Genomic DNA, 72,089 nt, shown 5'->3' on the forward strand with positions numbered 1-72,089 from the left:
ATATCTGGTCTAGCACGCAACATAGCCTACATTAGACGTCCAACTGCAGATGCGTAAGGAACTTTTTTCATTGCATCTTCCTCTTCAGGAGTCTGGGGAGACTGCTTCTTTGAAAGATGAATTCAATGGCGGGACGGTAAAAGTCCTATCTTGAAATTTTTCATTGAGAAACGTTCAAGCACTTTATCTATGTAAGTTGCTTGAGATAGAGCTAAGAGTCTATTTTTTCTATCCCTGATGATCTAGATACCTACAATATAACTCGCTTCACCCAAATCCTTCATCTGGAATTGATTGCTCAGCCAATTCTTCACATCTTATAATTTCTTAAAATTGTTTCCAATGAGTAAGATATCATCTACATAAAGAACCAGGAATACCAGTATTTGATTTGCCGTCTGTTGGTAAACATAGGGCTCATCAATATTTTTTTCAAAGCCATAGGTTTTGATTATTTCATCAAACCTAAGATTTTAGGAACAAGAAGCTTGCTTAAGTCCATAAATGGACCTATTCAGCTTACAAACTCTTCTTTCTTGTCTAGCTACTTTAAATCCTTCTGGTTGATCCATATAAATGACTTCGTCAAGCTTTCCATTATGAAAAGCTATCTTGACATCCATTTGACAGATCTCATAGTTGAGAGTGGCTGTTATGGATAGGAGGATGCGAATGGACTTGAGCATGGCTACTGGACTAAAAGTTTCCTCATTCCACGCCTTCTCTTTGGGTATAAACCTTTGCCACTAATCGAGCTTTATAAGTCTCGATATTTCCATCAACACCTCATTTCTTCTTGTAGATCCACTTGCACCCAATGACACTTAAGTCACTAGGTGCTTCCACAAGATCCCAGACGGAATTTGAGTAAATGGACTCCATTTCCTGTTTCATGGCTTCGAGCCATAGTTTCTTTATACGGCTAGCCATTGCCTGTTTAAAAGACAATGGATCATCATCACTAGTGTCACCAATAACCATATTGGTTTCACCATCCAAACCATAGCGAACTGGGTTCCTATAAACCCTCCCACTACGACGAGGCTTTGTGACTGTTTGCTCAGGAACAGTGGTACTTTCTTCATTTAAATTGACTTGCGTTGGTTGAACATGAAGAATGGGAATTTCATCATCAACACACGTTGATGATGATGGAACATTGGTTGGAGTCAATTCATCAACCATCTCCTCTAAAACTACTTTGTTGCGTGGTTTGAAGTTTTGGACATAGTCATTTTCCAAAAAAGTAGCATTCGTAGAAGTAAACACTTTCTTTTCTGAATGACTATAGAAAATTCCACCCCGAGTACCTTTAGGATAGCCAACAAACATGCAAAATTCAATTCGTGGTTCTAGCTTTCCTTCCTTTTTCCTCAGGACGTGAGCGGGACACCCCGAGATTCTATAATGGCGTAAACTAGGTTCATGACCATTCCAGCGTTCTAAATGTGTTTTGGGGATTGATTTAGACGGCACGACATTGAGAATGTCGTTCGCGGTTTCAATTGCATGTCCCCAGAACGAAGTTGGTAGAGTTGAGTAACTAAGCATGCATCTAACCATTTCCAATAAAGTTCTGTTCCGGCGTTCCGCTACACCATTTTGTTGCGGAGTACCTAGAGCAGTAAGTTGTGATAAAATCCCAAGTTCAGTTAAATGATCTTGGAACTGCATATTCAAATATTCTCCACCCCTATCAGTTCGCAAAATCATTAACGTTTTGCCTAATTGATTCTGAGCCATTGCTAGGAATTCCTGAAACTTTGAAAATGTTTCTGATTTCCTATGCATTAGGTAAAGACATGAGTATCAAGAGTAATCGTCACTGAAAGTGACGAAATACTCAAAACCACCCCTGTCCTATACATTCAAAGGTCCACGAACATCTGAATGAATAAGTCCAAGTGGTTCTTTGGCCCTATCACTCTTTGCAGAGAATGGACGCTTGGTCAGTTTGCCTTCTAGACAAGATTCATAGACAGGTAATTCACCTAAGATGAGTTCCCTCAAAGGCCCATCATTTGTAAGTCTTTGAATCCTGTCATAGCCAATGTGACCTAGTCTCAAGTGCCATAAATATGTCTTATTATCGTTATCGGTTTTTTGACGTTTATTGGTCCTAGGTTTAGTTACTATGAATAAATCATTGTTAAGAGCGAGGGGTCCATTAGGTCACAGAATATAAAGCCCGTTTTCCAAACATGCAATACACAATTGTGATCCATTGAATGAAATAGATATATTAAAACTTGTGAAAGTCATAACAAATCGTTCTAATTACAACATGGAAATTGAAATTAAATTTTGACTAAATACTAGAATAAAAAGACATCTTTTAAAATTAAGTATTTATTTCCAAACTTTAGACGAGCTCTTCCTCAAGCTTGGACCACAACGAACGCTCCGTTCCCAACTCTAAGCTTTAAGCCGCCTTCGTCCACTTCCTCCAACAATTCAAGAAGTTGTAAAAAGTTGCAAACTTTGTTGGTAGATCCAGAATCAATAGTCCAAATGGATTTATTATTCTCTAAAACACATGTTTCCAAGATAAATGCACTGTAATCATTACCTTTGTTTTTAGTTGCTAGAAACTTGGGGAAATCCTGTTTCCAATGCCCCTTTTCTTTGTAGCGAAAACCTTACCTTTACCTTTCTTGTTTTTCTTGTTCTTCCCCTTAGGCGTTTGTGCATTTGGTTGTGCACTCATCTTTGCAGCCTATACATGCTTGGGGTTGTTGTTTTGTCCACCTTTCCTCTTGTTTCCAGATTTCGAAGACGAAGCTTGGTTAGCTTCAGTCTTAGCTGGAAAAGCAGCAACAACAGTAGTCTTATTTTCTCCTCCTTTACTAGGTCCACCCATGATAGGCTCAAAAGTCTAATGCTCATTCATAAGCTACGTTAGACAATAGTTGAATTGATCATGAACGTGCAGACACGGTGCCATTCGAGCATTCACGGTGTCATCACGTATGTGCGGAGATGGTGATATCCAAGCATTTACGGTGCCATCACGAGCATTGATGGTGCCATCACGAACGTGCGGACACAGTGCTCGTTCAGGGGATTCCTCAATCATGACGAACTCAGAGTTGTCACCAATCACCTCTATGTTGATATTTTGCTTCCAATTAAGGAAGTTTTCTCCAGTGAGTTTCTCCATTGAAAGTTGAGAAAATATGGGAGTAGACACAGACACTACTTAACTTAAAACTACAAATTATCAATAAAATAGAAATCCATCACATTTTCTCAATAAAACTTCTATTCACACAAATTTCAAGAAATAGCACAACATATACCAAAAATATGTAAGATATAAGAAAAATACTAAAAACAATCATATCTCTATTTCTTTAGGTTTTTAACTAATCTATGATATCCTTGTCCCGGTTGGCGAGAGTCAAAAATACCACTAATCAAATAGAGTTGTAAACTCATTCAATAATGGACACCATTATTAACAACCTACTATTCGATCAAAATAAGAAAACAAAATCTCTTATTTCATGAGCTGAACCCACGGTTTCGATAATCATAGATTTAGTTCTAGTAGTCCCTGTTGGGATGAGTCTAGTAGGATTTGACCTATAATTATCTATCCTTCGAAATCTAACCTTGTCAAAATAGCTAATGAACACCTTCTGTAGGAGGACGAATCAAAGCGCCTTGAGGCCCCATTAAGCTATTGACATTGTTAAACCAACGGTGGAGATCGAATATAAATCTTAAAATAAGCTCATTATAAAATTAAAAATAGTATTTTTATCATTTATTTATAGAAAATTAATGACTATGGTTCTCCAAAAAATTGAAAGATTAGAATTTTTAAAACCAAAGTCCTATAATTTCCTATTAATTCTAAAGTGTCACATTGAAACAAATTCAATTAATTTAGAATTTATTTGTTGCTAATCAATATTTAGGTTTAACTAATATAATGAACATATACAATTAAGTCCAACTCAGGTAAATGAGTCTTAACAATTGGGCTTGTATGGAGGAGGGCTGGGTCAGTATGTTGTTCCCACTACAAAGGCTCTCAATATTCCATACAAGGTCCAAAAGACAGGAATTTAAACATTCGTTTTATTAAGTGATTAGGCCCACTATATTCATACAAAGCAAATGGGCCTTCACAAGTGGAATCACCCACAAGAGAGGAATTTAAATTTTACATTTTCTAATGGGCTCAAATAAAACCTATCATTTTATGAATATTTTATTTGGCAAAATCCATATATCTAACAAACATATGGGCCACTATATGCATCTAAGCCCAATTGCAAAAATACCACATATAGTGCAAACAGACAAGTTATAATTGGATGGGCCTAATCATGTTACTATATGAGCAATTCTATGAATTTATGCAAAAATACCACAATTTATTTCATTTGCAAAAATACCACAATTGATTATCTAGAATTTATCAAAAAATTCAAATTAATTAAATTTTTACAAAAAAATAAGTCAATTTAAATGAAATTTATCAACAATTAACAATAGTTAATTTACATTTCATTTATCAACAATCTACTTGGTTTTAGGTTAATTTGAAAAAAAATATATTAATTTAATTTAAATAGGATTTATCAACAATTAAACAAAGTTAATTTAAATCCCATTTATTAAAAAAAATATTTTATTAATTGGTTGAAAAAATGACATTTTTCAAAACTAACCAATTTTAAATTTTAAAATCCATATCTTAATTGTTTTTTAAAAAAATATCTTATGTTGTTACAACTATTAGCTAATATTTTAACCATTTTAAAAAATAAAATATAAACAATTATAACAACTCTACAATATCTTAAAACAGTTAAACAAATTCAAATATCCATGAAAATATCTAATTAACAAAGTTCAAATTTCAAATAATTTAAATATTAAAAACTATAGAATAAACAAATATTTATATTTTCAAATAAAGATTCAACAAAAATACCAAGAATTTAAAAGAAAATATCTTAAATATCTCTTAATTCTAATATTTTAATATATTAAAAGATTTAAAATTAAGTTGTTAGTCTATTTTTAAATTTGAATTTGAATCTTTGTAGAAAATATCTAATTATTTAAATCTTAACTAACAAAAATATCTTATTTTAAAAACCAATTTTAAAGATAAAACAAATCTGATATTTTTGGTTTTGATTATAAATCATTTATTTTCACAATTTTTATTTTTCTTTATTTTTTTTTAAAATTGGATGAACAGTACTGTTGACGCGGTTCTTCGCCAACAGGTAATTAGAAGAAGAAGAGAATGAGATTAGTGCTGATAATGAACCGTACCAGATATATGATCTTAGAGAATGAAAGAGGTGACTCAAGACACGTTTTTTTAAGTGGTTCAAAAGTTAAAATCCTTCTACTCCACTAGTCAGTATTATTGATATATATTGGGCATTTGATTACAGAGTCTTTTTTTTACAATTGAGAGTCCAACCCCTTTATCTCCCAAGGTCTCCATATTTATAGGAGAAGGCACCTGGGAGTTGGTAAGAAGGTCATCCCGTGACCCTCTTACCTATCGTATCAACTCTGTGACATTCATGATTAATTCCTAAACCTGACACATAAGTGTGGTCAAATCAATAGGTAAGGAGATAATGGGCCGCACGGCCCAACCCAGTCGTGGGTGTCTGAATACGCACGTTCCTGCTGCGTGTCCGAGAAGTCAGGGGGATATTAGACACGTGATGTCTGATATATGCACGTTTACCTTGCGTGTGCAGACTTTACAAAGGGTCATAGCCTCCATATCCAGATCGTACCACGAGCTGGATACTTAACTCGACCTTCGGCCTTCATAGTCCGGACGCAGGTCCTAGGCAATCTTGGCAAACCCTTGGGTTATCCCGAGCTCAAGAGGTACGACCTCTTGACGGGAGCTCCGGTCTCGGGGATGTCCATGGGATAATCATGATTAGGTCGCAGCTCCGATGGCTAATCAGCCCGTGGTAAAATCAGGGCGTACATCTGCCCCCCAAGTCCCTGCTCGTGGTATGCCACGTCGTATTGGACCACAGTAGGGGCTTTCAGGCTTCCCCATGGACTCTTCACATTCCACCTCTTAAGCAGGCGCCTGATACGTGGAACATCGTGGTTGGGGACGGTACGTCTTACGAGAACCGCATTTAATGGCCTAGCCTAGGCCCAGCCGTCGTTTTGTATTTCGAGTGGAGGGCCTTGGATCCCTCACCAGGGTCATCCAACGGCCAACTACACATGGTCCTTCACGTATATAAAGGGGGTGGCCGCCCTACGCATGGGCCACCCTTTCATTCGAAGTTTTTCCAAACTCCTCTCCTTCTTCTCTCTTCATTTCAGAAGAACAAACCCTCTTCTTTGTGGCTGCTACTTTCAGCGTTCAAGAAGCTCAGACGCACGGATTTCTTCAAAGCTTCGGAAGCCAACGCACCGACGCAGCTTTCATCAAGGTGATACCTTCATCCACCTCCCAGCCAAACACTGTAAGCTTCCTGACCATGTGCGTTTTGAAAATATATGTCACTGTAGCTTAGGTAAAAAATTTACTGTAGCCGCATGCAAGGGTTTACTAGGTTTTGTGGACACGGAGGGTGAAAGCCCTTTTTAGGTTAGGGTATCTTTGCTGTAGGAAATCACTTAAGAGTATGGTTTTTAGGATGCTTTTTCTGGGGAAAATTTCTGGGTAGGAGTTTTGGAACTTTGGGGTGCAAAACCAGGTAGCTTAGGGAACACGCCTCACAGGCGGTTTTGCAATTTTTGCCTACTGAAACTTTCCCCCCAAGGAAAATTCTATCCTGACCCTCCTGACACACGAATTATGAGTAATCGGGGATCTGTTGGGAGCACAGGCGCGTGTTCATAGAACCGCGTGGTCTCACTCTCCACGGGCTGGGCTTACCTCAGTTCGTGCAAATAACATTTGATTTTTCCCTCACGCTTGGGTCGCCTTTTCTGAAATGTTTTCTTTTGTTCATTAGGCGACCAGATGGCACCAAAAAGGAATGCCCCACAGAAGACCGTTGGAAGCTCGGCCTCCCAGCAGGACAAAGGCAAAGCGGTGATGCCGGACTCTCCGATCCCCCGCTTTGGGCCGGCAGTGGAGAAGGAGCTCGAGGTGGCTCCTGATGCATTTTTTGAGGCGGAGAGGATCGTCTCAAAAATGACCGACCAGGTGAAGATCAACAAGATCTTCCTTTCCCACAACATCGCGCTAGGGAAGGTGTCTGTGGTGGCCCGACCTGCTGCAGATGGCGAGCGGAGCTGCGCGCCGCTCGACGAATCGTTCGCGGCCTGGAGCGGCGAACATTTTAAAGCGGGGGCCTTCCTCCCACTGGATCAGTATTTTGCTGATTTCCTCAATTATGTGAGGTTGGCACCGTTTTAGCTCCCGCCCAACTCCTACCGCTTGCTGGCAGGGTTGAAGTATTTGTTTTAGAAGCACGAGTGGGAGGTCCCCACTCCTGCGGATATTTTAGATTTTTTCCTCCTCAAAGCCAGCCCGGACCAGCGGGGGCGAGGCGACGGGTTTTACTACTTAACCCGATTCCCCAATACGGCTGCGGTCATCGAGCTGCCCAGCCACCCCAACGACTTCAAGGATCAATTCTTCATGTCGACGGGGTTCAGGAATTGCGAGCTCAACTACTTCAATCGTCCTCGTAAGTATCTTTTCTCGTTAGCTCGTAAGTTAAGTGTCGTTTTAGCTCCTCCCGTACCCCTTTCTGACTTAGGCTATTCCTGCAGCCATCTTTGCGAGGACAGAGAAATTCGTGACCCTCGGGGCCCAATACGAGACGCTGGCAGGTTTGCCCCCCAGCGAGAAGGATTATCGCGTGCTTGTAACAGACGAGACGATGATAGCCTGCAAGCTGATTTTCCCGAATCAGACTTTAAACCTTAGGAGGCCCCGGGGGCTTCCCCCAGCTCGCGACACCAGACCCATCGTCGTGGAGGAGGTCGCGGAAGACAAAGATGAGGAGGATGAGGGCGACGAGGTTCCGCTCGTGCGGAACAAGAAGCGAACCTTGGAGATCGCCCTGGTGACGGGCGAGGAGAGGACCCAATCCGGAGCAACCGCAGGTCCTTCTGGCCAAGGTAACCCTTATTTGTTTAGGAGTCTAGATAGGGCCACAGCAAACCCCCGTCTGGCTAGGTTCAATCCTAGGCAGATCGTCCATCGTCACCGAAGGGATCCGGACCTGAACATGACCCTGCTCCATTGCGTCGACCGGCTTGTGCTGGATTACCAAGATAGCCGACCTAGGGGTACCGTAGTAGTAGATAACTCCCTAGCCTTTAGGTCGATCCTATTCGAGGAGTATGGGACCAACCTTCGCTCATGGCCATCACTCCAGAGGGGTGCCGTAGCTCCGGGGCTTAGGCAATATGTAGACGAATCTAGCCCCGAGTCAGACTCGGGCCCAGAACTTGCGTCAGCTCGGGAAGTGATCGACTTAGATTCTTCCCCGAGCTCGGGGGGTAGGATTCCCTTAGTATTAATATACTTTTTACCCCTTGGTTTTTGTATCTGTATGGTTGCTAACTCTTACTAACTATGCTCTTGTTTTGACAGACGAGATGTCTCAGCCCGAGAAGAGCCTACGAGGTGCGGTCTTCGGGGGGAACCCCTCAGCTGGGCCAAGAATGAAGAGGCTTCGAATGTCCAAGAACGCCGCCGGGACCCCCACCAAGTCTCCTGCAAAGGAGAAGGACCAAGCCCCAGCTGCACAGGTCGCAGGAGCGGTCCATCCTGCTGTAGGGGGAAGCAATATGCCTCCACCGGCTCTGCGAGCTCCACTCGCCGCCCGGGACGCAGTAACGGAGGTCGGGACTTCGGCCATCGTACCCTCCGATGTGCGCATACCAGTCAATCCCCAGGACCTGGAGAAGATCCCTGAGGCCTTTCGGGGAACGGTGTATGAGTTGGTGAACTACGCCGTCAGCCATATATACAAGTTCACCGAGAAGGAGCTCCGGGCCATCGAGACAATGAGCCCGGTGGGCGTGCTGGAGTCTTCACTAGGCATGGCCATGACGGTAAGCCAACCTTAACTTTTTTGGTTTTTTACTTTGTTATTCTTTGCCCTGCTTTTTCCTAAGGCAATTGTCTTTCCGTCTTTGCAGAGCGTTGTCGCCCTTCCCCGGAGCATCGTCAGGACCAAAACTCAGCTCGGGGACATGAGGGACGAGCACCAGACTACCCTGCAAGCGGCCAAGGATGCCTTGGCGGCCTCTCAGAGAGAGTTGGATAAATCTCGCTCGAAGATCCAAGAGCTCGAGTCCTCCCTTGCCACCTCGAAGACGGACCTAGATGCTGCGAAGACTAAGGTCCAGGCTGCACAGGATGCCCTGGAGGCCGAGCGAACAACTTCAGAAAAGTCCATGGAATATCTGTTCTACCATTCCTGGGTCTAAAATCCAGACGCAGACTTTTCTTTCATGTCGGCGAGTCTCTGGGCGCGCTTGCTGGTGAAGTTCCAAGCTCGCCTTGATAAAGAGGCGCCCTTGGAGACCGAGGATGGCTCTGGCGCAGCTGAGCAAGGCGAGACGACGACCTCCAAAGGACCACCTGGCAGAGCTTAGGGCGTTTCTCTTCTTGTGCCCCCCCCCCCCCCCCCCAATTTAACACTCTTTTTTTTTTTATGTAACCTTTGCATGAGGTGCTTTCACCTCGAGACAATTTGCTTTAACGCTTTTAATTGATCTTCTCTTTTTTGCCTTTACGTATTTCGGTTACAATCTTTTCAAAAACTTAGTTTATGATGATCTTTATCCATATCTCGACCTCTTTAAGAAGAAGAATGATCAATAGATTTAAATCAACTTCTAAGTTTTACGACCTGGTTAGGACCAGGAACTTAATTTGAAAACTTAGTTCGCGTTAACTTTTATCCATGTCTCGAGCTCTTTAAGAAGAACAATGATCAATAGATTTAAATCAACTTCTAAGTTTTATGATCCGGTTAAAACCAGGAACTTAATTTGAAAACTTAGTTCGCGTTAACTTTTATCCATGTCTCGAGCTCTTTAAGAAGAACAACGATCAATAGATTTAAATCAACTTCTAAGTTTTATGACCCGGTTAAAACCAAGAACTTAATTTGAAAACTTAGTTCGCGTTAACTTTTATCCATGTCTCAAGCTCTTTAAGAAGAACAACGATCAATAGATTTAAATCAACTTCTAAGTTTTATGACCCGATTAAAACCAGGAACTTAATTTGAAAACTTAGTTCGCGTTAACTTTCATCCATGTCTCAAGCTCTTTAAGAAGAACAACGATCAATAGATTTAAATCAACTTCTAAGTTTTATGACCCGGTTAAAACCAGGATAGGACTTAGTTATCGCTAACCCTTATCAATATCTTGCGTTTTTAAGAAAACAACGGTCAATCGATATGAATCAACTTCTAAGTCGTTAAGGAGACCTGGTTATATCCAGGTACCATATGCCCCCCCAAGTAACTGGGAAAGGGTCTTTCGTGGTTACTTTATATTACACTTGTAAATATGCATAAAAAGTTGATTTTCATTAATACACAAAAAGTGGCCTTCCAAGCCTTACAAGTGAATCATTGATAATATTTCTTTAAGTGGATGGCGTTCCAAGTTCGCGGGACCGCCCCTCCATCAAGTCGAGCTAGCTTATAAGTTCCCTCCTTGATGACTTCGATGACCTGGTATGGTCCTTCCCAGTTTGGTCCCAAAACTCCGTCTTTAGGATCTTTTTCGGCGAGGAAAACTCTCCTTAGGACCAAGTCGCCCACGCTAAAGGCGCGTTTTTTGACTTTGGTGTTGAAGTAGCGAGTGATTTTCTACTGATAATGGGCGAGCTGGAGTTGCGAATCCTCTCGCCTTTCATCAACTAGATCGACGGAATGGCGTAGGAGCTCGTGGTTTCGATATTGGTCGTAAGATTGGACTCTATGCAAAAGAACCTTTATTTCCACGGGGAGGACTGCCTCACTCCCAAAGGTTAGGGAAAAGGGAGTATGACCCGTAGGAGTCCGATGCGAGGTCCGGTAAGCCCATAGGACCTGGGGGAGCTGTTCTGGCCAGACCCCCTTTGCTTCATCTAATCTCTTCTTGAGGCTCGCCTTTAGGGTCTTGTTCACAGCTTCAACCTGGCCATTAGCCTGAGGATAGGCCACGGAGGAGAAACTTTTTATAATTCCATGTCTTTCACAAAACTCGGTGAACAGGTCGCTGTCGAACTGAGTGCCGTTATCGGAGACGATTTTCTTAGGCATGCCGAATCGACAGATGATGCTTTTAACTACGAAGTCAAGCACCTTTTTGGACGTTATCGTTGCCAACGGCTCTGCCTCAGCCCACTTAGTAAAGTAGTCGATGGCTACCGCGGCATAACGGACCCCGCCTTTTCCAGTGGGGAGGGCGCCAACCAAGTCTATCCCCCAAACGGCAAACGGCCATGGGGACGAGATCATCTTCAGCTCGACTGGAGGAGCTCGGACAACTGCAACGAATCGCTGGCACTTGTCGCACTTCTTCACGTATGAGATCGAGTCTTTGGACAGAGTTGGCCAGTAATACCCTTGCCTGAGAACCTTTAAGGCCAAGCTCTGCCCCCCAGTGTGGTCTCCGCAAAATCCTTCGTGCACTTCCTGCAGGATGGCCTTTGCTTCACTTGGAAGAACACACCGGAGGAGAGGTAGGGAGTGCCCGCGCCGGTACAACACACCATCGACTATCGTATATCTCGGAGCTTGATATAGGACTTGCCGTGCATCATTACGTCCTTCAGTTAGCTTGCCCTCGACGAGATATTCAAGGATGGGGGTTATCCAGGTCGGCCTGGTGTCGATCATCCCAACCTCTGTCCTGTCTCCTTCTATACTTGGTTTTTCCAAGAATTCTATTAGTACCAACCCCAAGGTCTCCGTCTCTCCGGAGGTGGCGAGCTTGGCAAGAGCATCTGCATTAGCGTTCTTTTCCCGAGGTATCTATTCGATCGATCCTCCCTCAAATGCGGGCAGCTCAGCTTTTACCTTTGCCAGATAAGCGGCCATCTTGGGTCCCCGCGCTTGATATTCACCCAGAACCTAGTTTACCACGAGCTCGGAGTCACTGAAGCACTGGACGGAGCTCGCCCTCAACTCCTGGGCTATCCTCAGCCCGGCTAACAAAGCTTCGTATTCGGCCTCGTTGTTGGAGGCCTTGAACCCGAACCTCAGCGCCAAGTGGAATCTATGTCCCTCGGGGGATATCAAAATGATTCCAGCCCCGGAGCCGCTTTCGTTGGATGAACCGTCCACAAAGATCCTCCACAACGATTGGGGCGAGGTGACCCGGGATGAGTCCTCTGCTGGGTCCTCTTGGAATCCCATGCATTCAGCCACAAAATTGGCCAGGGCCTGACTTTTTATAGCAGTTCGCGGAGTGTAGAAAATCTCGAACTGACTGAGTTCGACTGCCCATTTTAACAAACATCCCGATGCTTCAGGTTTTTGCAAAACCTGCCTTAGAGGCTGATCGATCATGACGTGTATTGAGTGGGACTGGAAGTACGGCCTGAGCTTTCTCGAGGCCGTGATAAGGAAGAACGCCAATTTTTCCATCAGTGGGTATCAGGACTCCGCCCCGAGAAGTCTCTTACTGATGTAGTAGACTGGCTTCTGAACTTGATCCTCTTCTCGCACCAGTACGACACTAGCTGCATCCTCAGTGACAGCCAGATAGAGAAAAAGAGGCTCTCCTGCCTTGGGTTTGGATAGCACGGGCAGCTCAGCCAGATGCGCCTTCAGGTCGAGGAATGCACTTTCGCATTCTACTGTCCATTCGAATTTCTTGTTTCCTCAGAGAAGGTTGTAGAAGGGCAAACACTTATCGGTGGACTTGGAAATAAATCGGTTCAGGGCTGCCACCCTTCCTGTCAAGCCTTGGACATCTTTCCGCGACCTGGGCGAAGGAAGCTCGAGCAATGATCTGATCTTGTCGGGGTTTGCCTCGATTCCTTGTGTATTGACTATGAACCCCAGGAATTTCCCTGACGCGACTCCAAAAGTGCATTTCTGTGGATTGAGCCTCATGCCATATTCCCGTAGTATCTTAAAACATTCTCCCAGGTCGGAAACATGGTTATCGACAGTCTTTGACTTGACTAGCATGTCATCAACGTACACTTCCATGTTTTATCCGATCTGGTCCGCGAACATTCTATTTACTATCCTTTGGTAGGTAGCTCCGGCGTTCTTCAGACCGAACGGCATGACCTTGTAACAATAGACGTTAGTCGGGGTCATGAAGCTGGTGTGTTCCTGGTCCGCCGGATTCATCGCGATCTGATTGTAGCCTGAGTACGCGTCCATAAAGGACATGAGCTCGTGCCCCGCCGTGGCATCCACCAACTGGTCAATCCTTGGCAATGGAAAACAATCCTTGGGGCAGGCTTTATTCAGGTCGGAGAAATCGATGCAGGTCCGCCATTTCCCATTAGGCTTTGGAACTAGCACGGGGTTTGCGACCCAGACTGGAAACTTGGCTTCACAGATAAAGCCACATTTTTTTAGCCGGGCTACTTCTTCTTCTAGGGCTTCAGCCCGGGTTGTTCCTAAATGTCTTTGCTTCTAAGACTTGGCAGGAATGCTTTTATCCAGATGAAGCGTGTGCATGATAACACTCGGGCTAATCCCCACCATGTCCTCGTGGGACCAGGAAAATACGTCTAAGTTATCCCGCAGAAACGTAGTCAGCTCCGCCTTCCTATTGCCGCAAAGGTTTTTCCCGAGCATGACCGTCCGTGATGGATTCTGCGGGTCAATGTTCACTTCCTCGAGCTCCTCAATCGCCTGGAGTTCGGATCTGTCCTCGCCTATTCGGGGGTCAATATCCTCACTTAAGACGACATTTTCCCCCTTGGCGCTTTGAGGTTTTTCAATCACAGGATCTACTAAGGGTTCCTGAGATTCCTCTTCACTCTGAATGGCCATTGTCAGCTGCCCGAGTTTAGATTTTCCCTTCATGGAAATGTTGTAGCATTCCCTGGCAGCGAGCTGATCGCCCTGGATAGTGCAGATTCCTGTTGAAGTAGGGAACTTCATGGCGAGGTGTCAAATGGACGTGACGGCTTCGAAGGCTATGAGCGTAGGTCGGCCCAAAATGGCATTGTAGGCAGCGGAGCAGTCTATGACCACGAACTCGAGTAGTTTGGAGACTGTCCGAGATTCTTCTCCTAGGGTGATCACCAGCTCGATCGTCCCTATCGCCGCTGATCCTTCTCCCGAAAAACCATACAGCATCATGGAGGTTGCCTTTAGCTCGGCGACAGTCAAACCCATCTTCTCTAAGGTGGATCGGAATAGGAGGTTCACTGAACTCCCGTTGTCTATTAATACCCTCCTCACTCTCCGGTTGGCGAGCTGGATTGCTACAACCAAGGGGTCATTGTGAGGGAACTGGACATGGCTTGCATCTTCCTCCGTAATAATGATTGGTTGCCTCTCCAATCGCTGCTGCTTTGACTGACGCTGCTCCGGGACGAACTCCACTCCGTTATGAGCCTTTAGTTCATTCATGTATCTCTTCTGGGCACCTCTACTTGTGCCAGCCATGTGCGGACCTCCAGCGATGGTGGATATCTCTCTCCGACCACGGGAGGAGGGACATCCTGATCTACCCGAGACCCGGGCTGACTGGCTGGGACTTCTGGAGCAGGTCGACTCGCTGGAGCCCTATTCCGTGAGTATTGAGCCAAGGGGCCGGCTCGGATGAGAGTCTCGATCTCATCTTTTAAATGCCTACAATCGTCGATGTCGTGGCCCACATCGTTATGAAAACGGCAAAACTTGGAAGGGTCTCTCTTTCCCTTGTGGTGCTTCAATGGCTCTGGCCTCTTCGAGGGGACTCGAGTAGAGTTGGCCAGGAAGATACTCTCCCTAGACTAGGTGAGCTCGGTATACGTCGTGAAAACGGTCTTAAACTTGTCTACGGACTTATTCTTCTTTTGGTCGTGCTGACTGTTTTCGCCATTTCCCTTTCTTTTGCCTCCACCGGGCTGGTTGTTCTGTGTGACGTTTGGGGTTGCTACCACGACCTCCACCCCTACTCCAGCGGGCTGATTGGGAACCTGGCTGGTTCCCGCAGCTGAGGCTTCGGCTTCTTCCAAGTTTATCCATTCTTGGGCCCTGTTAAGGAATTCGTTGATCGAGCTGACTCCCTTTCTTTGTATATCCTTCCAGAGGTCTCCTCCGACAAGGATTCCGGTTCTCATGGCCATGAGCTTGGAGCTATCATCCGCGTCTCTAGCCCGAGCAGCGACGTTCGCGAATCTGCTCAGGTAGGCCTTCAGAGTCTCACCGGGCTGCTGTCTCACGTTAGCCAGGGAGTCGGCCTGAACACGGGCGGCCTGGGAGATCCGGAATGCCCTTTTGAAGTCGGCTGAGAAGGTCTTCCAGGAACTGATTGACTGTGTTTTACTTTGCTTGAACCACTGTCTGGCAGGTCCAGTCAGTGTGGAAGGGAAGATTAAGCATCTCAGCTCGGGGCCGTTATGGGCCATCATTAGGGTGTTGAACATCCCTAAATGGTCTGATGGGTCTCCGTCCCCATTGAACTTTGACAAGTGAGGCATACGGAAACCAGATGGGTATGCCATCGCTGCTATATTAGGGGCGAAGAGTCCCATCTCGTCCCCTGAATCATATTCGTCTTTTTCTTTTTCTGATAGGAGCTTCCTCATCAGCTCCTCCATCTGAGTCAGGCGCTCGAGGGTTTGGTCCTGATGTCCTTGGTTATTCTGGGGCTGTTCAACAGCTCCGGGTCCATTGTACATATTTGGTGGGTTATTGCCCCTCCTATCTTGAGATAGGTTATTTGGGACATTCCCTCCGTTACGTACTTCGGACAGGGGCCCCCCTGAGCGAGTCTGGGCATCTCCTCCTGCTCTGTCCCCTCTATGAGAGTTGAGGCGATCTCGCAGGTCACCTCCCTGGGTGGTCTGGTGACTTTGTGCCGAACTTAAACGCTGACGCAGATCTCCCCCAGAGAGATCACTCCGGCGACTGCCGGTCCAGTGGCTCCTGCTTGATAGGCTTGGAGTCCGCCTTTGGTGGTGATGACCTGAGCCTTCCCCTGGCGCCCTGCTACGCCGGGAAGGTCCAGCTGATTGCGGGTTTCTCCTACTACTCCCATAGGCAGGGATGTCTCGGACGTGCCGAGGAGGAGATGGATATCTGATTGGAGAAGGAGGATGCCTGACTGGGGAGGCGATCCTAGTTCCTTCTGGACGGATCAAGTTTGGTGGGGGCCTTTCGGCCCTGCCAACCTACTGGTCCCGCGCCGGGCGATCTGGACGAGGCGCAGGACGGTCGTCGGGGACAGGCCGAGGTCGCGAGCCCTCCCCGGATCTCCTTCTAGAATTTCCTCGAGCTCCCCTGGGCGTTCTCGAGGATGGTTGGGAGCTAGGAGTCGACGTCCTGACCAAACGGATGTATTGCTGTTGTCCGGCCCTAGGCAGTTCCTCGAAGTTTGGCTCTTGTCGGTGTGATGAAGGGGTGGAGTTGGTTGCTGGAAGTCTATCCGAACGGCTATGCTTGGACCGGTTACTCCGGCGAGACTTAGGAGCCTCGCCTTGCCTCTCTTCGACGTTAACGCCGGTTGTGAGAGGGGGTAGTCGGGCCAGCATATCCTGGATTTGCTGACTAGCTGTTGCTAACTGGCTCCTCAGCTGAGCGCTCTCCATCTCCACCGCAGTATAATAACATGGGTTCGGATTATGCGGCCGAGGCGCCGAACTACCAGTATCATCTTGGCCCGCCGGCTGCTTTCCTGGCCGCTGCTGGGCTTCAGGAACTTGTTCACCAGGGATGGTAGTATGATGAGCCTTCTGCCCATCATGTTGTTCTGTCTCGTTACCATGCCTGGACCGAGTAGTCACCATAGTTGGATATTTGCAACAGCACTAATCGAACTCACTCTCAATGAAAGCACCAAACTGTTGACGCGGTTCTTCGCCAACAGGTAATTAGAAGAAGAAGAGAAAGAGATTAGTGCTGATAATGAACCGTACCAGATATATGATCTTAGAGAATGAAAGAGGTGACTCAAGACACGTTTTTTTAAGTGGTTCAAAGGTTAAAATCCTTCTACTCCACTAGTCAGTATTATTGATATATATTGGGCATTTGATTACTGAGTCTTTTTTTTACAATTGAGAGTCCAACCCCTTTATCTCCCAGGGTCTCCATATTTATAGGAGAAGGCACCTGGGAGTTGGTAAGAAGGTCATCCCGTGACCCTCTTACTTATCGTATCAACTCTGTGACATTCATGATTAATTCCTAAACCTAACACATAAGTGTGGTCAAATCAATAGGTAAGGAGATAATGGGCCGCATGGCCCAACCTAGTCGTGGGTGTCTGAATACGCACGTTCCTACTGCGTGTCCGAGAAGTCAGGGGGATATTAGACACGTGATGTCTGATATATGCACGTTTACCTTGCGTGTGCAGACTTTACAAAGGGTCATAGCCTCCATATCCAGATCGTACCATGAGCTGGATACTTAACTCGACCTTCGGCCTTCATAGTCCGGACGCAGGTCCTAGGCAATCTTGGCAAACCCTTGGGTTATCCCGAGCTCAAGAGGTATGACCTCTTGACGGGAGCTCCGGTCTCGGGGATGTCCATGGGATAATCATGATTAGGTCGCAGCTCCGACGGCTAATCAGCCCGTGGTAAAATCAGGGCGTACAAGTACCATGGTACTGTTCATCACGTGCGACTGGCTGGTGCACGCGGGGCGCGAGGACGCACGCGGGTATGCGTGGTTGTGAGCAGGTGAAAAAATTTTCCGAAAATTTTTTTTGTGCAATTTTTCAAACCAAAACTATTTTCTAATTAAATTTTAACCTGTTTTACACAAAATAAAGCATATATAAAAATTAATAGCATACAAAATACAACAAAATAACCTAAAAATTGCTAATAATCACATAAAATCAATATGCTTCATACAAACATGAAAAATCATCCAATTATTCAAACACATCAAATAATCCAATTTTAAACATGTTCATCCATGAAAATAAAGATTACCAAAGGCTCTGAGGCCAGTTGTTAGGAAAACTTATACAAGATCTTTATTTAGTTTCATGTAGATCTAATATTAAATAAATTATTATGAGATAACCTAGAACATGTTTTTAAAATTGAATTCAAAGAGAAACAATGATAAGAATACTTATAGTATACGCATCGGAAGGAATGAGTCATTCCTTCAGTTTATATAACTCTTATATCCTTTCTGTTGCAGAGTATTATCAAGAAACTGAATTGATCTTCTATAATCTTCACAGTCTTCCAAAGTATCCTTAGAATCACCTAAACTAGAGTGGGAAACTCTCAACACATGAGATAGATACAGAGAGAATAAGAGAAAATAACAAAGAGGCTTAGAAAATGACTTGTATTTAGAGAGAATCTAAAAACTATTAGAAAATCTGACTTGTGACATCTGAACTTATCAGAACTTATGAAACTTGTGTTTTGACTTTTCTCTAAGCACTCCTTTTATAGACTCAATTAAAAAATCAATAAAATAATAGCCAATTTGAAGCCCTAGGTCGAAATTATCATGGGCTTTAGGTCCGTGAAATTTCCCATTTGATTATAAGCCCATTGGACTTAAAATCAAGGTCTGTATTATTTTCTATTGATTTAATTAATTAAATAATTATTTAAATCCTTTATCAAATTAATTATTTATAATTTGAACCTTGATTTAAACTTATTTATTAATTTAGATACAAATTTTTCTTAATTAATAAATCTGCCCTAATTTATCTTTTATTCTCAAAATTACATAACTATGTGAAACTATCCAAAATTGACCTGGTCAACTTTGATAATTCTAATTGATAATTAAATCAATTAATTGAGACTATCTAGATGATTTTATCCAAGGTACAATGGGGACCATGGGCCTATGAAATCAAGCTCCAATAAGTTATCATAAATCTAACAAATAAATTTAGTAACTTATTAATTCCTCGTGACTCCACTAAAGACTCGGAATTGCACTCTTGAATTCATAGAACACTCTATAACAAAAATAGATACGCTATTAATTATCCATTGTTACAACCATAATTGTCACTCAATCCTCTATAGACAGTCTACAATGAGATGGGACTAAAATATTGTTTTACCCCTCATTGTATTTTATCCTTAAAACACTTAGTTCCTTGTAAATGATGTTTTAGTAAACTAATTTAGTTACTGAAATGAGATCTCTATCATTTAACACCTTGAACCAAACTAAAAGGAAACCATCATTTCATTTCTTCATCAGAAGCTATAGATGTTCATATCTATGATTAACACTCCCACTCAATTATACTACCGAGTTCCCAAGATGTAAGTATGGGCTAGTACGTAGGGTAAGCTGGTAACGAACAAGTCAAAGAACTCAAATAATACAATCAGTTAGAATACTAACCACTGAGAATTGAGATTGAATTGACCTATGGTCAACAATATGATATGACTAGAATAGATAATAACAGTATGTTTACTTATCTTATCAACTGTCAATATCTGTCCAGTCCGATGTAACAAATACATCTGATCTTATCTACTTTGCTAATGTTCTGGAAAGAACATAACACTACAATGTGTAAGTAGATCATATCGTAGATCGGCAAGTCAGTGTAAATCCTGTGCACTGAATTATCTTAGGACTAACTTATTTTGAAAATATAATTATATTTATATTCCACTGTGATTACGTCACTATAAATACGATTAGCTATATGCTCAGGATTTAATAGAAGTTTATATTAAACAAATAATCATGAAAATAAAACATGTGAGCAAAGTGATTGACCAACTCAAAAATTGATTTCTATTCTTTTATTGTTAATAAAATGAGATTACAAAGAAATTTGGGTTTTAATTAGGGCATAAAACCCCAAAACTAGCGGTTTTGGTTTCTTTTGGGTGGTTGGAAACGGGTTGAGGAAGGGTGACTAGTATTCTTTGAAGATGCTACCCTAGTGGGTTGTTTCCTTGGTCCTATACCGTCACAATTTTTCAAAAATGGCACACAAAAATTTCTGCAACACTTTCCCTAAAACTCTGAAATTTCCTTACTAAATCTCCCAAAAAATTTCACCCAATATACCAATAAACAGTCCAAAAAAATCGAAGACAATCTCTTAATATAAATGCAACTCAAGGAAAACTTCAAAAAGAAAAACTTACAAGCCTTGAAAGTTGAAAAATCTGCCACCCTTTAATCCTCCTTCATTCCTCAATGACCACCAATAGAACACAAATTAGTGTTAGGGGAAAAAATGGAACAAATCAATAAGAAATTAGAAAAATAGATGAAGAGGATTTGAATTAAAATAAAAGAGGGACAATTTGTAGAGCTTTTTCTTAAAGAAATTTGATTTGGGATGAGAAATTTTGAAAAATGAGAGGATTTGAGAAAAAAAAAACAAGTTTTAAGCCTTTTTCTTCAATTTGACATAGGCGTGCCGCGACTGAGCCTATTCAAGTCGCGGCTCGCCATAAATTTCTTCTGCAGATTCCTTTCTAGGCTCTGCGACTCAGATCTTCAAGTCGCAGCACGCCCCCATATTTAGAACCTTTTTGCTCTCTTTTTCAGCCTAGGGTCACGACTCATAAGCCCAAGTCGCGACCCGCCCCCTTCTTTATATTTGGAATAATCTCTGACTTTGATAATGTCGCGACTTTGCCCAATGACTAATTGAAAAACACATTTTTTCACGATTTTAACGATTTTTACAAACAATAAACTGACAAATAAATAAAATGAAAATAACTAAACTTTACAAATACAAAAATAAAATTAAATAAAATTGTCCACTAATTAAAATTAAAAACAAAAACTAAAATTAAATATAGGAATGCCTCCTATAGCACTGTCGTTGACATCATTTAGCCGGATGCTGAACACCCCATTTAGAGGGGTTCCAAAACCATCACTGATTTACACTTTTCCACTGGTCCTTCCAAATAATGCTTTAACCTCTAACCATTTACTTTAAAATGTCCTGTTTTCTCGCTATAAATTTGTACTGCTCCATAAGGTAATGAGACCACAACTGTAAACGGTCCCGACCATCTAGGCTTTAGTTTTCCTGGAAATAGTTTCAATCTAGAATTAAATAATAGAACTTTATCTCCCGATTGGAAATCCTTTTTGATTATTTGTTTATCTTGAAAAGCCTTAGACTTTTCTTTATAAATTTTTGCATTTTCATAAGCTTCATTTCTAAATTCATCAAGCTCATTCAACTCTAGAAGCCTATTCTGCCCAACCATAAATAAGTCCACATTCAACTTTTTCACTGCCCAATAAGCTCGATGCTCAAGTTCGACTGGTAAATGACAAGCCTTCCCAAACACCAACCGATATGGCAACACACCAATCGGAGTTTTAAAAGATGTGCGATACGCCCACAGTGAATCATCAAGCTTTTTCGACCAATCTTTCCTTGATGTTTTTACAGTTTTATCTAAAATACTTTTAACTTCTCGGTTTGACACCTCAGCTTGACCATTAGCTAATGGATGATAAAATAGAGCTTTTTTTGTCATGAAATCCATAACGACCACATAAAGATGTAAATGATTTATTACATAATTGACTACCTTTGTCATTAATAACAGCTCTTCGAGTACCAAATCGAGTAAAAATAGTCTTATGAAGAAATTTAAGTACCTCCTTACCATCACAAGTAGGAGTTGCTTCAGCTTCCACCCATTTAGAAACATAATCTACTGCCAGCAAAATGTACTTATTATAATAAGATGATGGGAAAGGTCCCATAAAATCTATGCCCCACACATCAAATAGCTCAACCTCCAGAATTCCAGTCATTGGCATTTGATCTCTTCTGGATATATTATCGGTCCTTTGGCAACGATCACAACTCTTAACAAAGGCATTAGCATATTTAAATAACGTAGGCCAATAAAACCCACATTGCAAAACTTTTGCTGCTGTCCTTGTTTCCCCAAAGTGACCACCACAATGTAAAGTATGAATGAGTAAGTATGGAAGTCATTTCTTCTTCTAGGACACATCTTCTAATCACTTGGTCAGAACAATGAAGGAAAAGAATGGGCTCATCCCAACAATAATGCTTCACTTCCGAATAGAACTTTTTTAGTTGCTGCCTTGACATGTCAGGAGGCATGACTTTAGCTACCAAATAGTTAACATAATCTGCAAACCATGGTATCTTCTTGTAACGTCCTGTATTTTCGAGTGCTTTTAAATGACTCGGGTCAGGATTTTTTGTGTTCGAGTTAAGAATATTATTTTAAATAATATTATATTTTTCTTGGTAATTATTCCATGAGTTATTGCTAGCCAAATTATGAATTTTGTGATTTCAAAGTCAAAGATAAGACTTTCGGTCCTGGACCGACACTAAAACCCTGATCGGGTAAAAATCTCAGAAAATAAAAAGAAAAGCTATGGAAAATATATTTTCGGCATAAAATACATTCATAAAAATTAAAGTTTTTTCAAAAATAATAAACCTAAGGAAAAATGGAATTTTTAGGGCATTTTGTGTTAAATGCCTAATTTTATCGAAATAAGGAATTTTATTTCATGAATGGACCTTAGGTTAAATTTTATTGTTTGATTAGTTAGATTAAATGTGAGAGACATTTAATTTAATTATTTAGTGTTAAGTTTTGTGATTAAAACTTAATAAGAGTGAAAATGGTTTAGAAAGTCAATTTGGACTTTTCTTCTCATGAATTAATTATTCACCATTATAAAAAAAAAATTATAAATGGGTATTTTAGGATAGGTGGCCGGCCATGTGGGGTGTTAAAAGGATATGAACCAAAAAAAATTAATTAAGTTTAAACCCATTTAATTAAGAAGTCAAGTGGGCAAGTGGGTAGAAAGCACTTAAGTGTTTTGTGATATTTTGAAGAGTTTTGTGAGCCATTCTATACCCCAAACCGACCACACCTCTCTCCCATTCACTCTCATCTGATTTTTGAAGACTCTCTCAAGTGTTCTCTCCATTTTTAACCCCAAGAACACCAAGGAAACTTGGAAGCTAAGTCTTGGTCTAGGAAGGGTTTTCCCTAAGGTAAAGTTTCATTAATCTAGACTTTTGTAAGGTTTTAATCATAGAGCTTCAAATAGCTAATTAACTATGTTGTTGGTGGAAGTTGGTTAGGGTTTTTGAAAGGTTTTGAAGGAGCCAAAGCTAATAGGAAGGTCCAAACCTTAAGCAAGAACAACAAGAGGTAAAAAGTTCACTTTTGATGATTTTTTTGTAGGGTTTTTAGTTTTAAGCATTATTTTGTATATTTAATGCTTAAAGTTTCTTATTGGTGATGTAATAAGGTTATGGTAGCTTTTTTATAATTTTTATGATGCTTGTGTATTGCTTTTTGAAAATAGGAACCAAAACCCCTAAGAGTTTTGTAGGAAACCCTAAAACAAAATATGTTTTGAGCTGTGACTTCCAAGGGGTCAAGCAGCCACTTTATATTGATTTAGTAAAATTAAATAATACTGTGATGTTGTTGAGATTGAGTACATAAAATTGAGCTTTTGAAACACTCAAATATGTTTAGAAATGAGTAAGTTATGCTATTTCAAAGTTTAGGTAAAAAACTGTTTTTTCGTATTCTTATTTTCGGAACCAAGTTTGGACAGCCACTGTATAGGGAAAAATGAACCCAGTTTTTTCTAAAATTTTGTAGAAATATTTTTGGAATAATCTAGTATTTCACTGTAAAATTTGGTAAGAAAATACTGAACGGTTTGAATGTTATTAACTGTCAAAGTTTGGAAAAAATAAGGACTTTAAAATAAGGTCATTTTTACCTCATTGTTGGAAAATGATTTTACCAATCAAACATGCTCATTTTGACCTAAGATTTTACAAAGACCTAAATGGCATACCAAAAATGGAATTGGGAAATTTTGGTAACAATTGGGTAAATAAATTTCAAGTTATGAACTAACGAAGTATGTAGTTAAAAATGTGAAAAATATGTTTTTCACACTTAGTGTAAAAATGAGATTTTGGAACATAAGGTAAAAAGTAAAATTTTGCTTATTTCAAGATATAAACTTGTTAAGTCTTAAAAACATATTTTCACTAAAATTACCACTTTGAGTTTAGTGTGAATTATTTTTATTAAAGAATTTTTATTCTTTTTAAAAATAAGAGATTTAATTTATTAATAGTTAATAAATTAAAAGAGGGTTTAAAACCCTATATTTTGATAAAATAATTAAGTAAATTAATTTTCTAGTAAGTAAAAATTGATTAATTGATTTTGGAAAATTAACTAGTCAAGATGAGAAATTTTTAACAGTTTTCCTAATTAAGACAAATTAGGCAATTTTCTTAAAATGTTTTTTAGAGATTAAAACCTTAAGAAAAATAAAAGGGAAATTAAGAGTTTATTTTCTTTAGAAATAATTAAGGAATTTAATTAGTATTTTCTGGATATAATACCGGCTAAAATCTTACATATTTTAACCGACTTGTTGAAAGTGCGGGTTAACAACGATACCTTTAAAAAATAAGATTTTTAGCGGATTGTGGGAAAATACTATTGTGATACCCGAGCCAAGGTATCAAGACCATAAGATAAGTCTCCCCGAGACTTAGAGTGTAGCCTCAAATATTTTTGTATGAATTTCCTTAATGGGTTTAAAACCAAATAAGGATCATAAATCCTTACAAATGATTTTGAAAATGACCAAACTGCCCAAAATAATAATAATGAATTATGTGCCATAATTAATCCGAGTATATTGTATGGAAACCTACAGTATAAGCGTAACTGGACTGAACGTTGGAGGGTGAAAACCTGCTGAGTGCTAAGGATTCCAAGTAAGTCAACTTATATTGTCTGGCTGCAACATGAAACAATTATTGTACTGTATGTTAGTATAGGGATACATGCACATATATAGACTGTTGTAGAAAGTTGCTTAGAGACGTTAGTCTAGTGAGTGCTGATTTAGAAAATATGAACGATAGATATCCATCATATCCTAGACGGTTGATCCCTGTCACACTGCTTGATTTTATTATGTCCGGTTCATTACCGCGACAAGTGGCCAAGAGGTGAGGATAAGCTGGTTAAACCTAGGGGCGCCAAAATAAATGGGACCTAGGGGCCCTCATGCTTACTTAATAAGTGAATGGTTAGAACCCAAGCAAGTGCTTTGATAAGTTATTCCCGGATAGCAGCCGTGAATATTGGCCATTTAGTGAGAGTGCCTAGAGATACTAGGGGTTGCCAGATTAAGTGAGGCTGAACACCCTAGGGGCAACTGCTCACCAGCACCACTGATTAGCATAGAAGTCTTTGTAAAACCGTGTAAACTCGATTACACTCTTGCATAAGTAGCGATCCCCTAGGTAACACGATAATTACCCTTGATGGGGATATTTATTGGCTTGATCTTAGTGTTGAGACTCGGTTCTCTCGTATAGATTGACATTTATGTTAGAGGGCGTGTTACGCCCGAATTGTGGAATTTTCGAGCGTGGTCTCGAATTATATTGTGAAATAATATATCTGCTTGCTCTGGGATTTTCTGAGTACAAGGATATATTTGCTGATAAGATATAATTGTGAAGTAATATATCTGCTTGCTTTGGGATTTCCTGAGTGCAGGGATATATTTGGTAATAAGAAATAGTGCGATATAATATATCTGTTTGTTCTAGGATTTTCTGCGTGCATGGTTTTATTTGTTTGTAGGAAATAATTTTGTAGAGTCCTAGAATGTTTACTTAGTTAGCTAGTTAGTAGTAGTTGTAGTATTTTAGATTTCGTGGATTTTGGTTCAAACTGGGACTTAGTTGGAAACTCCTAGCAACAGTTATGGATTTTATAAGTTTAACCTATAGTTTAAGAATATTAATTATAACATAATGTTTGATTAATATTGTTGGTCCTAGATGTATTATTTATTATAACCTAAGGTTTAGATAGAGCCAATAAGAATATGACACTTGTCATAAGCATGATTATTAAGGAATTAAGTATTTTAATGATAAAATAAAGAAATAGTAGCCTTAGCACCTACCAGAAACTGTTAGGGTCATATTTTGACTCAGTCAAAGCAATTATCCAACCTTAATTATGCTGAAAAAGTGCAATTACGTGTTTAAAATATTCACATATGCCGATATATCGCAGTTGGGAGCCGATATATCGCCTGACGAAGGATACAGAAAACACGTTGACGTTGAACGAATGGATGAACGAAGACTCAGGACTAGGGCAAAGCTGATATATCGCCACATAGGGGCGATATATCGCCCTTAGCAACATTTATTTTTATTTTTATTTTTTAATTTTAAAAACAAGCCTTAACTACTTAGACCTACCTCTGAACGCTTTGACTGAGTCTTCAGCCTCTGATTGATGAAAATTCAATTCTTTTTCATTTTCAAATCATTATTTTATTCAAATCAAAATGGGGTTAGTTTCACTCCTTACCTCTATAAATAGGACCTAGTACCCAGCCCTTCCTCTCATTCTTCAAGCTGTGATCAGAGACTCCAAGGTGCTAGTACTACCATTGAGTGATAAACACTTAGGTTGGGAAAACGCTTTGTCGTTCTTAAGCTTTATAAAATACTTGGGAAGTGAGGTTTAGTGTATTTCGGTATTGAAGTTAGACCAATCCATAAGGTCAACTAAGGTAATCTTATTCTTTAAGTCCATTTCTCTAAAACTCTTTAGTTTTCTTTAGTTCCTTTTATTTAGATCCTAACTTTTGATATTGGTTTTTGATTAGGTTCTTAAAATTTAAAGATCTTTCTTGGTAAGTTTCTTCTTGAAGGTTTAGTTTCCACATTTATTTTTTACTCTTTAGAAATACTCACTGTTGACCGCGTTTTTGGCCAACGACGTGTAGACGTCAAAACGACAAAAAACTTTCAAGAGAAAAATACGACACAAACAATTTTTATAGTGGTTCAGCCCCAAAGTGTTGGTAATAGCCTAGTCCACTTAGAGTTATGATTATGAATCTACACTCAAGATCAGATGAACCTGAGTCAACTAAGTTTCTTCAGTGCAGATCAAAAGAATACAATATTTCTCTCAAGATACAAATATTCTCTCTCTGGAAAATTAGAATCTGAATCCTCTCTATGATGCCATGAGCCTTGTATTTATAAGCCCAGGATCGTACATATGCAGTCCCTCATAATCGAGATCTTTCTGTTATTCTTTCAATATTTAATTAATAATAATATCTAAAATACAACAATATGTGATTCTTTGGGATAAAATGAGAGATTTCCGCGCCGGTATGACCGATTCTAGCTGATGCCGTTACTGGGATCTTTTGCGTAGCACTGTTCTGTTTAATCGGTCCACATCACACCTAGAAGGAAAAATGAAGAACCAAAACACCTCACTGGTCGGCCAAGACAAGTGACTGGTCGACCAAACACATGTCCAGTCGGCCAAACACTTGACTGGTCGACCAAACACATGTCCAGTCGGGCCAAACACTTGACTGGTCGAACAAGCATCTGACTGGTCGGACAAGCACATGCATGACTGGCCGGACAAGCACATGACTGACCGGACAAGCACATGACTGGTCGGTCAAGCACATGAATGGTCGGTCATGAGACTTGACTAGTCAGTCAAAAATCTTCACCGGTCCACTGGATCACTCCTAAGCCAGATCACCGAGCCATTCCTTGCCATTTGTCACTTCTATTGCCACGTCATCATTTTCAAATTTTTGGGATAACACTCACCATTCTTATTGTTTGTTTTAGGAGTGTTCCAAGTCCCAAATTTGTTCTCAAATATCTCGGTTTTGGTAAGGAAAATAGGATAGAATTTTATATGTTTATATGATATGTTATGCTATCTTTTGTTATCTTATGTTATGGTATCTTATGTTACATTATGTATAGTATATTTATAGACCTTGGGCATATGACTTGTCTAGCTAGCAAGCTGGGCATATGACTTGCTTGGCTAGCAAGCCCCACAAATCTATTGGGCATATGACTGCCTAGTTAACAAGCCCCAAGTAGTATAATGGCCATTGTAGTATTATATGACATATGTTTTTAGTATATGTGTTTATGATATAATTTATGTATATGTTTTATGTTGTTAGTAGTTTTTCCTTGCTGGGCATTAGGCTCACTCATTTACTTTTAGTGTGATGCATGAAAATAGATACAAAGATGAAAGGATTCTTGGAAGCTTAGCATGTGTGTTGAGGTGAATGGAGTGGATGGGTTGCGTGTTGATTCGAGGACGACGTTATTTTCTTTAGTCTAATTAAATTACGTTTTTATGTATTTTCCGCATTTAGCTTTGTAAACAATTTCATTTAAAGTTATGTTTTATTTTTAAAACAATGAGCTCATTTATGTATTGCAAATATTATTTTAAAGTTTCAATAAAGTTATGAATATTTCTCATGTATGTTCTCTTCAAAGTAGTAGTTATGTCTAGTAGTTTTAATGGTCTAAGCCTTAGAAATAGTTGGGTCATTACAAATTTATCATTGGTTATCAGGCATGACCATAAGTTTGCCAGGATGCTTATGCGTTCTTGAAATTGATTGTGTAGGGTCCAGATAGATCCAGAACTCTAATTCTCTGCATGCTTTGTTTAAAGGTTGAACTTACTATGCGTTTTCGCTTACCTAGTTGTTTCATGTTGTAGGTAAGAGCAAGGGCAAGGCAGAGTAGTGAGAGTCGGAGTCTACCTTGCAAATTTACATGTGGACCGACCTTTTGGGCAAGCCGTTTTATTTTGGAAATGTTGTGTAATTTTCCTAAACTAGGCTCACTCAACTCTTTATAAAATATGTTGTAAATAAATGTTAAGTATGTCCATACGACTTTTTAATAAGTTTTTTTTATACGGGTTTTTGAGACATTTGGTTAAATGAAAACATTTATATTTCTGCTTTATCGAGTCTTGAAAATCCGAGTCATTACACTTCTCTTCTCATTCAATTGAAAATAATTGTTCATCCGGAAATTTTTCATCAATTGATTCTTCTTTCACACTATGCTCTTCTTCTTTTTTCAATCTAGATAAATGATCAGCAACTAGATTTTCTGTCCCCTTCTTATCATGAATTTCCATATCAAACTCTTGCAATAGTAAAACCCATCGAATCAGATGAGGTTTAGCATCCTTTTTAGTCATAAGATACTTAATAGCTGAATGATCTGTGTAAACTATCACCTTATTACCAATTATATATGGCCTAAACTTGTCAAATGCAAAGACTATTGCAAGTAATTCCTTCTCAGTAGTTGCATAATTTAATTGAGCATCATTCAAGGTTTGACTAGCATAATAAATTGTTCAAAATACCTTGTCAACTCGTTGTCCAAGAACCGCTCCTACTGCATAATCACTAGCATCACACATTAATTCGAAAGGAATTTCCCAATTTGGTGATACAATAATTGGAGCAGAGACTACTTTTTCCTTCAATGTATTAAACACCTTTAAACACTCAGAATCAAAATTGAATACCACACCATTCATAAGTAAGGTAGATAAGGGATTTGAAATTTTTGAAAAATCCTTTATAAACCTCCTATAAAATCCAGCATGGCCCAAGAAGCATCGAACCCCTTTAACAGACACTGGAGGAGGTAAATTTTCTGTTGTTGATATCTTGGCCCTATCTACTTCAATTCCATGTTGTGAAATTTTGTGGCCCAATACTATTCCTTCTGTCACCATGAAGTGACATTTCTCCCAGTTTAAAATTAAATTTGACTCCTCACATCTTTTCAAAACCATTTCCAAACTAAGTAAACATCCATCAAAAGAGGGTCCAAAAACTGAAAAGTCATTCATAAAAATTTCAATACATTTTTCCATCATGTCCAAAAAAATTGACATCATACATCTTTGAAAGGTGGCGGGAGCATTACATAACCTGGATGGCATCTTTCTAAAGGCAAATTTTCCATAAGGACATGTGAAGGTAGTCTTTTCTTGATACTCCGGTGCTATAGGAATTTGATGATATCCAGAATATCCTTCCAAGTAATAAGGATGGCCAGCCAATCTATCTAACATTTGATGAACAAAAGGTAAAGGAAAATGGTCTTTCCTGGTGGCTTTATTTAGTTTACGGTAATCAATACAAATTCTCCATCCTATCACCGTACGAGTTGGAATAAGTTCATTATTATTGTTTTTAACCACCGTCATGCCACCTTTCTTTGGAACTATCTGGACAGGACTAACCCAACACTATCAGATATTGGGTAAATTACTCTAGCATCCAACCATTTAAAAATTTCTTTCCTTACCACTCCTTTCATTGAAGGATTTAGCCTCCTTTGAGAATCAATACTAGACTTACTATCCTCCTCCCTTAATATATGGTGCATTATTGTCTAAGGACTAATACCTTTAATATCAGCTAAAGTCCATCCAATTGCTAATTTGTGAGACCTTAATACCCTAATACCTTTAATATCAGATAAAGAAGATGAAATAATAACGGGAAGAGTATCATTCTTACCCAAATAAGCATATCTAAGATGATCAGGTAAGATTTTTAATTCAAGGGCTGGTGGTTTCTCAATGGATGGAAGAGGTCTCTCAGGCACTTGCCCTAATTCCTCATATTTCTTTTTATATATTTGCCCTGATGAATTCAACCACTTAGCAAACTCACCTGCTTCAGTACCAGCACACTCTTCAAGACTTTCTATCAGACTCAACTCCAATGGATCTTTAATAGCCTCAACCCCTTTACTTGGTCCCTCCAATACACTAACACAAAAGAAACTATCGCTAGCTGAAGGATATTTCAAAGCTTTGAAAACATTAAAAACGACTTCATCTCCTTATACTCTAAGCCTTAAATGTCCTTTCTGAACGTCTATTAGCGCTTGCCCCGTGGCTAAAAATTGTCTTCCTAATATAATAGGCACATCCTCATCTTCCTCCTTATATAATATAATAATGTCCACTGGGAAAATGAACTTATCTACCTTTACTAGAACATCCTCTATAATACCTCTGGGATGTGTTAAAGAACGATCAACTAATTGAAGAGTAACAGTAGTCGGTCTAGCTTCCCCCAAACCAAGTCTTTTAAATACAGACAGCGGCATTAAACTTATACTTATACCTAAATCACATAAAGCTCTCTCACAATGAAAGTTTCCAATTGTGCAAGGTATAGTAAAACAGCTCGGATCTCTTAACTTTTGAGGAAGCTTCTTTTTGAATAATTGCACTACACTCTTCAGTTAATGCAACGGTTTCATAATCATCCATTTTTCTCTTATTAGACAATATCTCATTCATAAACTTCACATAACTGGGAATTTGTTCTAGAGCCTCAACAAATGGGATGTTAATATGAAGTTTCTTAAATACTTCAAGGAATTTGGAGAATTGTTTGTCAAGATTAGCCTTTCGAAACCTTTGAGAATATGGAATTTTTTGTGTTGGCTCAGAGTATTTTTGTTTTTCTATTTTTGAAAGGTCTTTAGTAACCTCCTCCTAAATTGGACTAGTAAATTGTTGATTCCATGTATTCTTCCCTTTCTCTTCCAATATAGGTCCATCATACTTAGTCCCACAGCTTGACGTTGTTCTTTAGGATTTACCTCTGTTGAACTAGGCAAATTTCCTTATTGTCTACAAGAGAACATTTGAGCCAATTGACCTATTTGTGTCTCCAAACTTCTAATTGAAGACCTTGTCTTTGTCATGAATTGATTTAATTGGTCTGGTTGAATTGTTGGTGGGTTAATTTGAGGATGTGGTGGTGGATGAGATGGGCATGGGTTTGGATCATAATATGGTCTAGCATGTAATCCATAAGTTCATTTATGAGGGGGTTGTTGAGGTGGGTACTATGAATATTGTGGTTGTAACCCTTGATTATTTTTCCAAGACAGATTAGGATGATTTTTCCGGGCAGGTGTATAGGAGTTTGAGTAAGTATTGGGTGCAGGTCTTGAAAAATTACCTATAACCTGTGCCTGTTCCAATGGCATATTGTTTACATTTGTTGAGCAACTAGCTGTACTTGGCCATTGTTCATAAGAATGAGGTCCTCCTCAAATCTCACAACTAATGACATTCTGCACTTGCATTGCTTGCGCGACGAGATTAGTTTGCTGCAGTTGTTTGGTTAGAGATGCTACTCAAGCGGTCAATAGCGCAATTGGATCAACTTTTAATACACCCGCTACTTTTTGATTCTCTCGCTTAGTAGGCCAATTATAATTATTCATAGCCATATCTTCCAACAGCTCATACGCTTCATTAGCGCTTTTTCTCATAAACGCTCCTCCCGATGCTGCATCTATAATTGTTCTTGTATTTCCCCCCAAACCATTGTAAAAAAGTATGAACTAACATCCACTTCTCTATTCCATGATGTGGGCATCTCCTTTGCAATTCCTTAAATCGTTCCCATGCATCATACAAAGACTCCCCATCCAGTTGATAGAAGTTGTTAAAATCTCCTCTTATTCTGGTTGACTTGGCAGGAGGAAAATATTTACAAAGAAACTTCTGAGCCAAATCTTCCCAAGTATAGAATTGGCTTGTAAAGAGTTCAACCAACTCTTAGCTCTGTCCCTTAGTGAAAATGGGAATAGTCTCAACCGTACATCATCGTTACTCACCCCATTCATTTTGAATGTTGCACATAACTCCAAAATGTTTGTGATATGTAGATTTGGATCCTCATTTGGTAACCCTCCAAATTGTACACAGTTTTGCACCATCTGAATAATTAAGGGTTTTATCTCAAAATTGTTAGCCTCTATAGTTGGAGGACGAATGCTTGAATGTATCCTCGTAAAAATAGGAAGTACATAATTCCTTAATTGTGGATCGGCTTTAGCTGCATTAATCATATTTGCATTATTGTTGACAACGTTATTTGCGTTCTCAGCCATGGTATAGTCTAGACTTTTATTTATCTTTCGATTCTTTCTACACGTTCTCTCAATTTCAAGATCTATTGGTATGATTTCCTTTTGTCTACTTCCTCACATATACCAACAATTCTTGAAACACAATATAGCCTTGATCTAAATAAATATTAAACAATAAACACAAAAAAAGTAAAAATACCAAATTAGAACAAATAAAAATTAACTACGATATTGGAAATTAAGTCCCCGACAAAGGCGCCAAAAACTTGATCGTGAAAATATGTATATACGAAAGTGCACGCAATCGATTCAAGTAATATATGATAAGTAAAGTATCGTTCCCTCGAAGGCTATCTTCCAAGTATCACTAATTGTTCTTTAAATTTCTATTTGGGATCTAAGAATTTGATTTTTTAATTTGATTTTAAATTTTAAAATACTTTAAACAAAAACAACTAAATAAAAGATTTAAATCACTACGAAAAGGACCTAGGGTGTTAATTTCATCAACTTTTCATTCTACTAATTTTATTAATCAATTCTAGATTTCTTTCTTCCTATTCTAATAGCAGGTTAACATAAATCGATTCCTATTCTTTTTCAAGATATAAGATCTCAGCCTATATGCAGGTTTTCTACATCTCTATGATAAACTTTAACATATAGAAGGCATTAAGCATGAAAACCTAATTACTATACAAGCCATACATGTATTTTCGTCCAATATGCAACCTATGTCTATTTAATGATAGCATATTCAATTCTCATTTTTCGAATTTTGAATCAAAATCATTAAATCAAGCAAATAGTGATAAAGTATTTACTAGCATTAAACACACATTATATAGATTAGAATAGAGAAGAAAAATCAATATAACATCATAAATCAATTAGATAGAAATCCAATAACTACATTAAATCCTAGATAAAAATTGTTTAGTTCATATCAGACATTACTAAATCAATAAAATAATATATTAATGAACATAAGATTCATAAACTTAAAGAAGAAAGAAAAATATAAAACTGCATAATTACTAGCTTAAGAAAATAAAACTAGTCTCTAAAAATGTAATTAAGAACTGTCCTAATGACTTGATTAAACCCTAAATACAAATTTATAGTAAAATATTAAAAGAATCTGTGTTTTTCTGTGTTCGGGCCATGACTTGGCCTTCTCTGGGTCGCGACCCGTGTCTGTTTTGGGGCCTTTCCTTCTTGTGTAAAGTCTTCAGGCACCGCGACTCAAGAATCTGTAGTCGCGGCCCTTGTCTGAGTTTCCCCTTAGCTGAGCCTCTGTTTCCCTCTTGAGTCGCGACTTGTAAGCCCAAGTCGCAACATTAATTCTTTCCAGCAAGCATACGCGCCTTTGACTTCACCTTGAGTTGGACTCATAAGTCCATGTCGCAGCATTAAATCAATTTTTTCTCATATTAGATCTTTTAGCTCATCTCTTCATCAAAAACCGTCTGTTAAGCATCCTTAGTATCATTTTTAGTCCAATAACCGCCAAGAGCCTCGTTTTCCCATCATTTTTTCTTCTTTTTGTATTTTTCTCATGATTCATTGCACCAACCTACAACAAAGACAAACAAAAGCATATTCTTTCACAAAACACACATAAAAACTCAAGATTACAACAAAAATACCTTCTAAAATGACCCTAAAATGAAGTTATCAAAACACGACAACAAATTTTTTGGATACTCACTCAATACCCTATGCATAAGATCCATGAATGCTGCCAATGCATTGGTGAGTCCAAAAGACATCACCATGAACTCATAGTGGCCATACTGAGTTCGGAATGTAGTCTTGAGAATATCTGATATCTTGACCTTCCACTAGTGGTATTCGGATCTCAAGTCAATCTTTGAGAATACTGATGCTCCCTGCAGTTGATCGAATAGATCATCAATTCTGGGCAATGGGATTATGTTCTTGACCGTCACTTTGTTGAGTTCGTGGTATTCTATACACATTCTCATGGAACTGTCTTTCTTTTTCACGAATAGTACCGAGGCTCGCCAAGGAGAATGACTTGGTCGTGTAAATCCTTTATCAAGGTGTTCTTACAATTGCGCTTGTAGTTCTCTAAGCTTTGTCAGTGCCATCCGGTATGGCTCCTTTGAGATAGGTGCGGTGCCTGGAGTCAACTCGATCTTGAACTCGACTTCTCAGTCCGGGGGTATCCATGGAAGATCCTCAAGTAACACTTCTGGAAATTTGCACGCCACTACTACCTTAGTTGGTTGTAGCTTAGACTCCCTGTCATTGTCTATTACATTCGCCAGGTAGCCGATATATCCATCGTCCAATAATTTCCTAGCCTTCACCCTGGAGATTATAGCAAAATTATTCTCGTGGGTTGTGCCTTGGAACACGAACGGTTCTTCCCCCAAGTGAGTTAAAAGTCACCTTTCTTCGTTTTCAATTTACCATGACCTCGTATTTGGTTAGCCAATCCATACCAAAAATAGCATCGTACTCATGTAAATCTAACACTAGCAAATCCACGGTTAACTCCCGACCTTCCACCTAGACTGGTACGACTCTAACCCAAGAATGTACCATCATATCCTCTCCCAAAAGGTAAGGATACACCACATACATTTTCCATAGGCTCAAGCTTCCTATCTATGTTATCAACATAAGATGCATCAATAAAGGAATGGGATGCATCGGTGTCCATTAATGCATATGTTGTGTTATTAGCCATAGGAAGCTGACCTGACACCATGTCGGAAGTCTTAGCTCCTTTATCACTCTGGGTGAGTACATAGATTCGTGTTGTAGTTCTTACTGGCTTTGGTTGGTCGTTTCCTCCCTTCTGACTATGAATCGGGGTAATAACTGGAGAAATGACCCGGCTTTCAACAAGTGAAGCAGTTGTTGTTGTTGTTGCACTCACCTGGGTGGCGTCGATTGCATTTGTTGCAGTGTGGCCAATAGTTGTTTTCTCTCCTTGGCTGCTTGTTGATGTTCGAACTTCGGCTTGGGACTCCATCCTTCGTTTATTATTTCCACCATTAAGAAAACGAGAGTTTCATGGAGTATTGGTCTTCCTCATACTTTGATTGCCTCTTAATGCAAACCTCCCAGAAGATCCACTCTGGTTGTTAGAGGATCTTCCTCATTCATTTGGAACATATGCTTGTTCTTCAGCTTTGTAGGGCTCCTTCTTTTCTCGTAGTAACCACACTACTACAAAACTGGGCTTTCCCAACACCCAACCATGACAGTCAACTCTGTTGACTGTCGTAATTGCTTAGCGGGACTCTACGCCGACAGTTAAAACTTGTAGGCATAGAAACCAACACCGACAGTTAATAACTGTTATCGTTGCTTTTGACTGTCGCTATTGACCCCAATGCCGACAGTTAATTCGAGACTAATGTCGACAGTTAAAAAATGTCGATATTGACCCCAACGCCGACAGTTAATTCGAGGCCAATGCTGACAGTTAAAAATTGTCGCTATTGACCCGAACGACAACAGTTAATTCGAGAGCAATGCCGGCAGTTAAAAATTGTCGCTATTGACCTCAACGCCGACAGTTAATTCAAAACCAATGCTGACAATTAAAAATTGTCGCTATTAACCTCAACGCCGATAGTTAATTCAAGACCAATGCCGACAGTTATAAAATTTCGCCAAAATTCAACTAATTTTTTTAAAAATATAATTAATGAATAATACAATTTTCAAAATAAACTAAGTTAAATATGTATTTATTAAAATTTTTTAAAACAAGATATTTTTTGCTTCTAAATTTTTCATATTATTAACTTTTGTATTTATAATAATTTTTATATCAAACTTTAAATTAATTATGATATTAAGAGTAACAATACTTTAATTTAATTTAACTATATTAGTGTTTAACATATTTATAAAATTAGTATTAGTTAAAAATAAGTTGTTTTATTGATGGGAAAAATATTGTAAAATAATTTTAATATATAAATTTATTAGTTATAATTTTAATAATATATGATATTGTTTATTTATTTAAAATTTATATGAAAATTAAAAAATATTAATAAAAATAAATTAATATATTTTTAAAATAAAGTTAACTAAAGTGTACTTTTACTTAATATTTAAATTAAATAGCAGTTTATGTTTTTAAATAACAATTATTATAAGTTTTAAGAGAATTTGTATAGTTGTGATTTTTAAAATAATTTTTTATAATATTAGGAGTATAAAATTGAGAGTTTTATAATCACATTTTTTTTTATATTTGAATAATGTACTATGATTTTTATTTATAAAATAAATAAATAAATAAAATATAAGTGACAAATCCCTTTCTCTCTCCCACCCTACCCGATCCATACTTGCCTTTCCCCCTCTCTCTCGCATGCCCTCTGCTAGGCCCAAACAGCTGCCCTCCGATGGTCGCCGCCGTGCAGACACCGGATCAGGAGTGGCAGACACCGCCGAAACTCCAGCCTCGCGAGCCCTTCGTTGCCGTTCTCCGCAGCGAGCAGAGGCCTCCAGGCTCGTACTTTTGGACAAGTAAAGGATCATTGGGGCATTGAACAATCTGAGGTATGCCCCTCAATCTCTCGCAGCTAGTGGAGCGGTGGCCTCGCAGGGGTCGCGACGGTGGTCTCGGTCATTGATGGTCTCGACAGAGGTGAGATGCGTGGGTCTCATGGCTGGTCTTGACAGAGGTGAGATGTGGGTCTACACATTTTCTTCATCCTTCTTTTTTCTGGATGTGCTTTCACTTAATTTGTGTTTAATTCATGAATTAAAATTGTTCATTTCATATGTATAATTAATTCACTCTATGTGTTTGTAGAAATGCCCCACTAATTTCTAAAAGGAAAAGGATTTTGGATTGAACAAAGTTGTGCTTCACCAATTAGAAAAGAGGGTTTAAATTAATTAAGAAGGCCAGATTGAGTAAGTTATTTTTCCTATCACTTAAGAGTCCATTAAAAACATTTTTTTATTTCATTTGTATTGGCTTATAATCATATTTAGGAGCTTTGTTTTGACGTAATTAAAATAATGAAATCAACTACAGGCCTTTATTATTCTTACAAAAAAGATATAACGTTGAAGTATATTCTTATGCCAACATTTTATTTTGCAGAATGTTGTTTAAGTAATTGACTACTTTTTCCCTTTTCTTGGAATGTTCCTTGGCAATCTATCACTATTTTGTTCTCTGACTATTCTGTTAATTTGATGTACTATATAATTACTTTTAGCTTGTAGAGAAGATGGAAATCAGCAGAAGGTTGGGCAGCCAAATCCATTTAGAAGCAGGTCAGTTATTATATCATTTTTGTTTCTTCTTTGTGCTTGCACAGAATTTTAAAAAGAAAAATTGATCCAAAGAATATCAGTTCTTTTTACCTTCATGAGTGTGCATATTAGAGGTTAAAATCCACCATTTTAAGATATTTAAAAATGATTTTGCAACAATTTTTTTTTCCATTGAATTGGTTGACTTTATTGATAAAATGTTTTTGGTTGACACTATGGGGTTGTGGAATTTGGTGAATTCTTACTGTATGTTGCACAGGGCATTACTATCGTGATTCCCTATAAAATGCTTCTTGAGCTATTTTCTATGTTGCTACCTAGATTACTTTGATTGCTTGTATATTTTAGGGGCTTCTGAAAGTTTTAACTCTTTGATGCAATAATAGTAGTTCTAGTATCTTATTCCTAGATTTTGTTTCTTAATTTTTGAGTTGTTACATTTGTTGAGTTCATGCAAATTCTTTTCAAATTTGGCAGCTTCAACTTTTCTGTGAAAAATTATTTGTTTGTTAATCAAAATATCCAAAATGTACTGTTATGCTCTATTTCTGTTTTCGAAATAGAGGTTTAACTAGTGACTGACATGTTTTTTTTTTTTTAGCATTTTATAAGATTTGAGAGTTTTCATTTTTCAAAGAAACATTTTGATTGTTTGACAATGAGAAGAATTTACATATTTTACATTCATCACTCTTTATTATTTTCAATGCTATTAATAGTTTTGTATTTTGATTCATGAAACTGAATGTATAGAGTATTACAACTTTTTACTTCTTAAGAATATTACAGATGAAACCAACAAGCATGAGATTGAGAATTTGTGGAACCAAATTCTACATATCATCTATATAAACTCTTCCTTTCTTCTTGTTGAGTCCATTATTAATATAAATATATATTTATTAATTGGTACTAGTGTAACTTTTAAGTGTTTTAACACATAGAGAACATTCAATTCAAAAGCTCTATCTTTATGCAATCTAGAGGAAGTCAACTAGCTACTTATATCATGGCATGTATCGTGGTCTTTCTCCAACTGTGACTGCATTACTCACTAATAGTAAACACTCTTTTTTGTCATCTATATTGTTTTGAAAGGTGATGATGCTTTCTTTTTCAATGCTCTACTTTTATAATAGTAAACATATCGGTGCTTTCCTTTCTTGAAAATATGCATTTATTGGTGATTGTGGTAACTGAATAAATGATTGATGAAGTTACTTTTGAATTGTAATTATATAATTTGCATTGAAAAATCTAGTGAATATCTAATGCTACTGATTTGGTGTTGTATTATTATTATTATTATTATTATTATGTGTTTCTATATATATGAATATCACACAGCAAGGTACATTTTTAACTCTGTTTTTTTATATCTTTGGCTACTTCTATGATCTTCTTAGCTGCACAAGTAACAATCGATTTTCTTTTTATAACGAGGAACTTAATAGATCTTTATGAGGAGCTGAATAGATCTCAATATAATACTTTTAATTCTGAACTAATATTGTGAGTATGTTACAGGGGACTGATCTAGCATTTTCTTCTTATTTTAGATAAAAATTTCTTCACCAACAAATCTTATGCATTGTTGAACTTATGAGTATGTTACAGGGGATCTAACATGGTTATATATCATGGTTAACTCATTGTTGATATCGGGTTTTTAGCCTCTAGCAGTATTCATTTTAATAATAAGTTGACCAAGTTTATATAGGATTGTTACCCATATGCTTTTGTTCTAAGATGTTTTCTTGCTAAGTTTGCTATATTTATTTGTTGAAAATAGTCCCCTGGTTTCATGTTTATTTAGAGTTATATATCTTACTGTTTTATGAATTCTAATAAGACCATTTACTGATTTCTTATATGTTTATTTTTTTTACAATTTTCTTGTTTGTTCCTTAACTGAACAAGTGGACATAGTTTTTTATCAAGACTTTTTATGGTGTTTGGATTACTTGCAATTCATGAGTCTCATTATTGAAGAGAAAATTAGCCAGTTGAATTTTAATTATGATTATGGCTTTAGTTATTCTTGGTTATGGTTTCTATTATGCTGAATATAATGCATTGAATATACTAGTTTAAGTAAGCTTTTGTTTATGGATGAAAACTTGTGTGTTTGATTTATTTGTGTTGATTGTGATAGATGGCTAGACTAGTAAATTCAGGGATATGCTGTCCGATTTTTGGTTTGATTTGCTTTTATACTTCAATATTTTCTCTTCTAAATTTTAATGATAATACTTCTATAATTGATACTCCTATAATACTCCTATAATTGATATCGCAATGAATATGTTGTCGCACTTGGAATGAGACATTGGTAGCAAGAGAGTTGTGTAACAATTGTGAGTAAACTTATTTATTTACACTACAATAAAAATCTAGTAATAATTTTTCATGTTTGTTGTATTATAATGTGATTTTTCATGTTTCAGGGATGATTTTAAAAAAGAAATTCATGGCAACCAATCCTTACTTTGGAAAGTCTATTGGTGGTGAGGGTGAGTACAAGGACAAGAAGAAGAAAAATATGTTATTTGACAATGAATTTAGTGTTTTATTTTATTTATAATTTTTATTAGAGTAAATGATTCTTTTTCGAGTAGTTAATTATTTACTTTGTAAATCTAGTTATATATTTTTTAAGGGCAAGACGATTATGTTTATAAACAAGACTATATGATTTTTGAGTCAAGTAGTAGTGTTATATTTGTTCCAAAATTTGTTTTATTAGATTTGTAAATACTTTGTATAAGTTTTGTTATTTTAATCTATAATTTTTTAGATTTGTATATAAATATTTTATTTAAATCATAATTTTTAATTTAAAATAAAAATAAATAAACTTTTTTAAAATTAAATTTTTTTGCAAGCAACGGCGACACCTAATAATTGTCAGCGTTGCCAGCAACAGCTGATGAGTCTAGTTTTTATGATGTCTTGGTGATGTTTTTAGTAGTCTTTTATTTTGTTTTTCCTTGTTTTAGTGCGGGTTTACGCTTTGTTTGGTTGTTTTTGTGAATATCAGGAAGAATTGAGCATGTGGAAGGAAATGCCAAAGAAAGGGAAGAAATAATCGAGTTTTTCATCATATTTTGATCAAGAATGGTTCTCAATACCATTTGGAAGTGTTGGTGAAATTTTGGGATGAAAACTTGAAGAATTCCTTAAGAGCCACGGCATGATCAAAGTAGGGCCGCGGCTAGGGGGAGAAACAGAAGCATGGTTTTTGAGGACATCTTCGGGCCGCGGCATGGCTAGGTAGAGCCGCGGCATGGATGGGCATTCTGCCCAGAAGACAATGATGCGGGCCGCGGCATGGTTTCAGAGAGCCGCGGCATTGAAAGGATAGTATGCCCAGAAATTTTGACACGGGCCGCGGCATAGTGTATGTAGAGCCGCGGCCCGCCTCTCTAAAATCTAAAAATCCTAGGTTTTAAAGGACGAAAAAGAAGAGAGAAGGACGTACGGACGAAGGGAGGAGTTCTGGTGTTGAAGGCTCAAGCTTAGAGTATTTTTACATGTTTTTCTTCTTGATGTTATCTTTAAATTCTGTTGTGATTAGCACTATGACTATGAACTAATTTTCTGTTTAGGATGTTCAATTGAATCACTTGAATTTCTATTATGACCTAATGCAATTTTAATTTCCTCTTCTTCAATCTTTTTCAATTCCTTATAACCTGTTCTTATAGATTGATTATTGATTGGCCATCTTTAGTCATATATATATATGTTTTTAAGTCAAAATCTGAGAAGTGAGATTTAATTATGCTGTGGTTATATTGGACATAATTATAATTTAGAACGAAAGTATCTGAATTAATTGTGTAACTGTTATTAAGTTGTGGAATTTAATGCTACCTTTGTGGTTCAATTTACCATAGAAATATAGGAAATTGTCACCTAGGTTGAGTTTATAATTCATAGAATGATTATAGGCTGCTGTCTCAACTTGTTAATTGAATTAGGTAAAAATAAGAAGAATTCATACTTGGCATTAGGGAATAATAGGAAGGATAGTTGATGAGATTGAATATCCTAATTGTTTCTCAGTGATTGAATTAAGAGTTTTTACTATTAGTTATTATGCTATTTAATTGTCGATTATTATTTCTGCACTTTATCGGTTCTTTTGCTGTATTTTACAAAAATCAAGAAGTTTTAATTCATCAAACAGAACAAGAGATTAATTGACTGGTAATTGATAATTCAGTCCTTGAGGACGATACTTGGTTTTACCATTTTATTACAAGTTCGCGACTGTGTGCACTTGCATAGCAAAAATTATCGCAACAAGTTTTTGGCGCCGTTGCCGGGGACTGAAAATTATCAATATCAGTTTAATTAATTTTTATTCTAATTTGATTTTAATTTATTTGCTTCTAATCTGTTTAGTTGCTAAATTTTTCTATCTCAGGTGAATTTTGGTATATGCGTGGCAGAAAAGGAAAAGCCACACTTGTTCCTCTGAATCCCGAGATCGAAAAGTCTTGCAATCAAATCAGAAAGACTAAGAGAGAGACCCAGAATTCTGTGAAGATGGCACAAAATGATGGAGATGGCAGGAATGGTCTAAATCCAGGAGTTGTCCAAGGGGTTCAGGCTTAGACCAACGCTGAGAGGAGTCTGAGAGATTATGTGCTACCCACTCTGACGGGAGTACAAAATAGTATACGCCCACCAGCTGTAGAGGCCAACAACTTCGAAATCAAGTCTGCTATTTTACAAATGGTGTAGTCCTCTGTGCAATTCAATGGGTTGCCCTCTGAAGATCCTCACACCCATTTGTCCAACTTCCTGGAATTGTGTGGAACCTTCAAATATAATGGGGTGAGTGATGACGCAATCAAGCTTAGGCTCTTCCCATTTTCTCTAAGGGACAGAGCTAAAAGTTGGCTGAATTCTCTGCAGCCAAACTCCATTGTCACTTGCCAAGATCTGGCTCAGAAATTTTTATCCAAATTTTTTCCTCCGTCAAAGGCTGCTAAATTGAGGGGAGAGATAAATAACTTTTGCCAGAATGACGGAGAGTCACTGTATGAAGCTTGGGAACGGTTTAAGGAACTCCTGAGAAGATGTCCTCATCATGGCATAGAACAGTGGATGCTAGTACAGAATTTCTACAATGGTTTATGTCCGACAACCAGAACCATTATTGATGCTGCAGCGGGTGGCACTTTTATGAGCAAGAGCGCAGCTGGTGCTTATGAACTGCTGGAGGACATGGCTACAAACAACCATCAGTGGTCTGAGGAAAGATCATCAGGAGTCAGAAAGGTAGCTGGGGTGCATGAGCTAGATGCAATCACTGCCTTAACAGCGCAAGTAGCCTCTTTGACCAAGCAGTTGCAACAGAGTAGTGTGTCTGCTAATGCGGTTCAGATGGCAGTGAGATGTGAAATGTGTGGTGGTGCTCATTCTGTCGATCAGTGCCCTATCTGTATGAATAACACCCCCATGGATCATGCTCAAGTTCAGGCGGTGGGAAATTTTCAGAGGCCACTCAATAATCCATTCTCCAACAACTACAATCCTGGGTGGCGAAATCATCCCAATTTTTCGTGGAAGAATAATCAAGGCCAACAACCTCAGTTTCAGGGTCAATTTCAGAATAACATGCCTCAGCCACCTATGAATCAAGCTTCGTCATCAATGCAGCCTAGGCCTCAACAATCAATGCCTCAACCTGAGAGACCTAATGAACTGCAAGCTGCCCTGTTGACTCTTACTAACACTCAGACTCAATTTATGACTGAGACAAGATCCTCCATTCGAAACCTTGAGACACAGGTTGGGCAGTTGGCAAATATGCTCAATAACAGACCCCAGGGAAACTTGCCAAGTAATACTGAAGTCAACCCCAAGGAGCAAGTTCAAGCAATCACTTTGCGGAGTGGGAAGCAAACAGAGCAGCCTAGACCTCCACAGGCAGTGGTTCAGAAAAAAGAGATGGGTGCACAGTCTGATTCAGAAAGGGTTACTGAAGACCATCAGAAGTTAGAACAGAGTCCCCCAGTTGTCATTGAGCAGCCAGTTAGAGTTCCATACCCTCAGAGGCTTAGAAAGACTACCCTTGATAAACAGTTTTCTAAGTTTCTTGAGGTGTTTAAAAAGCTGCACATAAACATTCCTTTTGCGGAGGCCTTGGAGCAGATGCCCAGTTATGTTAAGTTCATGAAGGAGATTCTGTCAAAGAAAAGGAGAATGGAGGACTATGAGACTGTAGCACTCACTGAAGAGTGCAGCGCTATTTTACAAAGGAAGTTACCCCAAAAGCTGAGAGATCCGGGGAGTTTCACCATACCTTGCACCATTGGCAAGTTTGAATGCAAGCACGCCTTATGTGATCTGGGGGCAAGTATCAATTTGATGCCCTTATCTGTGTTTAAAAGACTTGGTTTGGGGGAGGCAAAACCAACAACTGTCACTTTACAGCTCGCAGACCGATCGTTAACACATCCACGAGGTATTATTGAGGATGTTCTTGTGAAAGTGGATAAGTTCATATTTCCCGCTGACTTTATTGTTCTGGACATGGAGGAGGACACAGATGTTCCTATTATTCTTGGTAGACCATTTTTAGCCACATGCCAAGCTCTTATTGATGTTCAAAAAGGAGAGCTTAAGCTGAGAGTTCAAGGAGATGAGGTGGTCTTTAATGTCTTCAAGTCTATGAAGTATCCGGTGGCTAGTGACAGTTGCTTTAGTGTGGATATGATAGAAAAGGCAGTCTCCAAGAGAAGGATGAGCAGTGATGCCTTAGAGGAAGTATTATTGGGTGATGAGGGCGATGATGATGAGGATGCTGAGATCAGAGAATGTGTAAACTGGATCAACTCTTTCTTACCATATTGGAAAAAGTTCCAAGAATTAGCGGATGCGACTGATAAACCGCTAACCTCCATTCAGCAGCCACCACCGTTGGAATTAAAGGTCCTCCCAGATCACTTGCAATATGCTTATTTGGGAGAGAATGAAACTTTACCGGTCATTGTGTCAGCTGACTTGTCAAAGGTAGAATTGGAGAAACTGTTGAGGGTTCTAAGGGAGCATAAATTGGCCATTGGGTGGACTTTGGCAGATATTAGAGGAATAAGCCCAGCGACAGTGATGCATAAAATTTTATTGGAGGAGAATAGCAAGCCATCCATAGAGGCCCAGAGAAGACTCAATCCAGCCATGAAGGATGTAGTATTGGATCAGATTCTTAAATGGTTGGATGTTGGGGTGATCTACCCAATTTCTGATAGTGCATGGGTGAGCCCTGTGCAAGTGGTACCTAAGAAGGGTGGAATGACTGTGGTGAAAAATGAGAACAATGAACTCATTCCAACAAGGACTGTAACGGGGTGGCGGATTTGTATAGACTACCGCAAGCTCAATAAGGCAAAAAGGAAGGATCATTTTCCTTTGCCTTTTCTTGATCAGATGCTTGACAGATTGGCAGGCCACAGCTACTACTGTTTCTTGGATGGGTATTCTGGGTATCATCAGATCGCTATTGCACCAGAGGATCAAGAGAAAACAACCTTCACATGTCCTTATGGCACATTTGCTTTCAGGAGAATGCCATTTGGACTATGCAATGCCCTTGCAACATTTCAACGGTGCATGATGGCCATATTTTCAGACATGGTAGACAGGTGTATTGAGATTTTCATGGATGACTTCTCTGTTTTTGGCTCATCATTCGACCTCTGTTTGGGTAATTTAAAGAACATGCTGCGTCGTTGTGAGATGGCTAATCTGGTGTTGAATTGGGAGAAATGCCATTTTATGGTGAAAGAGGGGATTGTCCTTGGCCATAAAATTTCAAGTGAGGGAATTGAGGTAGATAGAGCGAAAATTTCTACCATTGAAAGGCTGCCTCCACCAGTTTCAGTCAAAGGAGTTAGAAGTTTTCTTGGTCACGCTGGGTTCTATCGAAGATTCATCAAAGATTTCTCAAAGGTGTCTAAGCCTCTCTCGAATCTGCTTATGAATGGAGTTGTCTTTGATTTTAATGACGAATGTTTGAGGGCGTTCAATTTCTTGAAAGAAAAGCTTATTTCTGCTCCAATTGTGATAGCTCCGAGATGGGAATTGCCTTTTGAGTTGATGTGTGATGCCAGTGATTACGCAGTGGGGGCAGTTCTGGGACAGCGGATTGACAAGGTATTCAGGTCTATTTACTATGCTAGTCGGACTCTAAATGATGCTCAGCTTAATTATGCCACTACAGAAAAAGAGTTGCTAGCTATTGTGTTTGCTTGCGATAAATTCAGACCATATCTGATTGGTAACAAGGTGATTGTCTACACTGATCACTCTGCCATTAAATACTTGATGTCAAAGAAAGATGCCAAGCCCCGCTTGATTAGATGGATTCTGTTGCTTCAAGAATTTGACATGGAGATTCGTGACAAGAAGGGCAGCGAGAATGTGGTAGCTGATCATCTCTCTAGACTTGAGGTGGAGGAGACTGAAAATAAGAAAGCAGTACAAATCAATGATCATTTTCCTGATGAGCAGTTGTTTGGGGTAAGTGAGACTTTAGCTGTCCCGTGGTTTGCAGACATAGTGAACTTTTTGGTTGCAAAAATTGTGCCTTCTGAAATGTCAAAGCAGCAATTAAAGAAATTCTTTTCTGAGGTGAAACACTACTATTGGGAGGAACCTATTCTCTATAAACACTGTGTTGATCAGATTATCAGAAGGTGTGTTCCTGAAGAAGAGATGCAGTCCATTCTTAATCACTGTCATACTCAACAATGCGGAGGGCATTTTGGAGCATCAAGAACGGCGGCTAAGGTATTACAAAGCGGTTTCTATTGGCCTTCATTATTCAAGGATGCCAATGTGTTTGTCAAGGCCTGTGATAGATGTCAGAGAACTGGCAATATCTCGAGGAGAAACGAAATGCCTCTACAAGGGATTCTTGAGAATGTTTGACGTATGGGGCATCGATTTCATGGGGCCTTTTCCACCGTCTTACAACAATGAATATATTCTATTGGCAGTGGATTATGTATCCAAATGGGTGGAGGCTGCAGCAACTAGAGCCAATGATGGTAAAACTGTGCTTAATTTTCTGCATAAACATATTTTTACTAGATTTGGCACTCCCCGAGCTCTGATTAGCGATGAAGGGAAACACTTTGTGAATAAGAAATTGGATGCACTGCTGGCTCGTTATGGAGTTTATCACCGAAAAGCTTTGCCTTATCATCCTCAATCAAATGGGCAAGCTGAAGTTTCGAACAGAGAAATCAAGAGCATCCTGGAGAAGACCGTTGACAGTTCGAGGAAGAATTGGTCGAAAAAGTTAGATGATGCGATTTGGGCGTACAGAACTGCATTCAAAACACCAATAGGCATGTCTCCTTATAGGTTGGTGTTTGGTAAAGCGTGTCATCTACCAGTCGAATTGGAGCATAGGGCATTTTGGGCTATGAAAAAGTTAAATTATGATTGGAGTGCCGCTAGTGAAAGAAGACTGTTGCAACTGAATGAACTTGACGAGTTCAGAAATGAGGCTTATGAGAATGCCAAGATTTATAAAGAAAGAACAAAGGCTTGGCATGACAAGAACTTAATCAGAAGGGAGTTCCAACCAGGGCAGTAGGTACTTCTGTTCAATTCAAGACTTCGACTGTTTCCTGGAAAATTGAAGTCAAGATGGTCCGGACCATTCACTGTAGTTCAAGTTTTTCCTTATGGTTCTGTAGAAGTTCGGGGCAACTCAGGTGATTCATTTAAAGTCAATGGTCAGAGATTGAAGCCCTACTTGGGTGGTAGTTTTGATCAAGCGAAGTCTATCCTCCTTCTGAAGCCTCTCTGAAGAGGGTTCCGCGTCCGGCTAAATGACGTTAACGACAGCGCTTGTAGGAGGCACCCTATATTTTACTTGTTATTTTTTTTACTTTTGTATTTGTAAACGATGGATATTTGGTTTATTTTTGTACTTTTAGAATCGTGAAAAACGTGAAAAATGAAAAAAAAAATTTTAAAAATCAAAAAAATTAAAAAATTAAAAATTCCTTAAGGGCCGCGGCATAGCCCTATGATGCCGCGGCATTGGGGGGTTCCAGAGGCTCACGGATTTGGCATAAATGAGGAGGGCCGCGGCATAGATGAGGAGGGCCGCGGCATTGATCCCAAGTTTTCCCAGAATCACAAGGCGGGCCGCGGCATATGTCTGAGAGGGCCGCGGCATTCCAATGTGGAAATTTGATGTGGGCCGCGGCATAGTCAAGGTAATGCCGCGGCCCTAGTCCGAAAATTGGGATAAAAAGCCCTAAATCAGCCATTATCCCATTCATTCACTCTCACAATCTTACTCACACTCAAAACTTCTTTTCTCTCTAATTTTGTTTGAGACTTCCATCAGTCAAGGAGACCACAAGAAGGATTTTTGTGCCATTCAAGTAAGTGTATCTTCTCTAATCTAATACTTTTGATTAGAGATTAGATTGCATTGTGGTGTTGTGGATTGTTCTTTGTTGTTCTTGTGAGAAGATTAAGGGTTTTGCCAATTTTTGATTGTGGGAATTATTGTTAAAAGCTATTGATTGTGGGCATTATTGTTTGAGGCTATTGATTGTGGGAATTAGTGTTTGGGGTGTTGATTGTGGTAATTAGTAAGTTTGGGGGGGAGTGACACCAAAAAGGAAGGTATACTCAAGTTCTTGAGAGCATATTTGGGGGATTTAGTTGGTTCTTTTTGAAAGATATTATGGGTCCTAAGCGAAATCCCTCTAGAGGCACCTCCTCCAAGAAAGCATCCTCATCACGCACTCAACCACCACCAACACCACCTGCCCCAGCTGAGTATGACACGAATATTTTTGTGAGTAAGGATGCTGCCGAGTTGTTTAAAAAGATTTATAAAAGATCGGTGGTAAGGGAAAGGGGGTTTGACTTTGATGAGGCCCCTGCTGTACAGCACCCTGGTTATGAACTTATAAAAGCTGAAATAGTGCGTCGAAGATGGAATTTGTTTTGTGATTCGAACCATGTGGATTCAGCCAACTGCTCTATTATATATGAATTTTTCGCCAATTTCTCCTATCAAGATGCAGAGCAGAATAATTTTGTCAGAGGCAAATTGGTGCCTACATCAGCCTATGCATTCAACCAATTACTGGGTCTTCCCTCTTTTTCTGCACAAGAGGATGAATACTGGCAGTTGGCCCATTTCGAGGAGCCAGACTATGATGCGGTGGCTGAGGTCTTAAGTATGGAAGGGGCACGTTTCAGTTATCATAATGGGAGGCCCAAAGAGTTGTTCAGGTGGCAGCTAAACCCAATTGCGAAGGCGTGGTTTTATTTTGTGTGTGCACGTTTACTGCCGACGTCTCACCTGTCTTCTGTTGATCGAGAGCGTTGTTTGTTAGTGTACGCTATCATGACTCAAAAGAAGGTCGATGTGGGCCGCATTATTCGATATAGCATACGCAACATCAGTCGATTCAACACTACCGCTGGTGTCGCCCATGGTACCTTCCTTTCGACTTTATGTAGCACTTACGAGGTACCAACCTTTTCCAGCGATCTAGTCCGGAGGCCAATGGGGGCCATCAATCAGACCTTGTTTACGGCCTTCCCTCCAGCCTGTCTTACGCAGCCTGACTCTACTCAGCCAAATAAGCGCAGCCGGGCTGATGAAACAGGGGGCCCTGATCACGCTGAGGAGGAGGAAGTAGAAGAAGCGGGTCCCAGCAACCCACATGAAAATTTGGCAATTGGAGGACCGATTGACGAGCACACGCAGAGTACGCATGCTCGATTGGATTACATTATTCAACAAAATCAATATTTAATCCAATCGCAGCAGGCGCAAAATCAGCACTATAATGACTTTATGGTGCAACAAAATGAATATGGCTGGGCTCATATTGAGGAGTTGAATACTTTGGTCACGAGGTGGACTATGAGTTCAGCCGATGAGAATTATTTCACTCCACCACCACAGTACACTCCATATCAGTGGCCACCTCCACCACCTCCACCGCCATACTGATGTGGCGTCAGGTAAGTTCTCTTCCCTTGTTCGTTTTCTTTATCACATTGGGGACAATGTGCGTCTTAAGTTTGGGGGGGAGCTTATTTTGTTTTATTTTTGTTTTCTGCGTTGTTTAGTTTAGTTTAGTTTTCTGTAGTGTAAAAGTTAAACCATCATTCTTGTCTGTACTTGCTTTGTCTTTGCTCGTGAAAAGGAAATTGAATTCAACTGTGTGCTTGGTTCAATTGTTTTAGAGTTGAATTTAAAAAGTTCTGTGGGAAATTTTTAATATGTTCGAAAAGACAACATTTTGGATTGTATTATATGAGTTTGACTAGGGTTGGTGGAATGACAATTTGAATCTAATAGAACTTGCATTATTTGGCTTTTGAGGCGAAATTCTTGATGACATGTGTTTAGAAAAGTGATTTAGGCAATTTTTTTTGGATCGATTGTGCCTTTCAAGCCGACCTTGAGTTAATTATCCTTAGTTACCCTTTTGAGCCTTGAATTTGGTTTTTGTTCTTGATCATACTATTTGAGCCTAAATTTCTTAACTTCTTTATTTTTGTTTTCCTTTCCTTTTGTTATCATAAGCATATAATCTGTGGGAAAGAAGAAGGAAAAATAGTAAGAGGTTGTTATGATTGGAATACAGTATGATTGTACAAAAAGAAGAGAGAGAGAAGTCTTTGAGAAAAAAGAAAAAAAAAAAAAGAATAATATCACTTTGTCACACTCCTTGATCATATATATATATAGAAAATAATAAGTTTGGGGGAGTGTGATTTGAAAAAAAAAAAAAAAAAAAAAAGTGATAAGTCTAGAAAAAGAAAAGAAGAAAATAATGAAAAATGTTGTCATCTCTCTCTCTAATTGTATAAAAGGGTGATTTTTTGTGTGGTAAAGAAAAATTTGGTTGGTTTTAAGGTTTTATGCTTATGGTAACGATTGAGCTTAAATGATAATTTCATCTACTCTTACCTAAGCCTAACACTATAACCTGTGAAAGTCCTGTTGATTTCAAAACATGTGTTGTTGACATTAGTGGAGAAGGTCGAGTAATGCAAGCATATTGTAGATTTGGTTTGTGGAATTATCTGGAATGAGTTGAGCATATATGATAGAATGCAAGTGTTGTAGTCATTTTCATGATATATTATTGATTTTCCTAATTGAACTGTATAAGTTGGACTTTGAGGCAATTGAGCTGAAATTCTGGTTATAAATATTGCAATTGAGATTTCATGAGTGTTGGCAAAGCAGTGTAGATGGTAATGATGGTTTAGCTTGTTCGTTTTTGTGTTTGTTTCTTTTTGTTAGTGTAACTTGGTCTTTACTCGAGGGCGAGTAAAGGTTAAGTTTGGGGGAGTTTGATGAGTCTAGTTTTTATGATGTCTTGGTGATGTTTTTAGTAGTCTTTTATTTTGTTTTTCCTTGTTTTAGTGCGGGTTTACGCTTTGTTTGGTTGTTTTTGTGAATATCAGGAAGAATTGAGCATGTGGAAGGAAATGCCAAAGAAAGGGAAGAAATAATCGAGTTTTTCATCATATTTTGATCAAGAATGGTTCTCAATACCATTTGGAAGTGTTGGTGAAATTTTGGGATGAAAACTTGAAGAATTCCTTAAGAGCCACGGCATGATCAAAGTAGGGCCGCGGCTAGGGGGAGAAACAGAAGCATGGTTTTTGAGGACATCTTCGGGCCGCGGCATGGCTAGGTAGAGCCGCGGCATGGATGGGCATTCTGCCCAGAAGACAATGATGCGGGCCGCGGCATGGTTTCAGAGAGCCGCGGCATTGAAAGGATAGTATGCCCAGAAATTTTGACACGGGCCGCGGCATAGTGTATGTAGAGCCGCGGCCCGCCTCTCTAAAATCTAAAAATCCTAGGTTTTAAAGGACGAAAAAGAAGAGAGAAGGACGTACGGACGAAGGGAGGAGTTCTGGTGTTGAAGGCTCAAGCTTAGAGTATTTTTACATGTTTTTCTTCTTGATGTTATCTTTAAATTCTGTTGTGATTAGCACTATGACTATGAACTAATTTTCTGTTTAGGATGTTCAATTGAATCACTTGAATTTCTATTATGACCTAATGCAATTTTAATTTCCTCTTCTTCAATCTTTTTCAATTCCTTATAACCTGTTCTTATAGATTGATTATTGATTGGCCATCTTTAGTCATATATATATATGTTTTTAAGTCAAAATCTGAGAAGTGAGATTTAATTATGCTGTGGTTATATTGGACATAATTCTAATTTAGAACGAAAGTATCTGAATTAATTGTGTAACTGTTATTAAGTTGTGGAATTTAATGCTACCTTTGTGGTTCAATATACCATAGAAATATAGGAAATTGTCACCTAGGTTGAGTTTATAATTCATAGAATGATTATAGGCTGCTGTCTCAACTTGTTAATTGAATTAGGTAAAAATAAGAAGAATTCATACTTGGCATTAGGGAATAATAGGAAGGATAGTTGATGAGATTGAATATCCTAATTGTTTCTCAGTGATTGAATTAAGAGTTTTTACTATTAGTTATTATGCTATTTAATTGTCGATTATTATTTCTGCACTTTATCGGTTCTTTTGCTGTATTTTACAAAAATCAAGAAGTTTTAATTCATCAAATAGAACAAGAGATTAATTGACTGGTAATTGATAATTCAGTCCTTGAGGACGATACTTGGTTTTACCATTTTATTACAAGTTCGCGACTGTGTGCACTTGCATAGCAAAAATTATCGCAACAACAGCGACACCTAATAATTGTCAGCGTTGACAGCAACAGCGACACCTAATAATTGTCGGCGTTGCCAGCAACAACGACACCTAATAACTATCAGTGTTGCCCCACAACAGCGATAATTTTTAACTGTCGGCGTTGCCAGCAACAACGACACCTAACAAGTGTTGGTATTGCCCGCAACAACGATAATTTTTAACTGTCGGCGTTGCTACCCCTACGCCAGCATAGGCAAATACGATAGTTAGTCAAGTATCATTGTTGCTCAATAGTGACATTTGAAAACTGTCGGGAAAACCTATTTTTGTAGTAGTGTCAGGATTCTTGGAAAATTGCCCTCTCTACTACTTCATCATAAATATCTAAACTGGTGTTCCTGGTATCCATGAACGGACTCTTTTCAACCCCTTCATGAATTTGTGTACCCGGTTGGCTTCAGTGTGTACCTGAGCAAATCTTGAGAGTTGGTCAAATTTAAACACATACTCCTGTACGCAAGATGACCCTTAGAATAGGTTGGCAAACTCAACTACCTTCTGATTTATCACCGTCTGGTTGTAGTACTTAGCATTGAACAGGACCAGAAATTCCACCCATTCCACGTCACGTCCTTTCCTAGAAATATCCCACCAGATGCGGGCGTCCTTCTTAACATATACACCGCACAAATTACACTTTCCTTTTCGGTAGCTGCCACAAAGTCAAAGATTCTCTCTAGCATGCTGACCCATTACACTGCCATCAGGGGTTCCGAAGTTCCTTCGAACACAGATGGATTTTGACGGTTAAATTGTTCCGAGATTGGTTTCCGTTGTTCTGTTCTAGATGATTCAGGTGGTGGATTTTCTCCCACCAGTGGGTGTTCTTGCATTGGGAGTTCGTGTTGTTCGGGAACGTCTTCCCGGGGTTCTGGGGGTGCGAGGTTGTGTGGCGCTTTCAGGAATCTCTGCATCAGTACCTTAATCATCTGGGCATTTGCCGCATTCTACTCATGTACAGTCCTTCTTAGATGCTCTATCTGAGTTGCCAAATTTTGTTCTAGCTGGCTCTTTGTCCACGACCTCTCCCTCAGCCTCAACCCCTTCCTCTGCCTCAGCGATGACCTGCCTCTTGGTTAACGACCATTCTCTTGGCTGGGTCTAGTGGGTTCATAGCTCGACCTCTCTTGGCTCGGGTGTTAGGCACCATCGAAATTTCTATACAACAATGTAGAGTAGGGAAGAATACTAACCTAGCATTAAATGAGCATACAAGTCTTGCTCATACACAAGAAAGAAGAGCAATAACGATTCAACTCAAACCTAGCAATAAAAAATGATCACGACAGATCATGCTACAAGGTTTTAGTTAGCAGAACAATAAATACAAATGAGAACCCTAACTACGTGTGGGGTTTCTACATATGCCTACTAACACTATTTAAAAGTTCATGTACTTTTAATTGGTCCAGAAATATGACCTTTCCTTGTGGCATAACAATCACTAGCATCCAATGTTTACTAAAATATTAATTAAGTTAAATTAATTAAATGCTTATATGAAAATATTAGTTAAAGTAGTTTAGGTAGTTCTTACCTCACGTTCCAAGGAATAAAGTACATTTGTTCTGGTCTATCAATCGCAAAGTCCTTACAAAAGTATCAACAAGACTTTCACAACAAAACCTAAGATACCCTATCCATCAGCATATCCAACTCTATATCTGATCCTCCTCTGGCTTTACCGCCTTGCCTGAAGGTATGCTATCAACCATGGAGATAGGCCAATCCATGGTCCACACGCCAGCTCGATCTCCATACAAAAGTCATCCCACGTGTCGCCAACCAGCTACCAACGTCTGCAATGAAACCATATCCGTGTCGTGCCTCTCAAACAAGTTTTGGCATATCGCACTATTCATCGCTCGAGTGTGTTGGCCCTATTAAAGACCTCTATCATGTAATGCGTCCATTGCCAAATGACACGCTGATGCCATTGATCGTACTCAAAGCGTCGAGGATTCTCGTTGTTAAATAGTCTATAGTAATCGATCTTAGGCGAAAGGATCATGGGTAGGTTCTCTATTACAGGGACACCTATCTCAGGTATATCTGCCATCACCTACAATTTATAGAATAGATGTAAATAAAGAAAGCAAAGAAAACAAATATGAAAAGACAATACTTACAGTGTGTGGATGCTCAAAATTCAAGACCGGTAAAGAACCCACACCTCATGCCTAAGGTCCCTGGAAGGTCCAAAGCAACCGTGTTTGAAGTCCATTTGAACCCTCAAATTAGTGCTCAAAATGACCTTGCTCAAATTGACCACTCCACCTTGGACACTGTGGATGCTCAATATCCCATGCCTGTAAAAGATCCAAGGCGCGTGATAAGGTCCCATAAAGGCCTAAATGCATGTCTGAGCCGCGGGACGCTCGGGAAACCGTCCTCTTGCAACGGCCTCACATCATCTCATGGCACATGGCATCTCGCGAGGCCCCAGCCTCGCGCCACCCCTCGGCGTGCCCAGCGCCCCTGCGTGGACCGCCTTGCGTGTGTACCTCGCCCACCACCTCGCGCGCCACGGCTCTCAGCAGGCGTCTCGCGAGGCCCCAGCCTCGCGCCACCCCTCGGCGCGCCCAACGCCCCCGCGTGGACCGCCTCGCCCACCACCTCGCGCGCCGCGGCACTCAGCAGGCGTCTCGCGAGGCCCCAGCCTCGCGCCACCCCTTGGCGCACCCAGCGCCTCTGCGTGGACCGCCTCGCGTGTGCACCTCGCGCGCCGCGGCACTCAGCAGGCGTCTCGCGAGGTCCCAGCCTCGCGCCACCCCTCGGCGTGCCCATCGCCCCAGCGTGGACCGCCTCGCGTGTGCACCTCGCGCGCCGCGGCACTCAGCAGCAGCCTCGCGTAGCCCCGCCTCGGCCGCGCCACGAAGGCCTCGCGTGGGAGCCTCTTCTAACCCCGATGACCTCGCGTAGAAGCATCTCCTAGCCCCGTGGGGGGGCCTCACGTGGGAGCATCCCATAGCCTTGACGGCCTCATGTGGGAGCCTCTCCTAGCCCCGACGGCTTCGTGTGGGGGCATCTCATGGCATCTCCACGAGGGGCGACCTTGCATAGCCCCTCCATGGCTACGCGAGTGCCTCGCGTGATAACATCTCGTGCCCCTCACCTTGTGATGGCATCACCTATGGAAACCCCACCGTCTAGAAGTGAAAGCCCAAGTATGATTCCGAAAGGTCACGATGGTACAATCTCGTACGGGGTACGGCTTGTAAGACCCCGTACGTCTGACCGTGGAACTCATGCTAGTCAGGTAGTGGGAACACTAGGAGAAAGGACATGGCCTGCATACTCCCAATCAGATGTCAGAGTCGACACCACTATCACCTGTACCTCTCCTCTGACATTCGTACGGTAGAGTAGTGGAGACCTCCTCATGATACCTGGCTATGTACTAGTATCAGCACCACTACCCCTGAGACCACTCTCCTGACAGAGTACTTGTGTACCACCTGGTCCCCTGGACCACCATGTATCCAAGGCCATTAGAGCCTACTATAAAATGAACCCCACTTCCACAGAGAAGGGGTGGGAAAATTCATTGTAAGCTGAAGCTATTAAGTAATATACAGTTTTTACTCCATTGTTGATCTGTGTTTATCCTTCTATAAGTCCACTCTAAGTTCTCATTTAAACATCACCTTATTAATCTTGGAGTTTTCCAATCAAAGTTTGTTGACGAGATTTCACAGTCAACACAGTGAGTGTCGGTTTATCGTACAGAATGTACATGTGGGTTTGTCTACAGAATCGGCTCATCTCGAGCTCTGATACCACTTGTTACGACCCTCAAAACATAAAAGACGAAAACGTGCAAAAATCTAAAATTTTACTTTAATTCATTGTACTAAAAATTGATATAAAAAAAACTTTTAAAAAGATTGTGGGCTCACTTTTTTAGTTTTAGAAACATGATTACAACTTCTCTTTTTCAGAGTTAAAGCAAAATAAATGTCATAAAAGAAACAACACGTTCCAAATGTTACTTTTCAAAATTGTGTTCCATCAAAATCCTCCCCAAGTCGTGCCACATGTACATATCCACAAGCAGACTCCAGTGATCACTACTCCACTTTTCTTTTGCAATTACCTACAACATGAAACAACCAGGTAAGTGAAAACGCTTAGTTAGAATAGCCTTGCACACAAATATACTAAACCTAGTAACGAGTTGTCCTAAGGTAGATATCACTAACGATCGTTAGGGTATTGGATAAAATTCCAACCCTGTCATACAATTCCTAATAATATCCATACAGAAATCACGCACATTGGTTGCGCCCAACAACCCATTTCATACACATCATATCAACCTGCACTTAGAATATCCCAGAAAATTCAACATATATAATTATACAATTTAATCAATTCAAACACACACAAAGGATCCTGGCTCCAACCTGGACTATATTACCATATCCTAGCTCTAACCTGGACATTATCTTACCATATCATGGCTCTAACCCAGACTAAAATTTTACCATGTCCTGGCTCCAACCCGGACTACAATTTCACCATGTCCTCGCTCCAACCCGGACTATAATCTCACCGTGTCCTGGCTCCAACTTGGACTATAATTTCACCATGTTCTGGATTCAACCCGAACTATAATTTCATCATGTCCTGGCTCCAACTCGAACTGTAATTTCACCATGTCCTTGCTCCAACACAGACAATATTATAATAAGGTTTTGGCTGCAACTCGAACTCACTAACCATTAAGCCGTAGAATGCATACGCATTGCAAAGGTAGGCATTAAGCATACCCTGGTCTTAACGACACAAACAAAACTAGTGTAATCTACTACTACAAGCACACACTAGTATATTCACGTAGTAGCCAAGAAGAAGAAAGGCTAACTTACTTGGAGTTCTTAGCTCCTAGCTGGATCTTTAACACCGCTATTCGTATTCCCTTTTTGCAATAAATTGTAATTAATACAATGTACTTAGATTTAACTATGGCATACTCGTATAGCTAAATTCTATGATAGCTACATTCAATAAAGATCTCTTACAGACTCTATACTAACATTTCTCTTATACACTTTATAGTGTATAAGACCAGATTCCGCTTTAAATCAACTTATAGTTTCCTGAGAAAAATCATCCTTACCACAACATGCTCTTTGTGTTGTGCATTTTAATATTCTATCTCTAGAAGACTCTCTCAATCGTATTACGCGTATTTTGGTTACTTATAAAAGGAGTTTTAAATGACTGTTATTCTTAGAAAATCACCCACTTTCTACCCAAGTACGAAGTATTTTGTTTTCCATTCTTTACCCAAAAATACCGCATTTCAACCTTTTACAATTTATTATCCATTAACAATAATACTTTTCAATTTACGATTTTATAAAACCTAACTCCCATTTTTACCATCTTTAATCCATAACCTAGGATCTCTATTATGTCATTTTCGAAAAGAAATGCAATTGGACCTAGTGTTTAGAAAATGGTAAAATTAAATTCTCAATAACCTTAAACTAATTTGGGATTTGTTAGATATCCAAAAATTTAGCTATTTTTTATAACAACATCATTTCCAATTCCAAACTTAACGTTGTCACTATTCATTTTAACGTGATAAAAAATCTCACTTTTAAGCTCATATTCAATGTTAGGTTCTCTAACCACAACCCTTTAAAATCCTGTTCACATATTATGCATCCTAATGATGGGAGCTAGGCAAAATCTCACGTCAAAAATTCAATTTAGGTTAGGAGAACTAACCTCCTAAAACTCGTTTTTTTGTTAAGGTTCGAAACTACTATTTTTCCCCATTTTTAGGTAACTTAGAAAAATTACTACTCTTAAACCGTGACAAATTTTAATCTAAAATTTTACCAGGGCCTTAATGCCTATCTTAAAATTTTTCTCACCAAGTTTCATAATTTTTTAGGAAGGAAAAACTCATTAAACCATTTGATGAAATTTGGGCAGTGCCTACTACCCACGAGTTTTTCTCAGATTTTTAGGGTTCTTTAAAAAATCATTTCTCTTACACCATAGCCAAATTTTTCCTACAAACATTTCAGGATCTTTAATAATATTTACTTTAGATTCTCTCAAAATTTCATAATTTTTAGGATAGGGGGACCCATTAAAAAATGTAAGACAATCTGGGCAGTGTTTGCTGCCCAGAAATTTCGTTTTCAGATTATTAGGGCAAACATTGAAAAACCATTACTCTTTAACCATTTTCCATTTTCCTCTAAAAAAATTATGTGATCCTTGTACATATTTAAACTAACATTTTACCAAATTTCATGGCTTTTGGCTTAGTAAAATGTGTTCAATATTAAAAAAATATGTGCAGTGCATGCTGCCCAGAAATTTTCCAGATTGCATCAGGATGCCAAAAAGTTCATAATTTAAGTTTGAAAACACATTTTTTCAATTTTCTAATGCCTAAACTCAAGTACTCATCTAGAACTATGCAACCATATAAGTTATTTTCATAAACAAAGGTAGTAGGGTATGATCTGACCCGTTGGAAGTCAGACTGCGAAAACTTTGGACCATGCATTTCTAAACATTCTAGCAAAAATAAACACAACTAGCAAAACCCTAGCCACATGCATGCATGAAAATCAAAAAATCAACCAATAAACCAATCTAACCTTTAAGCATAAAATCAACTTCAAAAACCAACAAAACAACCTATACAACCAGATCTAGCATCAATAACCAAAAATAACTCAAAAACCAACCAAAAATCTACCTTTGATGTTTCTAGTTTGGAGATGAGGCTCCCATAGCCTTTCAAAGTTCCTCCTTGTGTTCTATTCACTCAAACCGAGCCCCAAGGTTCCACATGCAGATTTTTTTGAAAAAAAGAGTGTTAAGGTAGAAGATGGAGATGAGTGGAAATTACCAAAACTCTAAAATGCTTACCTATGTTCTCACTAATCATCAACAAGATTCAAATCTTGATATCCTCCTAGAACCACCTCTCTTAAACCCTAGGATACTAGATCCATACCATGCATGGCCGTTAGAATCACATGCATGCATATCCACCCCTTAGGGTTTCAGATTTGAAGAATAAGAGAAACAAAGTGACAAGGTTTCAAACGTGCTTGTACACTAGTCTTCCTTGAGCTTCCCTTCCTTCAATGGAGAGTGAGTCCCTAAGCTTGAGGAGAGAAAATGGCAGCCATGGAGGGTAGAGAAAGAGTGCTCTCGGTTTTGGGCAGAGAAATGGAGGGTGTTCCTTTTTGTTTTCTTGATGAAAAAGATGGAAATTAAAAAAAAAATGTTTGGATGTGTAAGAGGGAATGATTGGAGGTTTAGCCAATGCGTGAGGTAGCTTCTTACTCTTCCTAAGGTAGGTGTCATAGACACTTGAGTACACTAGCGCATAGCCTAGCTGCCCATCACACCCTCTCTCCTACTTTTGGAAATGATAAAATGTCCTTGCCCCTTTTAACTCACTTCTAATGCACTCAAGGGCCCTTTGGTAATTTCACTCTTCAAATTTAACCAAAATTTTACCCTATAGTTTTTAAATACCTCCATGCTAAAATAAAATAAATGTGACCAAAAATAAATTTTGTTAGATAACACATAATTTTGGTAATTTACCCAAATTGACAAAAATGCTCTTAGAGACTTGGGCAAGAATTTCAATTCTTATGCCGGTATATTGTAATTAAATCAACAATCAATTTTCTTAAATTCCCTGGCTCAATTATACTGTCCCAGTTGCCAAATATTTTTATGCCATAGCATTCCTCATTTTACAAAATTCGAGATTCTGTTATTAGTGTTTGCCCTTCGATCCCAGAATAATTTTCTTTGCATAGGCCTAAACCCTTTTTCAAATTAGCACAACGACTATAAAATTCACGAAATAACATAATTTCACATAATATTATTTATTGAAATAATATTTCACAAAATTCTTCACTAGCTCCAACCGGCTACTAGCGGTGTTCAAAATACGGGATGTTACATGGGACTTTATAGTCGGGCCAATAAATTTTAAGATAATTCATTAAGGTTTGAATTCCAATCAAACGGGCTTAAGAATGAAAATTTCTTGCTCAGGCCTTTAAGGGCATTTTGTTCAATATGTGATAAATTGCCAAAATTATGTGATATTGTGACAAATTTGATTTTTGGTCACAATTTAATTTATTTAACTATGCTTGGAGATTAAAAAACTATAGGTTATAAATCAAGAGAAAATTAAGAGCAAAAAATTTCTATAGGGCCCTTGAGTTCTTTATGTGTGAGGTAACTTAAGCAAGGACATAAAGGTAATTTCAAAAGGGAAGAAAGAGAGAGGTGGGCGGTATTGTCTTGGGGTAGGCCCTAGGGCTCTGATAAGCTAGGTTACTACCCCAAAAGCTAAGGAATGGGAAAAGTCTCTTACCGTTTTACACAAGTTAAAGCTTAATCATTTTCTCTTCTAACACACTCTCTCTCTAGCTCTCCCTCTCTCCCAAAACTGATACAGTCTCCCTCTCTATCCTCCATAGCTGCAAAACATTCAAATCCTAGAAAGATAGTACTCCTCTTCTCCATTGGAAAAGGAATAAGTTCAAGAAGAAATTCTTGTCTAGTGTAAGCATAAAACTCCATGTGCATTTCCTTCTCTTTCCCTTCAAACCCAAAACCATAGGGGGTTTTCTTGTGCATGCATGTAATCTAATAGCCATGCATGACATTGATCTTATGTTCTTGGGTTTAAGAGATGCTTTTACTAGTTGGATCTCAAAGATTGAGCACCTTTGTGATCAAATAAAGCAAGGTAAGAGGTTTTTGTAAGTTTGCATGTTCTTGTCCCTAATCTAGTTTCTTCCTACCCTAATCTTTTCTTAAAAATCTACATGTGGGACTTGGGACTCGGTTTTGAGATTGTAGAGCACAAAGGGAAGTTTTTAAAGAGCTAAAGAATACATGTCTAAGTTAGGGCTTCAAAAGGTAGAAATCTATGGTTGTTTCTTTGAGTTTAGTGATGATTTTTGTAGATCTGGTTGTATAGGGCATTTCAATAGCTTTTGGAGCCTAAAAGAAAAGAGTTCCCCTTCCTTAGGTCTGAAATCTACTGTCTTTCTTCGAAAGTCTATCGTTGCTCCATATTTGGCTAACAAGTCATACCATGTATAACATCATAACCTGGTATGTCTAACTCTATGAGGTCTGCTGGGCACTCTCTGCTCTCTACTACTTTGGAAGCTGACTGTAACCACCCAGTTGACAACATTATGTTTCCTAATGGTAACATGTACTAAAACAATGCTCAAATAATTTACAAGACAATCCTAGTTTATCAATTACATTTATAGCAACATAAGAGTGAGTCGATCCACAATAAATGAAGACTCTACATATCATACAAGAAATAGGAAGCTGACCTGTGACGAAGGTGTAACTGTTGGCTACTTCTTTTTGAGTCAAAGCAAAGACTCTGGCTGGTACTAGATTGCCATTGTTGCCTTGCCATGCTCCTGCTCTTAACTGTGGGAATCCTTCTTCAGATGGCCTACCTGACCACACTTGTTGGTGCTTGCTTGACTGTCCCCTAAATGTCATTGTGAGCATTTGGGGCAGGTAGGGTACTCAATGTTGCGGTTCTGCTAGTTTCTGCAGTTATGACCATTTTTGTGATGGTTGTGGTGATTGTGGTTGTTTCCATTCGGGGTCGGGGGTCTTGGCCTTTTGTCATTTCCATTGCTCTGTCCCTCATTGGCCTTCCTCTTATTGCCATCATAGAAGCCCTTGTTTTTGTTGGCCTCCCTTCTTGCAGCATTATCCTTCCATATACGGTCCTCTAAGTATTCGGCACCAAGAGCCTTATCCAAAATCTCAGCATAACTCACCACCTCAACACTGCTCATCTTCACATCCCTAGCAATCATGGGCTTTAGTCCTCTCACAAACCTTTGAACTCGCATGGCCTCAGTATGTACTTTCTCGAGTGCAAAGCTTACCAACCTATAAAATTTATGGGAATATTCAGTGATAAAAAGGCTTCCCTAAACCAAGGTAAAAAATTCATCAACCCTGGTCGCTAGTACATCGACACTGTAATACTTTTTGCTAAACGCTTGAACAAAATTTACACAAGTCATAGTGTTTAGGTCACAAGTATGCTTCACCATATCCCACCATATCCTTGATTCCATTTAGAGTAGGTGAGCCGAACATGAAACTCTCTTATGGTCATTCAGATCCATATGGTCAAAGTAGCCTCCACTGACTTCAGCCATTCTACTGCCACTATAGGGTCGACTTTCCCTTCGAAGTTAGGTGGAGATTACTTCCTAAAGCGTTCATAGACCGGCTCAAAACTATAGGCCATTTGTAATGGTGTAGGTGGTGGTACTGGAGGCTCGAGCTGTGCCAACGGTACTTGGGGTGCTTGGGTTACTTGCCGAGCTAGGGCCAACTCTTCATCCCTCTGTCTTAACTTTTCTCTCAATCTTGCTATATTTGTAGCTGAATCCCCAGTTGGTGGGGTACTTTCCGAGCTTGGGCCAACTCTTCATCCCTCTATCATAAATGTTCTCTCAATCTTGCTATCTTTGTAGCTAAATCCACAGCTGGGGTAGCTGGCTGAGCTGGCGGCATTCTCATGTCAGAGATTTCAGTGACATTAGGGTTTCCAGAGGAAGCTTTTCCTCAACCTCTCCCCCTTCCTGTGCCACCTCTTCCTCTTGTCGACATGATGATATTCTAAGGCACCAAAAGAAAATCATAAGATAGGATAAATTGCATAGTGTTCTGATTACTTAAGAGCTAATCGTAAATGTTGTCATGCATACTTATATCCATCGAACATCTAGATTTTTCAAAGAGAGAGAAAAATATATAGAACTCATAAATATCCAAAGTTACTCAAAGTACCCCATAATTAAAACATCCAAAATAGCCATAATACTCCAAAAGTTTTCAAGAGTCTTCGTGGAAGTCCCATTTTTTAAATAGTATTATTTGGTGGAATTTTGAAAAGGACTCTAGTCCTCTATAGTGGACTCGTCCCCTAAACAGTAATCAAAGATGTCCTCCGAAATTTGGAAGTATTCACGAGTGGTTGCTAAAGTCTTTATCCTATCATCACCTTCGGGGTGGCATGTAGCAGTTCGCAGAGCGCCGTCTCACCCTCCTCGTCATGAACATTCTCCCACCTTTTCTCCAACTCCCCTTCGTCATTCCAAACCAGGACCATCACTGCAACGCCCTAACTCCAGGGACCGTTACGGTGTGCCTTGTAAACAGTGCTAAACTCGCTAATCGAGTCATTTGGCCAAAATCGTGTAACTAAGTATGATTAGCGGTTTAGGGATTAAAATTTTTGGTTAAGATAAAACGTTTCATTAGAACATTTAATATATACATTGGGATCCCAAAAATATAATTTAGAGGTCCATTACAAGAAAATATTTACAACAGGCCGATCTAAGCGGCAAAACAGGGTTTAACCCTAGTTCCTCTTCAAACCTCGGCCGTGGTGGTCGAGCAGCTGTATATGTACACATCGTCACCTAAGCTCTCCAACTCAAGGATGGTCCAGCTTTCTTTTGCCTTTACCTGCACCACATAGCACCTGTGAGCCGAAGCCCAGCAAGAAAACTCAATATGCTCATGAACAGTTATAACATGTCATCAGATCATAAGGCACACGCCTAGCAGATATAGTCCTAGTCAAGCAGGCAACAAATCCACGTAATGATGGGTATCCAGGATAAGAAATCCTACCCTCCTAAGTGGATGACTATCAAGTCAATCTCAATCAGATAAGTGAAGTTGACTAATAAGTCACTCTCTATATAGATGACTGATAATTCCATCTCGGTCAGATGACTGATAAGTCCATCTCGGTGAGATGACTAATAAGCCCATCTCGGTTAGGTGACTAATAAGTCCATCTCGATTAGATGACTAATAAGTCCACCTCGATTAGATGACTAATAAGTCCATCTCGAAGGTCCTATACCCTCCTAGCCATGTGACAAATTGTCACCTAGGCCTTTGGCCTTGGCTCTAGTAACTAGTCTTAGACTAGGCAAGCACTTATAATTTTCATCGACCTTCAGGTTGGTCCAGCATTAATACCCCATATGAGTCATTCAACACTGATATCGATTAGATCTAATCTTCATTTGGCCCCGCGTTCATGACGCTATGCCATTTCTGACTCTTAGGTCAGTAAAACACGACCAGTGTTCAACCCGTTGTGAACTTGACTAGTAAATCACAGCTTCACAGATGGATCTGACACCATTGCCGATTCTGACTAATAAGTCAGTGCCATACACAAGTAAGCCATGCCACCAAACATATATCATATGTCAAATAACCGAATATAGGGAATTCAACATGCTTACTCAATAATTACTAGCACAACTAGGAGCATGCATAAACACAGAGGCTCAAGCTCTGAACAATATCATACTCAGTATACAAAGCATGTCCTAATCACATGTTTCTCGTGCATTATATGCATCATATTTAACCACTTGACATGCCTCAACAATAATCATGCATGCCACATTTAATAACCCAACATGCATCAATAACAACCATGCATGTCACATATACACAGGGTGCAGTTTTCTTACCTTTGGTCCAAGCACAGGTTACCAATAAACGAGCCACAAGCACGACCTTGATTCCAAGTTTCTAGTGATAACCTAGTCACAACCATAATATAAAACCTCATCAAAATGAGTAAATAAATACTTCCAAACCCAACCTAGGCCTCCGGGACATCGAATCCCACTCAACTAGGCAGTAGGATCGATCCTAGGCCCTTAGAGTTAAGTTCCCATCACAAAAACTCACAATTGGCATTTTTTTCCCTTAAGGGCCGTGGCCCTACAAGGACCATGCCGCGGCCCGCCCCCCCGGCAGAGCCTCCTCCACCTTCTTCAAGCTAGGGCCACGGCGCCCAAGAACAGGGCTGCGGCCCAACCTCGCACCAGCCACTTTTCCTCATTTTTCCACTTTTAAAACCTTCCAAAAACCTATCCAAACATCTCCAAATCCCAAAATCAAAGTTCCCAAACATCCCCATGATCCAAAACCCATAAAACCCAAGTCTCAAATCACCCAAAAACACATCAAAACACAAAATCCAATTCAAGCTTAAAAAATTTTAAAAACTTAAAACTTAAATCTTGAATTACCTCCAATTGAGTTGTTTCCAACTAAATCCTCCGGCTAATAAGCTTCTAATCTTCCCTAGGATCTCTATGCCTCGATCCTCGCTTGAATCCGAGTCCTAGAACTCAAGTTACCTTCGAAAACACGATCGGGAGACGAGAAGGAAACTTAGAGGGAGAGAGAACGAACATAACATTCTTTTATTCTTTTAAAAGGTTACTTCAAGCTTAAGTAGCCTCAACGATATCCTAACACTCGGGGTCCCGAAAACACCCCCCGGGGACAAAATAGTCAAAACCTCCAGAATTTCCCCCTTATCTTACTAACTCCCAATTTATCACCAAATATTAATTCTCATTACCCAATAACCCGGTAATGCTCTAAATACCCCTTGACTTACTCCAAGTCAAGAATAAATCCCGTTGTGACTTTCCCACTAGCTTACCTCCTAAGATCGTCTTGTGCTGGGTAACCTTGGCATAACCAAATAATAATAAAGCACCACACACATATCACATATATGCCAAATATGCCCGAAATGGCCAAAATATGAAAATCACCCAATTACTCAGAAATGGGTTCACATGCATATTTAATACACCTAAACATGCATATTATCATTTAATAACATAATATAGCAATTATGGCATTCACGGCCTCCTAATCAAGGTCCTAAACCATATTAGGAAATTTGGGGCATTACAATCACCATACGTTGGAAGTCGAAGAACTCCATGAGTTCATAGACAGTTTACTTGAAGGTGACAAACTCCAAATCCTCCTCAATGGGGCCATGCCACACTGTGACCCATCTGAGGAAGGCCTCAAGGTACCCAATGCTTTTATATGAGCCACATGAGTGCCCCTCTATTTTTGATGATCCCTTGAATGCGATCACAAACTATTTGCATCTTCTTTAACACTATAACTCGCCATTCTCCATCACAGATATCAGCTTCTACCTTAGCTATTTCTTGGATCTCCTTAAGTAGTTGTTTCTTGGTGGTCCTAATAATGGGAGGCATCCTTTCTACGTTGCAGTTACAAAACTAGTCATTTAAAAGAAAATAAAACAAATAAAAATTAAAGAAAATACTTACGACACAGTAAGGTGAGATTTTCTAGTCTTTAGCATGTATGCAGAGGGTCCTTGGAAACTTGAACGGCCGTCTCTAATACCATTTGTAACAATGCCCTTATATATTTACTTTGTAAAAATGTCCCTCAGTTCATATTTATTAGAAAAATATCATTATTGAAAGAAATTCAGTGGGGCCTTGTAAAAACATTCAATTTGGGCCCAATTGTTTAAAATAAAATGAAGTATCTTTTATGCAGTTTTTAAGGAGTAAAATACAAAATAAATAAAGTCCCACTGTAGCATAATAAAAATGTAAGCCATAAATTAAAAGTTCATAAACTTTCTTGGCATTTGTCTAGATCGTTTAGTTGCTCATGGACACCCCGCATCATACGTTCCTACACATTGTAACCCCCCACATCACAGTGCGTGCCAAGAAGAAACCCTATTGCCTACCTGACAGGGGGAAAGTAAATGGGGTGAACTAAAAGCTCAGTAAGGAAGTACAAATAAAATACAACAATTTATCAAGAAACACAAAACAATCTACATCCTTGTCGTAAGCTCATACATATCATATTAGATTATAATCCTAACATAACCATGCACTTTATCTGAATATATCAACATAACAAATAAAACAAGCAAGTTCTAGGAGAAAACTGGTAAAGAATAACCCAATAAATCCTCTTCTATGAGGTAAACATGAACTCTTGTCCTTGAATAATCTCGACGTGTCTACCTTATGAGTTACATCATACCCTTAGTAACTCCTTTTTTGTGTCCCATTCAGCACCTAACAACCTATTGCTTTTCATGGAACATACAAGCATATATATACAAATAGCTCATCTCGTAACATAATAGCTCATACTTTTCATAACATAATTCATAGAAATTCTAGCTAATTTACTTAACTCAAGTCCAAGCAATTTAATTAGTGGGATGCTTCACAATGAGCCAAAAATCACAACCCATACATTCGTGTAGTGCATCGAATTTTTTATTATTATTTTCATAATTTTTGTGCTTTATTTGAATTAATAATTGTTAAGTGTTAGGAATTTATTTTGTTGTTTGAATTGTTTGATAGAAATTATGTGAATTAAAATTCTTAATTGTTTATTTTGTGTGAGCTCTTGAATTTTGGTTGTATGCACCAAGTTACATGGTTAGTAGAAATGCACCATAGCACTTGTGTGTATGCATGTGCATGATTGCATGGTGAGCATGCAATAGTTTTCCAATGCATTATTCTAGGTTTTTCATTTTATTTGTCATTTAGTTTTTATTTAATTAAAAGGAAAATAATTGGAGAAATAAAGAGAGAAGGCACTAGAAGGCTTGTGTTCACACAAAAAATAAATGGGAATCAAATGGTAAGGAGAGATAGAGTTGTCATTTTTAAATTCCCGTAAACCTGGACCCAGCCTCAGTAAAACTTTCATAACTTGAGCTGTAGATATCTGATTTAGAATAAATTGGTACTGTTAGAAATCTTATTAAATTATCTACAATGTTTGTGAAATAGAGTTTTCACTAAAATGAAATGAATAAGGGTAAAAATTGAGTCCCATGTTACAGAACCCTAGATTTACGAAAAGAGCACAATTCCCTTATTAAGTGTTGACAACCAAGGAGAGAGAGGGACAAAGGGTAAGGAATATCTGATTTCCTAATTACTCTAGTTATTCTCTTGATAGGCCAAAGATTTTATTGTATTGATTTGGGAGAGGGAAATTAGGAAAGGATAAGGGAGAGATTTATGTAATTGATTCTAGGTTCTCATCTCTTAGGGTGAATAAAATGGAAACAAATGAGTATTGGAGACTCATTTCGGCTGCGTGGAAGAGAGAGAGAGAGGCTCATCAAGAAAAGAGAGAAGGAGAGAAGGAAAGAAATAAAGAAAGAAAGAAAGAAAGAGAGAGATAGAGAGAGAGATCATGAAGGAGAAGAGGAAGGGTCCAAAATTGTGATAGGTATGGTTTTTTTTTTTTTTTGTGGTTTTAGTTTTGGTTATGATTCCCTAAGTATAGTTCTTCTCTTCATCACTAAGGTGGTTTGTGCTCTAAGATTCATTTTTCTATTGTGTTCTTGATTCTACAATCAAGAGAGGTAATGGATCCACTCTTATTTTTTTGTTTGACTTGTTGTTGATTATGGTTTATGGTTTTGGAATATGGATTGATGTTGACAAGGAAAGTATGTTGATCTTTTGTTATTAATGTTGTTTTGATCTTAGAAATATGATCATGGTGATCTTGATGTTGTGACACCTAGGGTTTTATGATTTATTTGACACTAATGATTTATGTAAAAGCATGCAAAGATGATGGTAGATGCATGCTAGGGTTTTGGTTTTGGTCTACCATTATATGTTGACGATTGTCTTTTATGTTTTTTTAAACATGAAATGATTTGTTGTTTTTGGACTATGTAGGTTTCGGCCTAGGGACATTTTTAGAATGTTTGGTTCATGGTTTTTTATGTTTTGTTGTCATTTAAAAACTTAGAAATGTGTTAGGTTATTTTCAAGATTTGAAATTGGTATTAATTTCTTTACAAATTTTAATTTTGTCTTGTCTATATAGTTTTGATTCTTTATGCTTAAACTAAGTTTTGTTCTTGGAAATCATGAGATGGTAGAAACATGCTAGGTAATGGTGTAAACGTGATTAAGATGTAATTTTACATAAGTATTACTTGTTGTTGTTTTTTTATTATTTATGTTGTGGTAATTGACCTAGGAATTTAAAATATACAAGTTTTCTCCAAATTAATATTTTCTAACCAATGTGTTACACCCAACTTTCGAGAATAAAATAATTAGCCTCGAAATGTTGGCTTGAAATTGTTAAGCTAGAAATAGTTAAGCTCGTGTCTACGAAACACTTGTATGAATCATTGAATGGTTCCAGATCTGCTACCAGCATTCTAATTTACTTATAGATCTATCACTAGTGATCAAGCATGAGTGGCATCATTTGAGCCTGAGTCTCAGGCTCGAAAGCACCGACCTTCTCCGAGGAATGTACTCGACGAAATTACTAGATGAGGAGGTGGTTATAACTAGAATGGTGAGCTTGAAGTCTGGACCGGTCTCGAAAGCATGTCAGCAATACGATCGAGCTCAGCGACGCGTTTCACAAGCGGGAATGCTTTTAGGAAATTCCTCTTTCATAGGGATTCATTATTATCATATATAAAATTCCTATTGGTATGGGATATTATGCAATCAATGCATTTAATATATTTATTTCAAATTAATATGATTGATGGTACTTCTATGAATCAAAGGACGATATTCTCGTGACCAGGTCTATAAATAGCCTGGTCTGATTCAATTGTAGGCATGCATAAATTGTATTGAGAGAATACTCTGCCAAATTATTTTCTGAAAAAGTTTTGAGAGAGTAGTGAGTAATAATAGTGACTCGTGGACTAGATAGATTTTAACTGCTGAACCACGTAAAAAGCTTGTGAATCCTTTTTTTTTTTGCATCATTGTTTAGTGCTCTTCATATCTAAGTTGACGAAAAATGACATCAACACAATGTAACCACATGATAAGTTTTCTATCATTCTAATGGGAATTTTAAACTAATTAAAACATGTAGTTTTTTTATATATGTTTCGTGAAAGAAAAATGTGATTTGCTTAATTAGACAAATTTTAACAAACAAAATTTCTTGCTGGAATTCTATTTTATTTAAAGAAAATGTATGTTAAATAAAATGTGTAATTGATGCTCTAATAAATTAAGTCCTAGACCTTATGTATGAAAATTTGGATTTTCTACACTTTAAAATATGAAACTTTTTAATCAAATAATGGAGTTATTATTTTAAAATAAATAACTAAGAAGCATTATTTTTTTGACTAAGTATTTTAATTGAGTAAAAGATGGTGTAAAGAAAACCTTCTAACTTAATTGAAATGACGATATTTATAAAAAGAATATGGTAATCTTGAAATATCATTTTTTTAACAAAGTGAATGATCAATTATTTTATTTATTAGTTGGTAAAGGGGATGAATACCTAATTGGCTTATCTTAATAAAATTATTCACTATTAATTAATTTTCTTAAACTAATTAGTTTTGTGGGAAAAAGAAATAGAAAGAGGAGTTCAATATTCTATTGTTTTTCTTTAAAATAATGATGGGATTAATACTTGGTAATCACCACTAAAATGAGATACTTTTTCTAGTTATATATCGATACGATTTTTTAACTTAGCCTTGCGACATAAATCATGTTCATAAATATGTTGCTTGATAAAATCCTATGCAATTTATAAGGATTAAAGAGACTAAATTCTACCAATTTCTTCGCACTTTCCAATGTACGCATGTCGCATGCAAATTTAGCCTTACGTTCAAAATGTGTCTTTTAGTGGAGTGAGCGTTTGTTGTTTGGCATTTGTTAAGACCAAGATGTTAAGTTTGTGAATTGTTCTTTTACGATTTTATGTATGATTTTTTTTGTAACCTATGACATGTGTGCGTGGCCCATGCACACGTTGGGAATGTTTGTTGGGAATGCATAGCCTTACTTGATATTGAGACGAATATTTGGGTTGTGATTTTTAGGCTAATTGGAAAGCATCCCGCTATTTATGTTGCTTGGAATCGAGGTAAGGAAGTTCGCTAGAATTTCTATGAATTATGTTATGAAAAGTATGAACTAATATGATTGCAAGAGTTATGGTATTATGGAAAGTATGAGTTATGGTGACCTAAAGTGTTATGAAAAGTATGAATTACTATGTAATGAAATGAGTTGGTGTATGTCTGCTTGTATGTTGTATGAAAAGCAGTAGGTTGTAAGCATGCTTAGCGCAACACAACAAAGGAATTACTAAGGATATGATGTAACTCATAGGGCGGA

General features: G+C 38.8%; 1 long non-coding RNA gene and 2 other non-coding genes across 3 annotated transcripts; 2 read left to right on the top strand and 1 right to left on the bottom strand.

The window, feature by feature from the left end:
* Nucleotides 1-32,405: 32,405 nt before the first annotated feature.
* LOC133813618 (small nucleolar RNA R71) lies at nt 32,406-32,512 on the top strand. Its single transcript, XR_009884626.1, has one exon. It is a non-coding gene; the product is annotated as a small nucleolar RNA R71 (small nucleolar RNA).
* Nucleotides 32,513-37,219: 4,707 nt separating this feature from the next.
* LOC133797923 (uncharacterized) lies at nt 37,220-41,873 on the top strand. The gene is made up of 4 exons (XR_009875738.1): nt 37,220-37,601; nt 37,733-37,836; nt 38,148-38,205; nt 40,653-41,873. It is a non-coding gene; the product is annotated as an uncharacterized LOC133797923 (long non-coding RNA).
* Nucleotides 41,874-43,206: 1,333 nt separating this feature from the next.
* Nucleotides 43,207-43,313, bottom strand: LOC133813671 (small nucleolar RNA R71). The gene has a single exon (XR_009884676.1). It is a non-coding gene; the product is annotated as a small nucleolar RNA R71 (small nucleolar RNA).
* Nucleotides 43,314-72,089: the final 28,776 nt, after the last annotated feature.

The sequence above is a fragment of the Humulus lupulus genome, chromosome 1, assembly GCF_963169125.1.
Source record: "Humulus lupulus chromosome 1, drHumLupu1.1, whole genome shotgun sequence".
NCBI lineage: Eukaryota > Viridiplantae > Streptophyta > Magnoliopsida > Rosales > Cannabaceae > Humulus > Humulus lupulus.